This window comes from Vigna unguiculata, chromosome 3 (assembly GCF_037176805.1).
Source record: "Vigna unguiculata cultivar grain cowpea cultivar isolate G323 ecotype 2 chromosome 3, ASM3717680v1, whole genome shotgun sequence".
Taxonomy (NCBI): domain Eukaryota; kingdom Viridiplantae; phylum Streptophyta; class Magnoliopsida; order Fabales; family Fabaceae; genus Vigna; species Vigna unguiculata.
In genome coordinates, this window is record NC_140794.1 from 25,957 (window position 1) to 95,099 (window position 69,143).

The 69,143-nt window shown below is 33.0% G+C and overlaps 9 protein-coding genes across 18 annotated transcripts; 5 read left to right on the forward strand and 4 right to left on the reverse strand.

Annotated features, from left to right (window-relative positions):
• Positions 1-2,850: 2,850 nt before the first annotated feature.
• LOC114179292 (putative ADP-ribosylation factor GTPase-activating protein AGD15) lies at positions 2,851-6,994 on the reverse strand. 4 transcript variants are annotated; one of them, XM_028065574.2, is made up of 9 exons: positions 6,402-6,994; positions 6,206-6,264; positions 5,938-6,028; positions 4,699-4,753; positions 4,507-4,603; positions 4,279-4,429; positions 3,850-4,017; positions 3,576-3,690; positions 2,851-3,262 (listed from the first exon to the last, which is right to left on the reverse strand). In XM_028065574.2, exons 1-8 carry the CDS (start codon positions 6,450-6,452, stop codon positions 3,577-3,579), a joined length of 786 nt encoding a protein of 261 aa, XP_027921375.1. In that variant the 5' UTR covers positions 6,453-6,994; the 3' UTR covers positions 2,851-3,262; position 3,576. The 4 variants fall into 4 exon arrangements, 1 of the variants encoding a protein (XP_027921375.1); XR_014993591.1 differs by having other exon boundaries at positions 3,400-4,027; XR_014993589.1 differs by having other exon boundaries at positions 3,400-4,045.
• Positions 6,995-7,147: 153 nt separating this feature from the next.
• LOC114178757 (Rhodanese/Cell cycle control phosphatase superfamily protein) lies at positions 7,148-13,443 on the forward strand. 2 transcript variants are annotated; one of them, XM_028064832.2, is made up of 8 exons: positions 7,148-7,528; positions 7,769-7,822; positions 8,982-9,050; positions 9,318-9,462; positions 11,860-11,951; positions 12,322-12,425; positions 12,732-13,004; positions 13,111-13,443. In XM_028064832.2, the coding sequence occupies exons 1-8, from the start codon at positions 7,193-7,195 to the stop codon at positions 13,283-13,285; spliced, it is 1,248 nt and encodes a 415-aa protein (XP_027920633.1). In that variant the 5' UTR covers positions 7,148-7,192; the 3' UTR covers positions 13,286-13,443. The 2 variants fall into 2 exon arrangements, with proteins under 2 accessions (XP_027920633.1, XP_027920631.1); XM_028064830.2 differs by having other exon boundaries at positions 7,149-7,528; positions 8,901-9,050.
• Positions 13,111-16,789, reverse strand: LOC114175967 (uncharacterized). The gene is made up of 2 exons (XM_028060831.2): positions 16,357-16,789; positions 13,111-16,081 (listed from the first exon to the last, which is right to left on the reverse strand). The coding sequence occupies exon 1, from the start codon at positions 16,741-16,743 to the stop codon at positions 16,372-16,374; it is 372 nt and encodes a 123-aa protein (XP_027916632.1). The 5' UTR covers positions 16,744-16,789; the 3' UTR covers positions 13,111-16,081; positions 16,357-16,371.
• A 1,972-nt stretch (positions 16,790-18,761) lies between these two features.
• On the reverse strand, positions 18,762-22,531 carry LOC114179523 (homeobox-leucine zipper protein HDG11-like). Its single transcript, XM_028065891.2, has 10 exons — positions 22,102-22,531; positions 21,904-22,021; positions 21,624-21,812; positions 21,051-21,539; positions 20,876-20,968; positions 20,564-20,773; positions 20,300-20,474; positions 19,954-20,222; positions 19,784-19,873; positions 18,762-19,699 (listed from the first exon to the last, which is right to left on the reverse strand). Exons 1-10 carry the CDS (start codon positions 22,221-22,223, stop codon positions 19,316-19,318), a joined length of 2,139 nt encoding a protein of 712 aa, XP_027921692.2. The 5' UTR covers positions 22,224-22,531; the 3' UTR covers positions 18,762-19,315.
• A 5,251-nt stretch (positions 22,532-27,782) lies between these two features.
• On the forward strand, positions 27,783-33,736 carry LOC114179802 (uncharacterized). 2 transcript variants are annotated; one of them, XM_028066261.2, is made up of 5 exons: positions 27,783-28,462; positions 29,926-29,987; positions 30,071-32,308; positions 32,488-32,575; positions 32,903-33,736. In XM_028066261.2, exons 1-5 carry the CDS (start codon positions 28,354-28,356, stop codon positions 33,529-33,531), a joined length of 3,126 nt encoding a protein of 1,041 aa, XP_027922062.1. In that variant the 5' UTR covers positions 27,783-28,353; the 3' UTR covers positions 33,532-33,736. The 2 variants fall into 2 exon arrangements, with proteins under 2 accessions (XP_027922062.1, XP_027922064.1); XM_028066263.2 differs by lacking the exon at positions 29,926-29,987 and having other exon boundaries at positions 27,785-28,462.
• A 294-nt stretch (positions 33,737-34,030) lies between these two features.
• D-CDES (D-cysteine desulfhydrase) lies at positions 34,031-38,942 on the forward strand. Its single transcript, XM_028059623.2, has 9 exons — positions 34,031-34,302; positions 34,404-34,469; positions 34,544-34,849; positions 35,515-35,606; positions 36,300-36,392; positions 36,724-36,781; positions 36,859-36,972; positions 37,258-37,355; positions 38,571-38,942. The coding sequence occupies exons 1-9, from the start codon at positions 34,180-34,182 to the stop codon at positions 38,773-38,775; spliced, it is 1,155 nt and encodes a 384-aa protein (XP_027915424.1). The 5' UTR covers positions 34,031-34,179; the 3' UTR covers positions 38,776-38,942.
• Positions 38,943-39,740: 798 nt separating this feature from the next.
• LOC114177546 (uncharacterized) lies at positions 39,741-49,317 on the reverse strand. Of its 3 annotated transcripts, XM_028062934.2 has the most exons (10): positions 49,080-49,316; positions 48,757-48,995; positions 47,388-48,618; positions 44,129-45,243; positions 43,905-44,059; positions 42,704-42,983; positions 42,008-42,115; positions 41,647-41,925; positions 40,918-41,061; positions 39,741-40,526 (listed from the first exon to the last, which is right to left on the reverse strand). In XM_028062934.2, the coding sequence occupies exons 3-10, from the start codon at positions 48,592-48,594 to the stop codon at positions 40,338-40,340; spliced, it is 3,477 nt and encodes a 1,158-aa protein (XP_027918735.1). In that variant the 5' UTR covers positions 48,595-48,618; positions 48,757-48,995; positions 49,080-49,316; the 3' UTR covers positions 39,741-40,337. The 3 variants fall into 3 exon arrangements, with proteins under 3 accessions (XP_027918735.1, XP_027918734.1, XP_027918733.1); XM_028062933.2 differs by having other exon boundaries at positions 43,905-45,243; positions 47,457-48,618; positions 49,080-49,317; XM_028062932.2 differs by having other exon boundaries at positions 43,905-45,243; positions 49,080-49,314.
• A 2,713-nt stretch (positions 49,318-52,030) lies between these two features.
• On the forward strand, positions 52,031-56,859 carry LOC114174918 (uncharacterized). Of its 2 annotated transcripts, none has more exons than XM_085670290.1 (10): positions 52,031-52,450; positions 52,533-52,688; positions 52,753-52,884; positions 52,954-53,092; positions 53,202-53,240; positions 53,346-53,420; positions 53,500-53,559; positions 54,180-54,244; positions 56,194-56,234; positions 56,607-56,859. In XM_085670290.1, the coding sequence occupies exons 1-9, from the start codon at positions 52,167-52,169 to the stop codon at positions 56,201-56,203; spliced, it is 960 nt and encodes a 319-aa protein (XP_085526416.1). In that variant the 5' UTR covers positions 52,031-52,166; the 3' UTR covers positions 56,204-56,234; positions 56,607-56,859. The 2 variants fall into 2 exon arrangements, with proteins under 2 accessions (XP_085526416.1, XP_027915451.1); XM_028059650.2 differs by having other exon boundaries at positions 52,033-52,450; positions 56,144-56,234.
• Positions 56,860-60,571: 3,712 nt separating this feature from the next.
• On the forward strand, positions 60,572-63,238 carry LOC114176462 (protein indeterminate-domain 14-like). Of its 2 annotated transcripts, none has more exons than XM_028061509.2 (3): positions 60,572-61,024; positions 61,237-61,636; positions 62,262-63,238. In XM_028061509.2, exons 1-3 carry the CDS (start codon positions 60,895-60,897, stop codon positions 62,998-63,000), a joined length of 1,269 nt encoding a protein of 422 aa, XP_027917310.1. In that variant the 5' UTR covers positions 60,572-60,894; the 3' UTR covers positions 63,001-63,238. The 2 variants fall into 2 exon arrangements, with proteins under 2 accessions (XP_027917310.1, XP_085526766.1); XM_085670640.1 differs by having other exon boundaries at positions 60,886-61,024; positions 61,133-61,636.
• Positions 63,239-69,143: the final 5,905 nt, after the last annotated feature.

Consider the following 69,143-nt stretch of genomic DNA (forward strand, 5'->3'; position numbering starts at 1 on the left):
ATATATATATATATATATATATATATATATATATATATATATATATATATATATATATATATATATATATATATATATATATATATATATATATATATATATATATATATATATATATATATATATATATATATATATATATATATATTCAAAGAGGTAATTAAGATGAAAACCCCACCTACACATGTAATTATTTGAATATTCAAAAATGATTTTTCTAATTCAACAATTGAATTTTAGTATTACCCTTCAAGATATGTCCATTTTTTTAAAATGATAAAAAGGAAATATACTGTGAAGATGAAAACAAGAGAGATTCTATGACCTTTTTTCTAAGTTTAAGAATAAAAATAATTTATCTAACTCTAATAAAAAAATGAGACGTAATTATTAAAAGAACAATATATGATAATTAAGTCACAATTAAAAAATTGTAATGAAAAACATATATGACATATTTTTTCCTTGTTTCCTTCTATATTCATACAAAAATAATCTTACAAAAACTCATAAGATGAAAAATACTATTTATTAAACTAATATTTCACTATCAAGTCAGACAAGAACAAAATTATCCTTATATCTTCTATAATGGAATAAAACATATGAAGAATAAGAATAAAAAGGATGACTTCGTATCTAAATTCATATTTTTCTTCCTAAACAAAAGAAAACATGTGAGAGTGAGAATATGTGAGAAAATCAAAAAATAATAAAGAATATAAAAAAATATCTCAATAAATTTGTTTATCCTTTATTATATCTAACTTTATCACTACAAGAAAATCATTAATTAGAAACCAATTTTAGAAATAAAAAATATTTAGTCACCAATAATCAATTTAGATACCAAGTTACAAAATTAAAAATTATTGGTTACTAAAATAGTCACTATTATGAATAAAATATTATAATTGGTCACTAATTAATTTGACACTAATTTAAAAACTAATTTATTTAATAAGCAAAACCTTGATAGCTAATTTTTAATGACCAATTTCTTTTAAAAATTAAAAGAAATACAAATTTACCTAATTTAATTTTTATCACTATAATATATATTATATATAATTTTTAAAAAAGATTAAAAATCTAGGGGTGCATGGCCCCTTTACAACAACACTAAAGTATATTGATGTGCATTAAGTGTGCAAATAAGACATATTAAAAATTTATTATAATATTTTTCTTAACATTGTCTAGTAAGTAAAAATCAATACAAAAAAAAATTGAAATTGTCGAAGGAATTTTCGACGAATATATTTTTGTCGGTAAATTTGAATTACCAACGAATTTTATCGACGGATTCTCAAATTTTAATTATCGACAGATTTATTTATTGACAGAAAATTCGTCGTTAAAATCTGTCGGTAATTCAAAAACTTTTTATTGACAAATTTAGACGAATTTATCCGTCGATAAAAGGAGCAAAAAATTTCCCGCTCAAATTTGTATTGTCGACGAATTATTTCGTCGGTAAAATCAGTCGATAATTTAAAATTTTTTTACCGACGAATTTATCGATGGATAAATTCGTCGGTAAAAGAAGCAGGAAATTTCCCGCCCAAATTTGAATTGATGACAGATTTTTTCGTCGCTAAAATCCGTCCGTGCTTACATAACTTAAAATTCATAAGTAAAATCCGTCGATAATTTAATTTTTTTATCAGCGAATTTATTGACGGATTGAAGAAGAAGAAGACAGCGACGACCGTGGCAGCGACGACGATGACGACCACGAAGAAGAAGAAAACGAAAAAAAAAAGGAAAGAGGGAGGAGGAAGAAGATGAACAATGCATGCTATTTACCGACATATATTTTGGTAATTACTGACGGATTTTGTGGTCGGTAATTACCGCAGATTTTACTGATGGATTTTTCTGTCGGTAATTATCGACATATTTACCGATGGATTTTTCCGTCAGTAATTATCGACAAATTTACTGACGGATTTTTCTGTTGGTAATTATCGACGAATCTTTTCATCGATAATTATCGATGAAACATGATTTTCGTCAATAAATTTTCACCGACAAGCATTTTACTGACAGATTTTTGACCGTCGATAATGTTGATTTAGCTACAGATTTTGACGATTACCGACAAATTTTGACTGTCGATAATATCAATTTTTCTTGTAGTGAATATTGCAGATCCGCTTACCAAAGTTTGATGCATCAACAAATATTTGAGTCGTCAAGGGGAATGAGATTAAAATCCATAAATTAGTTGTAACAACGGACACTCATCTCCACATGAATGACGATCTCATGAAATGGAGTTTAATAGGTAATAATGAAGTTGTTGTTGTTGACTAAAGTACACCAAATGATTTGAATAAATGTTATGCCTCATTCCTATGACGATATATACTATAAATTGTGACAATAATAAGGTTGATGTATATGCAGTATTATGTGCATAGGAAAAATACTCTTAAGTCTTTCTCTTTCATTTATGGATACCACCTATGTGCATAGGAAAAATACACAACATATATAACAAACACTACATTTCATACAAAAATATTGTCTCCTTTTCTGCACTTGATCAATCTCACGAGTTGCTATATATTGGGAGAAAAGTATAAATCATTTTATTTTATCCTATCTAGTGAGGACGTTTTCTCTCTAAGCACAACGTTAACTATTTCAACTCCTTATTTCATTTATAATATTGTTCTATATTGTTATTATCATTATTATTTATTGTTAGACTTTATGAATCTTTTGTTATTTATGTCTTATTCTTATTATTCTAAAATTATTATTATTTATTTTGATTAATATTTTTCTAACGATTAATTCGTAAAAAATACAGATAGAATATATATTTATAATAAAAAAATATGGCTAAATCCAAATACATATAATATTATAACTATCATAAGATATTATAACCCTCAATATCTAACATGAAGATGAACGTTCCGTCATCATCAAAATGTAATCATAATGACTAATCACTACGAGTGTTAACAATGGTTTATTATGATAATGATTGGGGTCTTCTCGGGTGCATTTAGATGTTGTGATGCCTTTGTGGACACATGATATGGTGGGATTACTTCTCATGGTAAGCCAATTTGGCATTACTATGAGTCATAGAAATATAACTACAATGTCCTCCCTCCTCTTGTTCATCTTATATTAGGTAATGCTGTAAGAACAATGAACTATAATGTAAATCAAGCCATCATATGCCCAATTTCAGCACCAAAGTTTGTACATGTCTGGTTCAAAACAGTGTAGTCAAACAAACCTGTGAAAACAAAAATTAAAAATTCTTCAGGAAAATACAACAATATTAATTAACAAACTAAAATTATTTACTAAAAGCCTAGAAAATATAATGGTATTTTTAAAACAATTAGCTAACCGTTTAAATATTAAACATACCTTATATTACTCGTATAAAAAGTACTGTGGAATTAACTTGGCTATAGTTCAGGTAAATTTAAGAACATCAGATATTAGAAAGTAAGGAAATGAAAGAAAATCTAGAGATTCACCAAAATATGAAGTACAAATCACATTGTTAAAAAAATAAAAAATGGAAAAATGCATACACTAACCTTATGCAGCAAAAGGCTCATGCCACTTCACCACTTCAAAAGAAACTATAATGTTGTGACATCTACACCAAGAATTAATTGAAAAGGCTATGAATTTAAAATCTTTAAACTTCTCCTGCAAACATACATATGCATTATATTATTATGATATAATAATTTAAAAGTGCATGACAAGAGAGTCACCCTTCATTATGTGAGCATTAATTATTTTATTCGTTGAATTCAATACAAGAAAAATGAAAAGATCATATAGAGACATAATGATTTATCATACAATCAAATGTTGCCCAAGTTGAAGGTGGCACTGTTGAGAAATTTTGGTTATCGTCATAGATGCAAAGCAAGTTGAAAATGTCCCCAGTAGCGATGCTCTTGGTGGACTTGTCAAAATCAACAGACGAGGATGGTCTTTTAAATGGAGGAGAGTTCTTCTTTTGCGTGTCTATAAAATCCTGAATTGCATAAATGCCCTTAAACAAACATATCCTTGTGTTTTCAGGATAAAGTAAATCTTGGAAGGCAATAAAAAACAAACGCACCAAAAAAGAGATATATGGTACTTAGAAAATGAAGTAATAACAATTGTGACCATCTATTAAAAAGATATAGTAGAATTAACTGCAATTCACTAGAAGGGTAAGCAATTCCATTAAACAACATCATTTATTTGAAGAGATTAATGGATAATGTATAACATGTTTACCCCTCGAGGTCTTGTTATTGGTGGTAGAATTTGTGCGACGTGGTTTGCAAGAATGCTTTCTTCAAGAGAGAGTCTCCTGTTGTTCTTCGGAATGCCTCCATTTGATGTTGAGTGCACTTCATCTTTTGAAGCCCATTTTTTCTCCACATACCTGAAACAACCTAAGCAAGTTAAGCAAATGGAAAGTCCAACCGTTACTTCCAAAAAATAATGTCCATCACAACTTACTTCATACGGATAAACTTCTCCATTGCCAATTTACTTCTATCAAAATTTAGTGGCATTTCTGCTTCCCAGTGCTTATTTGACTTTACATTACCCATACCTGTGTACAAAATGTGTGTATATATAGAGACACTAGTTATATCATGTGCAACCAAACACAAAGAGTTATAATTACAATATTACATGGTTTCTTACATTGCATGAAAGAAACTTGGTCTGGCAACCACGTATCTAAAGTTGTGGACCGCACCTAATTGCAAGATGAGAATACGCCATCACTATAAATTTACTATGTAATTAATAGATTAGCATATAGTGTTTTATTGTAACCCTCCATATAAAATAGAAATATCTGATATTGCTTAAAGAAAAATCATTTACATTACCAATTTGAACACTTTGTATGTATGCAGTAAAATAGAATTATAAACAATGTATATATTATTAACAATATTACAAAAACTTCATTACTAGAAAATCATCAAACAAATTTTGCAAAATTGAAAATAACTATGCCATCCATACCAAGTTATTGGTAGACTAACTCGGATTAAAAAAAGTTAAACTCATCTAAAAATAGTTAATTGAATTAAAATAAACTACAAAAATAATTATTTCTATTAAAATTAAATTAAATTTTAATGTAGTACTTTATAAGTGTTGAAAGAAATATTTATACAATATAAGTGTTCTTTTAAGTGAGTTTTCAATTGTGATTTTTTATCAATAAAATTAAATCTAATTGGTAAAAATAACTTCATCAATTTTTTAATAATATTATAGAATGCATATAGTCTGTAAAAAACTGGTGGTCCTACCTCTTCGATAAATAACGGAAGTAATATTTCGAGTCAAAAGAAATAGAATGGTAAAAACATTTTATATCTTCTGCTAATAAGAATGTAATTCAAATAATTATATTTGTTTAATTTCTAAAAAAATAGTTCATTTATAAAATATATCATTTAGTCAACTAATTAAAAAGTAATTTATCTAGAAATACATAATGTAGTTAACTAAATTAAAATTAGTTCAACTAACTTATTAACTATTTTTGCAAGACCTAGTTTCATGTATATTGGTTGATTTTAAAAAAATTATCAGCATTTTTAAAAATAAAAATAAAATTAAAATTTTGAGGTATGTTTAATATAAATTAGAAAATTAACTATTTAATATTTCTTTTACCATCTAAATTTTTTCAATAAAAATTCATTGTAAAAATGAGAACAGAATTTAGGACGATTTGAATCAATCAGACTTCATTGTATTAGTTTGTGTAAATGTGGTGTAGACTCTTGTGTTAAGACAGTTTAGAATTATTATGAAAACCAATTATATTATGTTTTAATATTTTTGTATATTTTTTGGAGTTTTCTTGAACTACATATTCTAAAAATATGGCATAAAAGAACTGGATACAAAAGTGTAAACCTTTGATATATGAACTCCGAGGCTTCGGTGAATTCCCGAACATTGCATGCAAATGAAAATCCCTAGGTTAACACTAGCCCATCGTGGTGCCCTGACAATATTTGAGAAAGGGAGGGTAAATTTAGAAACAACTAACATTGCAGGAAGAAAATTTTCAATAGATGGTGCAATATAAAGTGAAGGATTGGATACTATCCAAGATCGAGTTGTAAGTAATGTGATGTATGTGTCAAATATCATTACTCGTTCTGAAATGAAATGTATATACCTGTTCCGGCAGTCTGCACATTCCCTGTTCTCGGGCAGCTTAAGAAGTTCTTCCAAGATCTGCATAAGGCCAAAACGTAAAAGATGAATCTATGTTTATCGAGTAAAAAATCCCCAAACATGATCCTAAACCTGTTGATTTGAGTAAAATATTAGAGATTTTAGAGAATTTTACAGATAATATAAACAGATGAAACCTTGGCGTGTTTGGCATTGAGCTCCTTAGAGATGGAGGCTTTCCCGTTCATGTTGCGTGTGCAGTGCAGAGGGAGGGAAGAGCAAAACAAGAGTGAAGAGAGGAATGAAAATGTTAAGCAGGGAAGAGGAATGGTTTTATAGTCCAAAATACAAAAGCATTGGTGTGGCTGGCGTGACCTCCAACCCTGCCACCATCATCACTCCCTCTTTCTTTGTGACTTTCACATGTCAACTTTGCTGGCAGCACAATCGCATCCATCAGAATACAGATTAAATCAAGTGACACTTTCCAATGTTTTTTTTTCTTTCTCCTTTTCACTAAAATAATACTATAATATCACTTTTTTATTATCATTACGAGCAGGCACAATCCGGCAATCCCGTGGGCAGACGTACACCACTACTTTGGAATTCCTGCTGCTCATATTCCTTTATTGTTCAGATTCTTTATTGTTTTATTTTTGTGCTCTTCTTTGTGTATCTTCAAAATACATTTGATATTTCAATTTTTTTTAATATATAATAAAACATTAAAATAAGTATTCTATCTTGTTAATCCTATACAGTAGTATTGGTGATAGTTGCAGCGCGGTGATGTAGTAAGGAAGGGTATTTTAAATTTTTTTCAGTAGTAATAGTATGGGAGTGCAATTAGTAATGATGGGTACAGGAAAAAGCTGAAAACATGAGTTGGGCCTGAGCCTGGGCCTGGGTACAAGAAAAGCCTGAAAAATGAGTTGGTAGACAGAGAGAGACGGTGGGTGAAGGTGGCATTGGGGCAAGAAAAAGGATGAGGTGGTGCAGAGAGGTGTTCTCTGTGAGTGGGTCTGGGTTGGGTGCTCATGCCATTGCGCTCTCACTAGCACCTATAGTTACTGCTTCCTTTTGCAGCAAAAGTCTTGTGTTGCCATTCCAAAATTCTCCCTTCAAATTGAAATTCACTGACTCGTCTTCTCTTGCCCTCACCCATCGTAAGCAGCTCCTACCCGCCGCACTGCCACTAACACAGCCCTCTACTTCAAGGGAGGATGATTTTGATTTTTTGGTTGTCAATTTCTACCATTTTGTGTTCATCCAAGACCCACAAGCCGAAGTCGCCAAACACCGTTCTTTCTTAGAATTTCAGGTTCGCTTACACTTTTTTGCTGTTACTCTTTTCCTGTTACCATTGAATTGATTCTGGTTTTCTCAACAAGGTTACATATAGAAAGTATTGCTGTTACTAAATCTTTTCTTCTTCGTGAATGTATTGTTCACCCATGCTTTAATAAATCATACTTCAGAATCACAAGTGCATCGTTTGACCCGAACCCAAGTTCATTTTGAATCCTACCTTTCCCAGTCTGTAACTTCTTTCATTTAGCAGGACCTCGACATCAACGGAAGAGTCTATCTGAATGAACAAGGGATTAATGCCCAGGTCAGTTTTGCCCCATAGTATTTTGTAATTCTGTCATATATATCCATAGAGATATATTTTCTTTTTTAACCTGATTGGAAACGCCGAGGGTAATGTGAATTACACGCAAGAGCTCTTTTGCATTATAAATATGAAAAATGGTGATCTTAGACCCCATTTTTCTAGCGTATGGGTGGATAAAATCAGATATATAAGAAAAATAGGGTAACAATAAGATATACAAGAAATAAAATGTATGATAATAATAACTCTAAGGCACTACCTTGTTCATAGATGTGGCTACTAGACATTACAATATTCCAGGATCTACATATATTGTCTTTCTGGTCTGGTCTTATGTGTAATGAATGATAGTCAAATGACAAAAAAACAACTAAATTCTCCTTCATATTTGCAATGTAGGGTTAACCTCAAGTCATCTCACAGGTGCACAAATCAGTTGATTCCGATCTCACTAAAAGACTACAATTAGGGAACTTTTTAGACGCAATTATAGTTTTTGACTTATATTAAAAAAAAAGACTAATGAAATTCGTAACTAATTTTACCTCCCTTTTTAGAAAAGATATTTGGGAAAATCTTTGGGCCTCGACTACTATACGCCTAATTTGGATCTGATTTGAGGGAGTTATGTCCATTTATAAGATGAACAATCCAAAGAACAGCTCCTGCAATTTCAATTGTCATTGTGTCACAAAAATACTTCAAATTTGGATGAGGCTCTGAGAAACAAAATTAAAGAACTTTTCTTGTCTAGGCTGTGAGAAACAAAATTAAAGAACTTTTCTTGTCTTCCCAAAGACTTCAAAAGTGTTCAAATTCAATATTTGTAGTACCAGTTATGACCTACACAAGAAAAATATGTTTAAAGTGAGTTATGACCTACACAAGACAAATATGTTTAAAGTGACTAACAATCTGAACACCAGTGAAGATTAACAATCAAGTCCATTAAGGTCCACTAATTCTAGACTCACTTAGTATCTCAACATTAAGCCCATGTATATGTCAATTTTGTGCAAATAGGTCACAAATAAATGTCTCAAGTATGTTCTGTCAATGTGATATATTACTGCAGTATAGTGGACCATCAAAAGATGCTCTGGCATATGTCAACTGGTTAAGAGAGGATAACAGGTTTTCTGACATATTGGTTCAGATATCTCCATCAGAAAATGGACATACCTTTCCAGCATTAAAGTTGCGTTATAAGCCTTCATTGGTACAGGTAAGATATAAAATATTCTCTTATAAATTAAGTTTGTTTGCATTGAAATAGCTGTATTTCTTCTGGTTTTTGAAGCTATGATCCGTTTTTTCTTTTGAGGGCAATCAAATCTCATCTTCTGGATCGGACTTCGCTATGCTGTGGCTGTGTAACAAATGAACAAATTTGTGCATTTCTTTATCTTCATGATTGGCCTGTTTAATATTAATAATTAATAATTGTAGCTTGAAGACAACTTATCAACTTATGATTCTCAATTTTCTTCAGTTTGAAGGTGGTATGTCACATCTTCCGTTGCTTGATCCTTCAATGCGTGCAATACCTTTATCACCATCAGAATGGAAAGAAAGATTGGAAGCAGTCAATAAAACTGATCTTAACAGAGATTTCGTTTTATTGGATGTCAGAAATGGTATAAGTTCTAAAGTTCCAAAGTGAATCTACCATTATTTCCTTAATTTAAACTTTCCTCCCTGTTCTATTTCCTAAATTACATAGTATCTTATTTTGAACTATTTGGTGCTTGAATCAAATGTCATTTATAATTACTTGTCCTTTAAAGAAGAGGTCCCAATGAGCACCAATTTTGCTGAGTTATCATTATGAGATAACCTGCATCAGTTGTGACTTATTAGAGAGGCAGGATGTGAATGGTTTTCCAGTGACATTCTTTTGCCTTATATGCAATATTTTAAAATAGTGCAAAATTTGAAAAAAACAGCAATAACATACTAGTTAGTGATCTGTCCATGTAATTTGCAGGATTTGATGTGAAAAGTGAAACTAAAGGCCATGGTTTGAGCAGACCTTTAGCATGTATGTATATATGTTACACAGCCTAAACTGCCTTCTAAGGAAAATATTAGAGGATCTAGAGGGAAATTTATGAATTACTTGATTTTAAATTTGATGAAAGAGAGGAAAAAAACATATTTGTTATTGTTGACTGAGTCTATTACAACAGGAGGGAAGGACTATTTATGTTTACAAGAAGCTTGTCCTACAAGACTCTAAACAGTTGTAGCCAGTTGTCTGACAACTGGATAACTAAAATTCCATAATTAATTCTGTTAACTCCCTTACTCTGATAAATAGAGATAACAAACTGAATGAATTAAATAAATTTTATTTCAGATTATAATGGTCCAAACGAAAAACATTCATTTTTATCCATTAAATTCGTATTCATTAAACAAAAATCTAATTCATCCATTACCATTGTTTTCATAATTAGATATCCAATTCATTCATAAAAATATTTTATAGAAAATTTTTAAAATGATATTTTAAAACTTTTTTAAATTTGAAAAATAAACTTGTAAAACAAATTGAGAAAAAATATGAACATTTTTAAAAGAAATAAATTTTAATGAGATTGAATTGTGAAAAGACTGATTGGATTAGATTTTATCAGTTTTGTATTGATGGGAGTATTTATTGGATTTTATGAAATGATTGATAGGTCATTAGCTATCCATAAAAATAAATGGATGATTTTGATCTGTTTCATTTTTTTTTAATTTTATAATGGATGGATTGCATGAATTTACTCAGTTTGAGTTCTCCTAAGGGACTGCCCAGGAATGAGAGTGAGGAAAGAAATTTTAGATCACTTCTCTAGGTGTGGATTATTTCTTCCACTCAACTCAGAAACTCTCTAAAAAAAATTGTTATTACTATTATTATTAAATAGCCAAAACAAGATAAAGCAAAACCAGCTTCAGATGAAGCAAATCCCTAATTAATTCATCAAACCCTAATTATTAAATAAAACTTCACTACTTAATAACTAGCTCATTAATCATCCAATCTGCAACACTCCTCTTGATTCAGTAGAACTCTTCTCCAAATGTGGGTAATGAACCCATTAGCTAGGTAGAACTCTTCTCCAAATGTGGGTAATGAACCCATTAGCTAGTACTGACTACCGAACTGATTGAAGGTGTCTCCTGCAAACTTGGTGGCATTGAAAATGACATCATACAAAATGGACTAGTTTTGTCCTTAAGCCTGAGATAGTTAATGGGCATGTTTGCTTTTCAGTTGCAGTAATTCAAATCCTAGTTGAATTCAATTGACCAAGACATAAGTTTTGAGTTCAACTACGATTTTGGTTGTTCCAACATAAAAACAAATATTTCAATTCTCATATTTTCTTCTGTAGTCTATACTTTCCTCTTCGAATTATTTGGCAACCATAAGGATCACCTAGAGTGGAGATTGGGTACCTTGTCCTGAAGTGTTGCAGGTCATTAGCACAATGTTCTGGCTGGTTATAAAAAGGAGTAAGTATTTTCTCTCCCATGACTAAGGGTGTGCTTGCATCACTCACTGACTGCACGCACTGAACGTGAGTTAGAAAGTTAGATTTGGTTTGACAAACACAAGTACGTTGGTCATACATTCGTGGGCAAAGTGTTACAATTGATATGTTTATTGTAATTGCATTTTTCAAAGGGAACCTGATTTTGCTCCTTAAGTGTGAAAATGTCTTGTATCCCCATGTTACCTAAAAGGGGTGAGGGTGTGGTTATAGCCTTACTCTTAATCTGGACATACTTACATTAGTAATAGCACTCATTAACCTGGCTCTGTCAATGACTAACATACATGGAGCATCCATTAAGCAAATATACGTCTTAAAAATGTAGGAATAGGCTTCTAACCTATCATTTTGTTTCTTATGCCCTTGGTTGATATCTTTAATTCATATTTTTAAATATCTCAATATATTTTCCTTTTTTTGTTATAAGATATTTTTCCTAATCATAAGTTCCAACTTTAATACAGTATCGTTGCTGTTGTTCAGGTTATGAGTGGGATGTTGGACATTTTCGTGGGGCTCAACGACCTAGTGTGGACTGCTTTAGGAACACTTCATTTGGTCTTTCTCAGGAAGAGGTTGGGTCATTATCTGATGTCTCAGTGCCTAATGTGGACTGATTCAGGATTGATATGGTCTCCTGATAAGCTGAAACTTGCCATCAAGTTGTATGGCTTTTTCTTTTAATCAAAGTAATGCCATAAGATCTTGATTTTCTTGCATTAAATTTTAACATTGTTATTCACTTGGAAAAATAACATTTTTCATTTATTAAATTGCTTCGATGAATGTGGCACTGTAATTGTCAAATCTGATTTCATATAGATTTTTTCTCATTCGCTATGAGGTTTGCCTGGATGATAGGTTGGGATCTGTGAATCACTAATTCGAAGTCTTATCTCTCCATTATTGGTATTAATGTACTCCTCTCTGATATGCCCTCTTTAGATCACTGCTTCAGATCCTTTATCAAAAGTGGATAAAGAAAAGGCAAACATATTGATGTATTGCACAGGAGGGATTCGATGTGATGTATATTCTACAATACTAAGGTAAATTGTTATTATTATTAGAGAATGCTAACGCCTTGATGCATTGATTAAGAAACAAAAGTAGAAAGTGATTAACAAGAGGAAGAACATTCGTTACTTATGGTTCTAGAAACAGGATTGGGATAACCTATTTGACCAAAAAAACCTGAGTTAGCCTAGTGTTTGGTCCAAATAAACCATAAAATCAACCTTTCTCTCTTTTTTTTTCCCTACCTAGGCACTGTAATCTGATTCCTTATTCATAGAACTGAAGTTACTTAATCTTTCTACTCCTTTTCTTTTTGTTAATTTGGTGCCATGTGACAGGAGGCAGGGATTTCAGAATCTATATACCCTGAAGGGAGGTGTTTCTCACTATTTAAAGAACGAAGGTGCTGCTGAATGGGTGGGAAATTTATTTGTATTTGACTCCCGTTTGTCTCTCCCTCCTTCTGTTTACCATACTGGGGCCACAACCGAAGCAGAATTAACTCCAGTTTCTGGAGATGATAAGTTTGCAAATTGCCATGTATGTAATTTGGAAGTCAGTGAATTGAGACATAGGAACTGCGCAAATCTTGATTGTAATTTACTTTTTCTGTAAGACTCCCTTCTCTGTTTCATTTGTCATCTTTTTAAAAGACTTATGTTTTTGCATTTGGTGATTTTCATCTTGTGAAGAAGCATGTTAACCTTTGTCATGCAGATGCTGCACAAAATGTGTAAAGGATCTAAGAGGTTGTTGCTGTTTAACGTGCACTGCTGCTCCTCGGCTTAGACCTGTTTTAAATGGAATGCAGAGATACAAAAAATGGCACAACTATCGGGATATGGATTTGCCAGAGCAAGGACTAATTCAACTTAAATGCAGCAATGACTAATTCAACTTAAATGCCCTTGTTATCCAATGAATAAAACTAGTTTATCTACATTTTTGTTGTTTTCCAGCTGTGCATTGGTATCTATTGGAACACTATAACTGTCAATAAATTTTCATGCATACAGGAATTGAATTGATGAAGTTTGCAACTTGATGCAATGAAGCCTTACCTTTAAGTCTCAATACATCTTGCTCGAATAGGAAAGGTAAAGGTTGTGATGTAACATCCTGGACATTATCCATGCAGACCAGTTACGATTTGAAATGATAAAATTCATGTAGAGTATGTTGTGTAGACCTTGTTTTTCCAGTGTCCCGTGTAAACTTGAAATTGGTTTCATTAGAATCTGTTATCATCTTCTGTTCCACCTTATATACACGTACAAAAATTATGCATTATTAGGTACCATCTTATGTTCCATTTGTATATAAACCTTTTTAAACTATCAGATTAAATGTCTGTATTCTATCATATCAGGAGATATAATTTGAATTAAACTACAAAAAACTTAAAATTATGTTACTTATTTACACGTTTTCTTCTAATCTAGGTGCTTAGCACAAGGATGTCATTCCTCTAAAGTTGCATTCAGTGCAATACTGATTATGAGATCACTTGTAGTTATCTTAAATTTTTAATTTACTTAAAATAATATTGTCTGCAGAATAGGGAATTTTAATTGACTACTATATCGTTGTGTTTGAAAGAGAAAATTTCAAATTTTAGGGAACTGGAAATGTTTTGATTCAATGTTTTTTATGTTCTGTTTATAAAAATTAATTCAAACTTCTTATATTTTAAATTCTTAATTTAGCATGATAATTAATTTTACTATGTACAATAAAGTTAAATATATATTTTGAAAAATTAAAGTTCAAACATTGAACTTATGAGAATAAACTCCAACTAATTTTAAATAATTAGTAATTAAAAATTAATATAAATTAACATTTAGTAAGGGAAGGGAATATCATTTATGCATATATGGTGCAGCTTTTGTTGCATGTTAGTTAATGAAGGTTTTACTACGAGATATGATAACATTTCTTTTAACAACGTATATTATACTGTATTGAATTTCTTGAACAAAATATCTTGTAGACGAACAATTTGGACACTTCCCAACAAAAGACTTAAGTGATTCATGATTATATCGAATATGTCCGACAATCCATGAGGTATGATATTAATCGATTTTCTGACCCATAATTTATTTCATTTTATGTGAAATATTTATTTTATTTCCTTTTTTCCATTGAAGATTTGGGCTACACAATTACTAACTACAATTTTTTAAATATAAAAATCTATTTTAATTTTAATATTTCATTTTTATCATCAAATATCTAATCACATTTTTATTTCAAAAAATGCACTTAAGAAAATTAATTAAAACACTTTTTCAGAAGAATAAAATAAAATTACCTCTTTGCCACCCCCATGTAGTAAACGATGCTATGAGATACATACAAAAAATCGTCTGTATGGAATGCTAAACAAACATTTCAGTTTTTTTTTTCAAATTCCACAATTGTATGAATCAAATTTAAATTTAAAGAACCAAGATCAAACTTTGTTCAAGTCTAACCTTAAAAGCACGCTTAAATATAAGTTTCTATATAAAGATATGCACATTAAAAATTAGGGTTGAATATATTTGTATCCCTGAAAATTCGGCACTTTTGTTTTTTTATCCTTAAAATAATGAGTATTTGTTCTATTATCAAAACATCATTTATTTTAAGTAGCCTTAGTTAGAGAAAAAATAACCAGTATTATTAAACTTAAACAGCAACGAGTTTATGAATATATTTGCTGACTGCGTGTCAACTTACTTGTAAACTATCTTTTAATGTAAAAGTCGACTAAACTCGGACAGACTCAATACTCACAAGTGGCTTTTAAATTGTGAGTAATCCAAAAAAATTTCGACTAACAATATACGAATGATAACAAGGTGGACCTTATCTTCGGGATTACACAATCAAAATTATTTATTCACTGTTGTTCAAACATGCTGGATTAATGGTGACTGATGAGAGTCATTGAATATTAGAGTTGTGGATTTACAATCTCTTCTTTCATGGCAACTAGATATTTCTGAGATTCTTAGATAAGCTGTTTTATATCCATGTAGGCATAGAACGATCAGGAAGGTAGTATGCCCGAGGAAAAGTTTGCATTACACATGAGAAACTAGGTCACAAGTATGCACTGACCCTTAACTACAGGAATTAAAAACAGCCTTTTCAAAATTCTATAAGCAAACCCCCCCCCCCCAAAAAAAGGGTTAGGAACCGAATACAGAACACACTAATATTACATAGAACAAAAGCATATTTAATCTAAGTTAGTATTCACACAAATAGACATTTAATTAGAAATATATTCAAGAATGCGATTCTAGAAATTCTACACACACTGTTATCCCTAATCAGCAAGTTTGTCAGTGATTCTAGAAATCAAAATGAACTTACAACATAATTTCATTTCGCCCGAACTGTAAAAGGCAACTATTTTCTAAACCTGGGCTGTCTAAAGCAACAATATGTTGCTTGATCCTATGTTTTTCTTCCTTTGTCCTTAAGTAAAAACTATGTTTTAATATTAGACCCTGGTTGATAATAATAGAAGAATATCACACAACAAATAAGGATTCATCAGTGTTACCGAGACAGATGAACCACACATGATTGCACTGAAGCATAATATTGAATCCATTCATAATAATGAAATATCTGCAACAAAGTGCTACATTTACAGCAGCGGAAAATGAGTGCATGGTACCGCTACCACCTAGAGTAGAGAGAGAACAAGAAATAAGAATGAATATCTGAAAGTGTGGATGACAAGAGTGTTGTGTCGATGATATTATGAAAACCGAGTTGAAGATAATATCTGGATTTGAAATAAATATTGAAAGTACAACAGAAGGGTTCGAAAAAAGGTTGAAATGGAAACCAGAAAGAGATGTGAAGGATTTGGAAGTTGATGTTAATAGGAAAAGAGGAGATAGAAGGGTTAAAATTAGGGAAAAAATAAAGAGTAGGTTTAGAAGAAGAGTAACTTACAACTGATTGATAGTTTCATTTACAATAACGATCAGCCTTCTTCTTGACACGATCATCGAGGGCGTCCTCAACTGAGTTGAAGTTAGTTTTGGGTTGGTAGCCGAACTTCTTGGCTTCCACAGGGAAGAGTTGGTCATACTTCATACGCTTCGCCGCGTCGATGGTGTATTCAGATCCCTCCGCCTTTTTGTCGGTGGGGGTCTCGACAAGTTCGTCAGGGTTAGGGTTAGGGTTATGGCCGGAGTCCTCGTCCTCGGCGGCCGACGCCGTCGTCCGCTTCTTCTTCTTGTTCTTGCCCTTCTTCTCGATGGATTTGGAGCGAGAGGCGAGAATCCCTCCTTTGAATGCCAATCTTCCTCCTTTCACACGCTCGTACGGATCCGACATCTCAGCAAACACAAACCGCGCCTCTCTCTTCCTAAAAGCACGATACAGACACAATTTTGTTATATTTGTTTCACTAATGGGCCTTTTACTGTTAGACCGGCCCACTCATCTTCCTTCTTTCTGCACCCACCCAAACCATTTATCTACTTTAAGGCTCTGTAACAAATCTAATAACTGCTTTTACCCATCCCCTTATTTTAATTTCAAATCAAATATGTAAGAAAATTATTTTCGTTCTATTTTTACTATTTTAAAAAAATGTTTTTATGCCTTACTCAAGCAATTGTTAGATATAATAAGAAGATTATGAGAATGAAATAAGATGTTGGTGACTCATAGTTAGATATGACAATAAAAATATAAGATAGACAATGTCAAACATTTTATGTGTATGAAGTTTAAAATAATAGGTTATCGTACTGACGAATGTGAATGGTAACATAAGATCATGAAAATAAAAAAATAATAATAATAATAAATAATGTGGTGATAAAATAATTAATAGCAACAACTATGATGATAATATTGATGACAATAATATTGAGATAATAATGATAAGAGATATAATAATAAAAGTGATAGTGATAATATCCATGATACAAGTAATAATAAAAAAAGTGTAGCGTTAATTCTTAAAATGAAAATATTTTAATGATAATATGACAATAATAATTATAGTAATAACAATAGTACGTAGAAGTAAAGGCAGTTATATATAGTGATTATTTTAAAGAAAATAACAATAATTGTGGTAGTAATTTATATGAGCATGGTATAAACAATACGGTAATGAAGAAATTCATGATAATAATAATATTAACAAAGGTGGCGACAAGACGAATATATAAGAAAAATTATTTGAAGATACTAACTTTTTTTTATAAGTGTACAAAAAATAAAAATGTGATGCATTTGATAAAATAAATAATGGCACAAAAATTATATACTAATCATGAACCAAATATTTTGTTATTAAAAATATGATAATCATTTTATTCCATCCAATTATCTCCACTAATTTGGTTAAAGAGATCTTTTACAAATTTAATTTAATAGATTAACTTTATTCCCTTTTAAGAAATGCTTTATTTCATACTGTTCTAATAAAAATAATAATAAAATACTAAATAGATATTTTACCATACTTTATAATACTAAAAGCTTAAACAAACCATCACTTCATATAGTTAAAAATAAAAATAAAAGTCAAAATTGATATAATATAATGTCATACTTATAGTTAAATTTCAATAAAATACAATTTATTACTAACAAAAAGCTTATTTAAATAATAACTATAACTAACAAATATACATTTTCTCTAATGTTTAATACAAAATGGATGTATTGTTTTTCTTCATTATTAAGAAACATAAACCCATTTTTAGATTCTATAATTATTATTTTTCCTTTATACCATGAATTTATAACCACACCCATTAACATTTATTCTTAATGCGTTTATTACCTAATATCAATATTTTTTATATAATTCTTTTTATTCCATTAAGTTAGATACTAATTCTGCATGTGGCGATTCTCTTTGATTTTGGTACATATCAATATTTTTTATATAAAAGTTTTTTATCCCATTAAGTTAGATACTAATTCTGCATGTGGCGATTCTCTTTGACTTTGGTACATTCTCACTAAATAAAATAAATCATCTCCTAACATGTGAACCAAATAAAATATTACTTTATTATTTCCAGAAAACTGTCATAAATTATGCATAATAATATTTTTCATCAACCAAATGAAATTAAGTTGTTTCTGAGAACGTATGGAGTACTTTTGTCGTGTCAAAAGCTTTCTTAATGAGATTTCACATTATTATTTATTTATTCTCTTTCATCAACTACGAATAACATGTATTCGTCACGAGATAATCTCCGGGATTTAGAAAATCTGATGTAAAAAAAATGAAGAGGTAAAATATAGAAAATCATTAAATAAGAGGAAGATTACAATTAGAATGAAACCAAACTTATATTAAAAATCAATAACACACGAGGATCGAAAAAAGCATTCAAATTCTCATTTGCCTGACCTCACCACCTCATCAAGAAAACCCTAATCTTGAGCGATTCTTATTTCATCATATCATGTAGTGCAAACTTTTCTTCTTGAGTTTATATTGGGAGAAAAAATAAAAGGGTTATTAGTTATTACAACGAAAGGGATGCCAATACCCGAACCATACGCATATGGTGCGTTCTTGACTCTCCAAAAATTCTGCTACATTGAAACCTAATCACCAAAATAGGAAACAAATAAAGAGCTTACCATAAAGCCAAAACAATGGTAGTTGATGAGAAATGTAAGGAAGCTAAAACTTTGAAAGCAAATTAAAAAACAGCTAGCTCTGCTACCTCCAACAGCTAGCAATAGTAAATGAGGAGTGTTATGCTCCAGATGGGATTAGAGGGAATTCAAAGTCCCAACTAACCCAAGAAGCAGTAGAAGTAGACAATGATGTCTGAACCACTTCAACTATGGTAAGCAGCGTATTTAAGGATGTATGGTGGAGGAATAAAAAAGAGGGATGAATCCAAGACCCAACAATGAAGAACTAGGTAGGACAACTGAATGAAGCCTTTATTTGCTGGACAGTGGAGCCAATGAGATTACAAACAGTTGTCACTTCCATATTCAACTTGGCAGATGGAGAGGAGCTCACTAGAATCTGAAATGCAACTGTGACTAGTGAACCACCACACCTTGCCTTGTTCCTGTTTGCGTTTGAACTGGTTGATGCTCCATCTCCTTCCTGCTCCGTCTCCCCTTCTGGCAAAATGGTAAACCCATTGGGTAGCAATGGAATGCACGAAGTGTCTTCACCACTCATTGCTATGTTGATCGATGGCAGATCAACTGGGCAATAAACCACAAGTGAACCAGACGAATCTATGCAGCTCTCTTGGAGTATTAGCATGTTTTGACTCGTGTTGAAAGCCTATACTCGAAGATGATGGGATAAAAGTTAAACGAGAAAACATAGATAGATCAACTGGGTCACGAAATATAGAGATGGTCTTACTCGAAGAACTGATATGCTGTTACCAGGATTTGGACCATTCGCTATCTGGGCAACCTCTTGCACTGCATTACCGTTGGAAAGAACATCCCACTAAACAGACAACAAAAAGTTTTCTTTAAAAAATCCTCTCCAAGAGGTCACATATTAAAATAAGTTGAATAATTAACAACCTGAGGTCTTTTTGTTTCATCCTTGAAGAAATTGAAGACAGTGTGTGGAGGGGTGGGAAGCCAAATGGTAGTGGCTGCACTTAGCACCACACCATTAGGTTGTCCAGGATTTGAGCTTTTGTGGACAGTGACTCTGATTAATATTTCATTCAACCCGGAAATTGTGGTCCATCGCCGGCCACTTGAAGTGCCAATGCTGCCACAAAAATTCGTGACCATCCTTTCGGCGAGTCTCATCATGCTCCTCTTGCCCTCGGCAGATGAAATTACTGAAATTTAAATCCCATGTTAAGCCAATAAAATTAAACATTAAACATTACATTACATTACAGAGATGTCTCTATACCTCCTCCAGGATTATCCCCGGTTGAATCCATCAGATAAGTAAGTCTTTCACACGTTCTCTGGAGAGTTGCAAGCCATCTTTCAGCTCCAAATGCCATCCCACTATAAATAAGATTTCTGTAAAGCCGATGAGGCAGAGTTTTGTCTTCGATCTCAACGTGCTCGACCCAAGTAATCTACAGGACAGACAACTTAAAATATTTACTGCAAATTTATGTAAATGGTTTCTAGCCGACAATAACTTTTACTTGTTTAACATTTTTACCTTGGAATGCCCGTCCGGCATGTCTTGGATCAAGCAACCAGAAGGACGACGATGAGACCGAAAGTGAGGATCAAAGTGGCTGTCTTGAGGAAAATCGTAAGAAACATCCACCACTGCCCATGTACCTTTCTCAATTTGCTGACAATAGCGAAGGAAGTAGAACTCCCGAGAAGAAACAAGGGGAGAGAGCACTTGCACCTCCGCATACATCTGAAAAACAAGATAGAGAAAAAAAGTTGAAAATGCTTTGAAGGGAAACCGGTGTCTCAAAAGTTTATAAAAATAAAAGTATTTGCACCAAGTCCAAGTTACCAATTGCAAAGAACCACCCATCATCCCTGAAGATATGGCTTGAATAGTCGTTGCCACCGAGACAATAGTGGGAAAAAGTTCCGTCCACTTGTTCTGCAAAATCATTTGAGAGAAATGAGCAACTGAGAAAGCTAAATAAAAGGCCTTCGATAGAGAAAGAGTGAGGGAAACGTACTGGGTCCATAAACATGTCAACCAAAGCCAAACTATTCATTAATACGACTGCAGAACCTCGTGATGCCTCGAGGCGAAGATTAGGAGTCTTGGGGCGACTATTGGGCTTGGGGAAAATTCTTTCGTAGGCATCAGAATTTAGGACATCTCTCCCATCGACGTTGGACTTGAGCCACAAAGGTTCGTTTGTCTGCACCAGCCTGAGTAATTCTTCCATGGCATTGGAAGCAATGTCGGACATGAGGGACTTGTCCATGTCAGAAAGGTAAGGAGGCTGATAAGGCAAATTTGGCACGGGTGAGGATGTCCCCGCAGAGAGAAGATCGAGATTAAGGGAAGGAGAAGGTGCAAGAACATGATCAACCATCAGTTGGTTTCCAAAACACGACATCGACAAGTCGAGAGACGACAAATGAATAGGCTGAACAGGAGGGAGCTGGGAAATTGGTCTTCCAATGTACTTGGCAGCAATGCCGGACACTCTATCAAGCTGAAAATTAAATTGTATTAATAATAAGGAGCGATTGAAATAGAGATAGAAATTATGATTTTGATGATACGAAATTCAAGAAACCTCTTCTTTGAGGTGAGCATTCTCTAATCGCAACTTTTGGTCGTCAAAATAGGAATCATCATTGAGGGGAGGGCCACCACAAGAGGGGCAGATAACGTTTTTCAAAGCCTCTCTGATAGCTATGTTCTCGCAACGTATCTTGTCATTGTCAGCCCGAAGAGTACAGTTGTCAGCTCTCTCGTGCTGGGCCTGATCCAGACAAGTCAATAATTCAGAATTGGAACAAAAGAAGAAAAGGGAGACATTGGACACATGAAAACACATGAAAAAACATAGTTACCTTCATCTGGGTCCTCCTGTTCTGAAACCAGAACTTGATCTGTCGAGGGGCCAAGCCTAACTCTCTGCTTAACTGCAACCTTTGCTTTTCATCTGGATGGGGACACTCTCTGAACATTCTGAACAAAAGACAAGAGAAGAGAAGGGGTAGTAAAAATGAAAAACAAGTGTAAAACGAAGAAGGGTGATGGTGGCTTACGACTCAAGCCTCTGAATCTGGGTGGAAGTATGACGATGATAGCGCTTTCGCTTCTCATGGGAATCCGAAGCATCATGTTCCCCTGCAGACTGAGAGCCACCGCCTCCACTCCCATACTCCATTCTCAATTCAGCTCTCAGAAAGGCCTACAGGGACACTCCTCCGATGTAGGAATCAATGAATGTCTGTCTGTATGGTACAGTACGTGTGTTGTCACTTCCAACCAACTAACTCTAACCTCTTACTGTTGTTGTAAGAAGGTTTCAAAGAAAGGAGGGAGAAGGTAGCGTTCAATTCTCTTAAGCCAAAACCAAAAGTGTTGAAATGAATCAGATGAGAATGGCATGCCCTTTACCACCTTTAAATTACCTCGCTGCTGGGCTCTTCTTTCTCCTTTCTCTCTCCTTCTCTTTATCTTCCCACTTTCTCTCAATTATCATATTTTATTTTATTTTATTTTATATTTCCCTTATCTTTGCAAAATTATCACATCTCTATTATATAATTATATAATGTATGTTGTTAAAATTTCAGAATTAGTGTATGTTTATATTTCACTTCCACCATCATTTTCCCCTGAATTCCATCCACCGATAAACTGCAATTGCTCTATAATGTGTGTTTTTCTAATCATTGTTTAGGTCAATAAAACATTTGTAAGCTTTCAAACTAAGAAGTGATATTATATTTGATACACTTCATTCATTTTTTTCTTTAGTACTCATTCATTTTTAAAATATATAATATACGTTAGATTTTGACTTAAATATAGTATTTATCCCTTTACTTTTAGTGCGTCCATATATTTTTAGTTGTAGATAGATAGTCTATTTTTTACTTGTCACAAGCAAAATAATACTTATTTAATTTTTTTTTTAAATATTCCAGTATCACGATAAAATAATTTTAATTTCGTTCACATTTTTTTTTAAATATCTTGATATGTAAATAGTTCTTTTCACAATTATCACCTTCTTACTCAGACCGGATTAATTAAGTAAAAAATGATTCATGCAAACAAAAATTGTGATGTTATTTAGATGTGAGACAAATAGAGAAATTAAATTATAATATATGATAAAATTCAGGGATTAAATTTGGTGAATTAAAATTATATGCATTATTGTATTTTGATATTTGAAATGCAATTTCGACAGAGCAGAAATTGGAAATTATAGGGCTGGATTATTTGTTGTGTATCACAAAATATTGTCCAAATTGAGAGGTGGTTACAGTATATTTATTGTATATACCAAAACATCCAAATATAGAAAACAAATATCCCTCATTTTCCTTCCGTTTTTATTTGCCCTTCATTATGAATAACACAAAATAAAAACGGTGCAAATAAATTTTAAATCTTGACTCATTTTTTGCCTTACCTGTTTCTTTTTATCTTGTTGGTTATCGAGATTATGTTTTATTCGGCCATGTCATTTTTTACACATGCCAATACAGGAGAAGTCCAAAGTTTTGGTATAAAAACAAAATTGGGTATCAGATATTTGCATTCAAGTTTCTACAAATTTCTTTGTCTGCACATTCACTGCCAAATCTCAACTTGCCAAAAATACATTATCAGATATACCAATACATGGTAAAAACAAATCTACCAATCATTTTATCAATAATTTCAGTTCATATTTTTTTCTTTGTCATAATATTAATATTCAGTATTAACTCATTCTCTAGTCATACTCTTGTTATGCAAACATTGATAGCATCTTATATAGTATATTTTAAGTAACAAAAACAAAAACAAAACATACAAATTCGTATCATATTTTCCTAAAGAAGAATCAATATCTCCTCGTTGTGAGTTGGATTCTGTCTATACTATTTGATCTAAATTAAGTTTTTATTTTTCTTAACAAAAATGTCTTAAATATGTTTTTCTTTAAACAATTATTTTTTTAGTTTACTGAAAAATATAGTCTTAACCACTTCTTATCAATTCTATTAATTAATATTATTGTTTAGACGACAAACAAATAACATATCACCACCCATTATCACCTAACGGATTATCATGTTAATTTTTATTTTTATGGATGATTGTTTCATGTTGGGGCATGCAGTTTTCTTTTTTTTCCAAAGAAGGAATAGTTAGTTTAGTGTGTGTGCATGATGATTTTAGATTTTAGCACTAGTGTCCTACTACTGGAACCAATTTGTGGTCCATATTTTCTCCTTAACATTATAATTTAATAAGAATTTTTAAAAAATAAAATATTTAATAATACATGTGTTATATTAGAGAAGGATCGATATTGATATCAATTGAAAAAGAAAATGAGAATGTGAGTCATGAGATTGATCACCGTATCTTATTCTTATAAAATCAAATTTAAGTTTCTTGTAAGTCAAAAGTCCACAAAAATGAAGAAAACTCATTTTTTTTTTATAATTCATATATTATTTCCCATCACATTACAAGTGGATCCCTTGTTTAGGATGATTTAGACAACACTTTCTAAATTTCACATGTATAAACTAGTAATTAATTCCTAAATGATACTTTTAATACTAATTATATAAATCATTATTGAACATTAATGATTTACTTCCCTATTCAAAATTATATCTAGTTTGTGAAGATAATATCACAACCTATCTTAAGACTTATTTAGTAATTCATTTCACACATAAATAACAATATTAAAGGAAATTTTCAATGTAAAAATGTAAATTTCATTGTATCGTATTACTCTTAATAAATTTTCAGACACAATTTAAGTTTATTTAATAGAAGGTATTTTAAAAATTCATAAGTAACTTATTACTTCACAATTTTTTTTACTTTCTTTTGGCTTTTCGTTAGCTAGCTACTATTTGTACTAATATTGTTCTCTCTCTCGGCTGACAATTTTTTTTTTATTAATAAATAACTTCAAATTTTTAAGGGTAAAATATGTTTAGAAATTTTTTAGCATAACAAAAAAATTAATACAATAAATTTAATTTCATTTTTTTATTAATAAACAATTTCAAATTTGTAATGGTAAAATATGTTAGAAATTTTTTAGTACGACAAAAAACTTAATACAAAAAGTTTAATTTCATTCATTTTTTTCAACTCTGTTAAGGATTTTATTAAACGTACAAGTACTTTACTAAGATACACTTTATTGCATGAAAATTAATATTAATAATTATTATATATTTATTTTGTAAATTTTACATATTATTAAGTATCCATGTATGGAAGGAAGCAATGTTGTCATTAAGGGTTAAAAAGAAAACCAAAGACATTGTAGAACAATGGCTATTAAGAGTTATGTAAAGAATTTTCATTGAAGCTAGTGCTACATGTTAAAATAAGAATCTTTTCGTGGTTAAAGATAAATATGTAATTTTGTTTTGTTTTCGAGTAACTTTTGTGAAGTGTCATTTTTGTGCATCTTACTTTACTTAAGGTTGGGATTGGGTTGCAGGTACTTCCATAAAATAAGGTACAATAATTTTACTTTGGTGATTTTATGTTATTTTTTTCATTGAATTGTGGTTACTTAATTAGGGGTTAGTCAATTCGCATGACTTAGTTAGGGTTTGTGAATAAGGGTTTTTAATTCATGAGCTTTTAGTAATTATCAATAATTAAATAATAATTTGATGGTTTAAATGTATATTTTTATTGTAGGATACCTTTCACTGTTATAAGCTATCATAAGAGAACCTGAGTTGCATCTTATATACAAGAAGACAAATGTAATATTGTTAAAGTGAACTATTGTAATGTTGGATTTATATATTTTCATAACAAAGTTTTAGTTGTTGAGAGATTATAGTTCTAAGTATATGTGATATTAGTCTTATATATATAAAGTAATTGACACGATTTTTAATGCAAAATATTGGGTAATGCGGTTATTTGTCTTTTATTTTATAGAATGTTTAATTTTATTTATTCAATCCAATATAAAACTTTTGATTTACATTTAAACTATTTTCAACCTATAAGATGGATAATATATTTATGGACGTGAAAAGTATTGAGAATGAATTTGAATACCAGTTCACATGCTTTGGTGAAAAGGAAATAACGTCAACTTAAAATTCAACATTAACATACATATTTTAAAATTAGCTGATTTTGAAATACAAGATTGAGATTCATAGTTATATAGAACATCAAATCAATTAATGTTTATGTAAAAGAAAATGAATTACTCATAAATAATAATGATACAGAAACAACTATTATTTTGGAAATTGAAGAAGGTGGTGATGAAGATGTTAACAACTTTTTTGAAACACATAATAATTTATAGAAGGAGTCTCTCGAAACACCCTTACATTAAAAAAAAATTGTTTTAGAAAGATTTTTTGAAATATATAAAATATATTTCAGAAAAAATTTTCAAAATAAGTTTTTTTTTTTTTTTTTTACATTTCTCAATTTTTCTTCTTTTGGAGTTTTTTTCTTCTCTCTTGTTCTTCCTTTGCAACCGCGGCAGTTATGGTGCAGTGTGGTGCGACGTGGTGAAAGGTGTTTGAGTCTTGTTCTAGTATTATTGAGAAGTGTGATTAGTTATTGTGGCAGTGTAGTTAATAATTATAGAAATACAAAAGACAATTACCTTCTATAAATATATGAATTAAGTTTATAAAAAATAAGTTGAGAAAATATATATTTTATTGGACCAATCCACCTAACTTATTACTCAGTGATGAGTCAAATAAGATTACAAAACTTTTTACTTATCACATGATGAACCATAGTAAATAAGATTGAATTGCCATAAAAATCAGATAATAAATTGTAGCATAATAGCAATGTGAAATGTCATGTGAGTTTTACTTTACACTTTTCCATCATGAAATGTAATTGAGTTAATAAATCATTCTTTAAAAGAATTAACCAAATTAAAGTTTTTGTTAATAATAAGATGAAATTGAAAAAAAAAATAATAGTACCAAATAAGTCATTAAGACTTATTTTTTTTATTATGATAATATTAATAAAATTATTATCATCATGATTGATAATTAATTATTGATTTTTATTAATTTATAAAATTTATTTATTATGTAAATAATTTGAGTCGTTAAACAATTAAATTAGCTATCGAATTTCTGAATAAAATAATTTATAAATTAAAATATTTAAAATTATATTTTTCACAAAAAATATTTACTTATAAAGTTTCAAATTATACAAGGATTAACATAATTTAACCTTAGAACGATTGCTTGACTAACTAGGATTCAGCATTGCGAAATGCTTTTTTGTTTCGCTAAAGGATTAGAAGTGATTGAGTTAAAAAACTGGTGGCACACCTGAGAAGGGTGAGATTACTAAGAGAAGGGATAGTAGATTGAAATAAATAATGTAGTATGTGCGCACTATAGTTGAAGGTGAAGATGGAGTATAAGTGTCGCTATTATGATGAGGGTGGCTGTGATGTGAGATCAAATTAAAGTCAGTTTCCACTCAAATACCTGAGCAATGATTTTCTCATAGAAATTAATTGCAAAAAAGACAGAAAGGTGTATGTGGATGCACATATAGTATATATAGTAAGTATAGTATACTAATACTTTGTTTTACTATACAATCTAGTACAATACTTGGAGTGTTTGTTAAGGCTCCTCAGATCAGATCGATGGTTCTCATAAGTTTGAAGTAAGGTATGAATGTTTGATTTATTGCTGTGGAATTTGTAGCGGTGTTTGCTAACAGAGGGAAACAAGAGAATAACATGCGACTTTATTGGCTCTGGTGTCAAGAAGTTTGAGATAGATTGTTTTGCGTTTGCGTGTGTTTGTGACACTCCTTCACTCACTCACTCTCTCGATCAGGAATTGTGATGATGAGTTAATTCTTTGTTTTGTTGACAGAGAAGAGATAAGGTAAAATTAAAATTTAGAAAGGAATGCAAATTCATTTTAAAGCTAATTTTGGGAAGTTGAGTGTTGAATGCAGAAGAAGGTTTGTCCTTTAGGAATTGCTTAGAATAGAATAAAAGTGAGATGCTTACACCAACATACACGCACATATCAATCCATCACTCGATAGATATTAGAGACCTATAACTTTCACGTCAATCTTTCTTTCTTTCTTTCTCAGAGTCATCAACTACTCACTCACATAACAATTACAACTACAATGGACAGACCTCACCCAACTCTGATAGTACCCTCTCAACCATTTCTCCTCTCTTGTACGTCAAAAGAAATACCTTCAACCCAACAAAACATTCATTCCAATCCAACCTCAATCTTCCCCTCTCACACCCACAGAGCAAAAATATGGCCAAGAGATCAGATTTTGCACAGAAGCTGCTCGATGACCTTCGCCTGAGAAAACAACGAATGGCTTCGTCTCAAACTTCAAACCAGTCCCACCATTTCTCCATAGGTATTCTTCTTTCTTCTTGCCTTCTTGCCTTCTCAATCTTTCATCATCTTTTTCATTAACGCATTCGAACAACGCAACAGCGCCAATTTCATTTTGGGTTGCTTTCCTTCCTCTTTATTTCTTCATTAATAATATTGCCTTGTCACATGCTACGGATGTCTCATTTCGCAATTTATTTTCTTCTTTTTTTCTGGGTTTCTTTACCCTCCCACTTTCACTGCCAGCGTCATACATACAAATTTGTTCACTGTCGTTTAATTAGACTTGTCCGAAAACAGACAAGAGCAATTTTTACGGTCATCGGAAGAAGTAGGGAATAGTCTTTATATATTGAAGATTATTGAGTGTGTCACATCAGATCTGTGGGTCAATCTTATCTTTAACTGCATCTTTAAGATTTATTAAAATACTACATTACTTTTGTTACCCCCAATATGGCATATATGATATATTTAATGGGACTCGCCAAAAGATTGCTTTTTCTTTCCTGATAAAAAAAATTTTGAATCCTTGTTGAAAGCTATCTTTCAAATCGAACATCCAACCACCTCCCTACTTACCCAATAATACTTCAAATAGACCATTGCCCAGTTTGTATGAATGTTTATTCCGAGCACATGCATCTATTGGTTTAAATTTTAAAATAAATTTCCGGAAAAAGTGTTGTTCTTTGGTCAATCTAATTTCATCGATGAGGCAGAAATTTACTTAACTATTACACAGTTTGGTATTCTCCTTTTATGGGCTCATTATTATTATTATTATGTGAAATTTCATTTTGGTCCTGCTAGTAGGAAGTGAACACGAGTTATTTAGTGACATACACATGAGGTTTTGCTGAACAATAATGTTTTGAGAAGAGTTTAAATAATATGCGTATTGCTGCCTTTCTTCTTTTTATAAAGTCTTTCTGTGTCACTGACTACTGTTGAAGTATTAAATAGAGCCTAAATGTGCGTTACCTTCCGTTTTCTAGTAACCGCCCCATTTATTTAAACAAACAGAAATTCAACAAATGGGAAGGAATAATTATATTTTGCCTTATGCGTAGAAAAATCATTTCAAAATATGATACTTTATTTTAAAGGAAAACGGGGTGTGTGGGTGGGAGACCAGGGTCTTGCATGTTTATAACCATTTACTTATGTTTTTGCATACATTGTTTTGCAATGCAATAACGCAGGTAAATGGACTATCCAGTTAATACGGTAGTAAATCGACTATCCAGTTTATTAAAAGACATTCTAATAATCTTATGTAAGAGAAAAGGAACTGCAATATCTAGTAGTAAAGAAGAGACAACCCTCTGTTCAACTACCTAAAACAACAGTGACACTTTATTTAGATTTTTAAAAATTGTGGCACTCCAATAGCTGTTCATATTAGCTACTAGTTATCAAACAGAAAGTTTCTTCTTTGAGGTAAGTTTACATTATTTCATTTTTTCAAACATGTTCGAGCAGATGCTTATGCTTACACAAAACAAGCATACAGAGGATCCAGAAATATAAAAGCTAATGAAATTGTAAGTTATCATTTCGTATTATACACATAAATTAAAGCAGATAGCAAACATTTTGTTGGTTAAATTCTTTTTATGCTATGCAGGTGACTTCCAGAACTGGGGTGACGCTGAATAGCTCAAGTAGAAGCAACAGATCAGTAAACAATGGGCAAGTTTCAAACCAGATGGTTCCATATGGGAAAGGTCAGAGCTCAAGGCTAACTGGAGACATGTCCCTTGCCCTGGCTTTTGCCTTAGAGAATGGAGGGAAACTAAAAAGAAGTGATTCAATTATGGGTTTCCTTCACCAAATTAACAGAGGAACATTGGAATTCAGCATGTCAGAAAGACAATTAGCTACAACTAGCAACTATCCTATCCAAATAAACGAGATATCGAAAGGTGCACACAAACTAAACCAGATTTTGAGAGCCTGTACCAATGGCCTTAACATGGATACATATTCAATACAATTTGCAAAAGAACTATTGCAAGGAGCTATTGATTTGGAAGAGTCCCTCAGGATGCTAGTAGACCTGCAAAATAATTCACAGTTTATGATTACCTCGCAGAAGAAAAACCGAATCACACTATTAGAGGAGGATAATGATGACAACGATGACACGGGGATGGAAATGCAACTGACAAGATCGACTTTCTCTTTTGACAGACATACTACTGAGAACACCCAACAACTTGGAAAGGCTATTTTCATGCAGAGGCCAATTACTCTTACCAGGTCTAAGGAAGACAGCAACTCAAATAATGAGAACAAAACTGTGAAGAGACAAGTTTCTCAGAAGCGATCAACTAAAACTAGCTCTATCTCTACCTCTGCCATTAAGAATGTCAATGCTATTTCAGAAGGGAAAAATCAGACGGCCTCCAACCCAGAGAAGGGCAGGATTCCAAATGTAATAGCCAAACTAATGGGGTTGGACATCCTTCCTGACAGAGTGGAAATGGATTCAAAACACGTGATGCTTCAGAAAAGGGAAGGAATATCATCCAAGCATACTGCAAAAGGAAGCCATAAGAAGACTGAACTGCAGCGCAAAGAAACAGATAATTTGGTGCCCATAAAAAGGCAAAAAGATATAGAAGCTTTTAAAACTCCTGCAACTAAGGTTGAAGAGATGATATCGGGGTCAAATAAAAATTTTCTTGTAGAAAAAACCAGCTCTGAGTTGTCTCTTCAGAATGGAAAACCACTGTTGAGAGACCCGGATGGAATAAAAGCACTGAAAGAATTTGACAAGCAGACTAAAAGTTCAGCTGAAAAGAATCTTACTAGAGATGGTCAAAATGATGCTCAGGGGATAATAAGAAAAAAGGATCATCCAAATAACAATAACAGGGAACAGAAAGGCACTATAAGGGGCGGAACCGACTATCCAGTTCTTTACAATATGCTATCCCAGCTGGAACAAGTGAAAGAAAGATCAGAAGTTAAGCCCTCGATTCAGCCAGACAAGGTCGTCAATGCAAACAATGTTCAGCCTGAAAAAAAAAACACAAACAAGAATATCACGAACAATGAAAAGAAGTCTCGGAACAATAATGGAATTCAAAAGACACACGTAGTCTCCAAGAACGGGCTTCATGAAGAAAAGCATCGCAGAGAACAACAACTCCAGGTTAGGGAAGAACAAATGCTGATGATGAGACCACAAGGAGGGAGTGAAATCACCTCAAAGAATTCACCAAAATTCCCTCCTCCTCAGAAGAAGCAGCTATCCATGAACCAGGGGTTCAAGAAAAACCACGGAGAAAAAAATGTAGCTGCTATGAAATCCGAAGGCTTTTTAACAAATCATCATGATCTAGTCAGAGATGAAGCATCCAATAACACAAATGAGAAAGTAAAAGAAATTGTCCATAGGAAGTCAGGCCAAATTTCCTCTCCAAGAGATCAAGAATACGAACGAGCTAAGCGAAGTGGCATTAGAACTTTGATGGATGAAAAACACGTCTATAAACTGGCCAGCAAGAAAATTAAGAATACCAAAAAGCAAAATGTAGACGTGATTGGGAAGATTGATCAAGTTTTGACTGGAAGAAAGGGAGCCAAGCTTATCACTAAACCAGGAAAACAGCAGATTCCCACTTCTGACAAATTTGAAGTTTTGAATGAAGCAGAACAAGAAAGGATTAGCTTGTTCAGAGAAACGGATGCACACCTCATTAGCCCCAATGAACAAGTATATGTGGATGCGACTGAACCATTGGATGTGAAGCACCAATCCCATAAAGAATCTGAACTACCTCCTACATTCTCCAGTTCTGTTGGTGGAGAACTTCAAAGCCAACAACATTTGGTAGCAACAGTTCCCAGTGATTTGGTAAGCTCTTTTTTATTTGCATCTAAAACCATTACTTATTGAGAACAAAATATAAATTAAATGGTGACAAAATTGCTTCCAAGGAAGACAAGAAAAACACCGAAGTTCATTTCTACTGATCAACAAAAAAAAAAAAACAAATTTCTTAGTTAAATAATCTTTGTTGAATAAATTTTCAGCATTGCCAAGATGTGTTATCATTGCAAGATCCTGTTGCAGCAGATGAAAGATTCGTGACCGGTGAGGTTGCATTACAGAAAACAAATGGTGAGTCTATATAACTATAATTTTGGACTCAAGTTTGATTTAAGAAGAAATCAGCATCTCATCTTTTGCTGTCATGCATTGAGAAAGGCCCCTTTACTAGTTCCCGTCGGTTATCATCCTTCACCCTTCATATATTCATAATATTTCCCACAAAATCCATCAAAATCTTTCTTCAGGTTCTGCATACGAGAAACAAACCGAATAACAGCCACTAACATATCTCCCTTTTCATCTTTGGCAAAAGTTTGCAAAATAATTCGATAAAAAATATAGATGTAATGAATCAATTTAAGTATTGGATGTTACTGAGATTTGCTTATTTCACAGGAATTCTGGAAGACAGATTGCGTGTTAAGCACTCAAACCTTGAAGATCAGAATATTCGTGAAAAAAGCTTCCAGCAGCCACTAACAGAAAGTGAAAACTGCCTCAAGTGGATTCTGGTCATGAGTCAAATATTCGTCAACACTGCAGAAGGACTTTTCAAACTGAACATCCCGTTTAACGTTCTTCAATGTGGTGGTCGGGAGATTCAAGACGAAGGTAGCAAACTTATTTTAGATTGTGGGTATGAAGTGATGAAAAGAAAGGGGATAAGGCAAGAACTCAACAAAGTTCATAGTTATTCGAGGATATCAATGGGTACCACCAACATAATATCCTTTGATGAGTTAGTTAGGCAGCTGAATAAAGACATGGAGAAGCTCAAGTTCTATGGTAGGAAAACAAGCTGCCAAGTCGATGTTGAGGACTACCTACCTAAAATGCTTGAACATGATGTTTATGGCAAAGATCCAGACGTTAACTGCATGTGGGATTTAGGTTGGAATGATGAAACAGTTGCATTTATCGAGAAATACGATGCTATAAGGGATACGGAAAAGAATATTCTTAGTGTTCTACTGGATGAGATCACCCTAGATTTTTGCACGTTCAATCATACACCGAAACAGTAGAAAGAGAGCTGCTCCAAGTAAGGGGAACATGGAGCTAAGTTTGTCATATGTAATTTTTTCGATGCAATTTTGTGGTTTGTAATTTATAAGAATAAGGATTTGATTACGGCAATGATTTCTAGCTTTAGAAACTCATTATGTTTCTTCGTATCAATTTAGCGTGGTTCACAATATAAAAAAAGCTTGTCTTATTTTGTTTTTGGTACCAGTTCATGTATTTTTTTTATTGATTATGCAGCATGGAGAATATTTACAACTATTCTTCAGATCACAATATTTAAGAGGAATCATTTGTCAATTTATGTATATGAAAAATATTTCATTAAAATAGATAAACATTCTTTTAATAATGTTTATATATTCATCTATTTCTTGAAAGAGATTAAAAAGAGAACTTGTTTAGAGTAGGAAGGATAAGGAAACTTTTTTAAGTATAAAAATGATATGAATAAATAAAATTTTATTCTCCATAGCAGCAAATTGGTGTGTTTGATTGGAACAGTAAACTGTGTTGTGAGTGTGTTAGTGTGAGGAGTGGAATGAATGGCATGATATGTATGGTGATATAAAAGGAAATGATATTGTATTGTATTATATTCTGTCTTACATTAACTACAGACAGAGCTGGTACAGAAAATCGAATTGGGCATGGCGTCATCGTTTTCAAGGTCGGGCATGGGGTTTGAGTTCCTGACGAAGAAGCCGTACACTCCCCCATCGTGGGCGTCGCATCTCCACCCTTTACCGTCCCACGTCTTCTCTCTTGCCCATGTTTGTATTTATTCCTAAGACCCTTTCTTTTCTTATTCCTTCATCCATTCATTCGTTCATTCCCCAATTCTTCTATTCAATTCTCTCCATTCCTCTCTCAGCTTCCCACTCCAATTCACAGATGGAACCTTCCAAATCTGCCCGCGAATACGGAGCTCTGGATCAAGGTGTGTATCTGCGCATGCATTATTCTATTCCTTTTTTCTTCATCATTCACTCACTTCAAGGTATTGTTGCGCAGCGAGACGACCTTTCCGGAATGCAGCTAAGTGGAAACAAAGTGAGGAAATTGGAGTTCCTGATGGCGGATGCCGTTGCGCAAGGTGCTGACTCTATCATCACAATCGGAGGCATCCAGAGCAACCATTGTCGCGCCACTGCCGTCGCCGCTAAGTATTTAAACCTTGATTGTTTTCTCATCCTCCGCACTTCCAACCTCCTTGTTGACCGAGATCCGGGACTCACCGGCAATCTTCTCGTTGAGCGCCTTGCTGGAGCTAACGTTCACCTTATATCCAAAGAAGAGTATTCAAAAATTGGAAGCGTGGTCAGTCTACTCCACTGATCTCTCATTCTTTCATTCATTACATTCTGCCTTTTCTTTTAACCATTATCACATTCATTAAGTTATATTCATTAATTATTCGATACAACTTCACTTTCATCAACTTTACCTACTACACATTATTGCTTTCACACTCGCACATGCCATTCTTAACAATAAATGCCAACAAGTATTATTGTACCTATTCGACAGACTAACTCTTCCTTGGAGTCACAATCGTGGAGAAATGTTTCTTGTCGCTGACAATGCTGCATATTAGATTTCGTGTTTGTGCTGTGTAAAAACTCTTGGCCTTTCTTATTGTATAACTTTTAGAAATACTTTTATCCAAAAACATTTCTTTCTCTATTTTCCTCTGATTTTAGAGACCCTATATGTTCGTAATTGGTGTCGGTTGTTGTGTTTTTATCTTACACATTCTTCAAATCTGTTTCAATTTTTGTTGGATTCTTTGTCGTTAAAATATACATGTTCTGGCCTTTGATTGTTTCTTCATTTTGAGTTTTTAGAAATTGGAGTTAGATTCATATGACCTCATTTTGAACGCAACATCTTGCTTACTAGCCTCTGTTTTGAGTTGGCTAAGTTGGTATGTTTTTATTTCACGTATTGCAAATTGATATTTTATCCATTGAACTTTTTTTTAGACACTCACCAATGTCCTAAAAGAAAAGTTGATAAAGGAGGGGAGGAGGCCATATGTTATACCCGTTGGGGGATCAAACTCTTTGGGAACATGGTGAGTGAGACTATATGATTACTTTCATGCTTTCTATGACCAAGGTATAAATTAAGTTGCACATAGTTTCAAACTAATACAAAATTATGTATGTCTCTTGCTTGAGCGTTTGGATATTTCGTTTATGACATGGTTATTCAATTATTTCAGAGATAATCGATTATCTCAACCCAGAAAATGATTTGTAATCGATTATGAAAAGTGATAATTGATTATCACAGTGAGAAAACAATTTTACGAGAATAAGGTGATAATGATGAAGTTGCACTATAGCTTCTTCCACTTACCGTTTAAACTGAATCTTAATCTGGTTTAACCTAGAAATTACATTCCTATGACTTTAACACAATTTTTTATAAGTCTTCAAGGTGGTTTTTGCATCCAAGTATTCTTCACGACTTGTCTTTTTCTTCATAAATCATCATCATCAAAACTTTCTTTTCTTTATGATTTAAAGCTAAATATTCATCTTCATCTTAAATCAACAGGATAATCTTTTACCATGGTCCAAGTACCCTTTTTACCCAAAAGTGGTTGTTTGAATTTTTTTAGCTGAAAATGTAACTGTATTGAAATTGGCGAGGGCATATATAGATGGAACTTTTGAACTACTTTGTTCCCAACTCGTAATCATGGATAACTTTAATATTTATTTGTTTTACATTCTTAGTGTGATTAAATTATTCCTTTCAGGGGGTATATAGAGGCTGTTCGAGAAATTGAGCAACAAGTTCAGAGGGGGGCTGACAATACCAAGTTTGATGATATTGTTGTCGCTTGTGGCAGGTTATGGCTTCTTGATTTCTTTATCTTTTCATTAGTGCTCACCTTCCCCTTGGTTGGATTGTCTTTAGATCTTAGATAACTACTTTTTGTAACAACTTTCTGCCTTCTTCCAATGTCGTAATTAGTAAATTAAGATCTGGTGACAATCACGAGTGCTTTCATTAAGTGCTTTCAACTCATAACTTACAACCAAACTTTTTACTGAACGTGACCTTAATCAGTGTTATGATTGATTTTATAATTGATACACCACCTCAGGAGCATATTATCTATTAAATTATATTTAATTATATTTTCATCCATTTAATATCGTACATTTATTAACTTTCAGTGGAGGCACAATTGCTGGTCTGTCGCTTGGATCATCGTTGAGTTCATTGGAAGCAAATGTATATCTTCCATTAAGAAGACTTGCATAACCCATGTTTTTCTCAGCCTTTTTATATTATTTATGTGCTATCTGCAGGTACACGCGTTCTCTGTTTGTGATGACCCTGATTACTTCCACAACTTTGCTCAAGGTTTGATTGATGGACTAAATGCTGGTGTTAACTCGAGAGATATTGTCCACATTCAAAACGTGAGTGTCTTGGTATTTTTCTGGTTGGTAAGATTTATAAGAATTCGTAGGAGAAAGTAAGTAAAACATGCTACTTTTCTTGGTCTAGCTTTTATGCTCTATGTAAATTGGATAATACCTTATCTAAGGGGAAAAAATATCAGACTAATGGATGATAAACTCCCGCAGAGCAAACATGCGTGACGTCTGTCTGTACAAACACATTCAATTATGATCTGGAAAGATTGATTCTTTTTCTTGGTTTAAATGCTTTATAATTGATAATGAAAATTTAATTGTTCACAGGCCAAGGGTCTTGGCTATGCAATGAATACATCTGAGGAGCTTAATTTTGTAAAAGATGTTGCTGCGGCTACTGGTGTTATTCTTGACCCAGTATACAGGTATTTATTTGTTCCGCAGATTGTACACTGTCAAATTGTTTTGTATATGGGTCTATTTGTACAAACTTTTAGGATGGAAAAATAAGCAAAAATTAAATGATTTTTTCATAAAATTAGCTTTTGTAAGTTAATTTATATAAGTTTTGTCATATAACTTCTCTATATTGTTACTCTTTATTGAAAAAATAATTTTATTTTTCTTCTTGAAGTCCCTCTAAAGAAGTTTGTCATGTAACTTTTCTTAATTTTTACTTTTTAACTTGTGCATGAACTAATTTAAATTTATACAAAAAATTCATTTCATTTTTCTTATTTTTCTCTTCTTAAAGTCCTCGTGAAAAGATTTTGTTCAAAGAGACTCTCAATACGAAATTACTTTGTACATTTATGTGAATTCATGTTCACATTATTTGTCTTCTAATTTGAAAATAACATTTGGTCTCCTTATTTCCAAAATCTGTAATGTTAGATTAATCCTCAATTTTGTCTACACTTATTTATTTAGTTATTTTATCTCAGTTTAATTAACTAAATATTTTTTTTAATGATACCTCTTTGAATATGTTAGGTCTAGAGTTTAAGGAAACAAAATAATTGAAATGAAACATATGAAAGTTGAAAGTTGGACCAAAACTACGGATTTTGTAAAATAGGAAGATCAAATTTTTTTATTTTAAAATAGAGGATCAAAATTTCAGACTAACCAAAATAGGGGAACAAATATGTACTTAAACCAAAAAGTTATTACTAAAAAGTGGTGCTATTATTTGACTGGCATCATAGACTCATGTAGTTTACATTTATGATCAGGTAATGGCCAATCGTTAATATTCAAGAGACAAAATAAGTCCTATATAAAAATGTTTGTGAATTTATAGAAACTTGAATCTATAATACTAAAACTCACGGGCCTTGCTTGTTATCAAATGTGTAGTCTACCTTTCATTAATCCTTGTATGACTACCTTTCATTAATCCTTGTATGACCTATATGAGAAAGTATTCAATGTTCTTTTGCATTTTTCAGGGTATTAAATTTTTTTCCTTTCGTTGAGTACTCATTCTTAATTCCTTTACATGTACCTCAAGGGAATTCCTCTGCATATTCCAAACTTGAAAGGAAAAAGAAAATCTTGTTATGAAATTTTTCTTAAGTGAATGTTATTTATTGAATATTGCTAAGTTTAGTTAATTTCATATTCTGTTGCCCTCTCAGCGGTAAGGCTGCTTATGCAATGGTGAAAGATATGATTGAAAATCCAAAGAAGTGGGAAGGGAGAAAGATCCTCTTCATACATACGGGTGGCCTCCTAGGATTGTATGACAAGGTTGATCAGTTGGCTTCTGGTGTGGGGAATTGGCAGCGAATGGATGTTAATGAATCTGTTCCTAGGCAGGACGGCATCGGAAAGATGTTCTAGAAAAGGGAAACCAAAACCATTTATATTTTTTAGTGTCTTTCCCCTAGTAAGTTATATACTTGTTGTTAATAGTCATGCACACAATTTATCCTGCTTGAATTTACCATATGATAACAAACTTCTGCAAACAGAAGTGGCAACAAATCAAGCTTGTTATTTATGATTAATTCTTGTTTTACATTAGAAAGTAATTAGAATACATGTTCTCAATTTGAAAATACAAAGAAATTGGAAATTTGTCCATCCATGTATTAAATGTATAAAGTTTTCTAGAATGAAAACTAATTTGATATGTAGAGTAATTAAATGCATATAATCCTAGACTTTGCTGGGCATATGGCAATGAATGGCATCTCAGACCATGTGTTGATACTTATGCCTGAGATATTGTTTAAATAGAGATGATGATATTATTTATTAAATCATTTAAATAATTGTAAGAAGATGTTGTGTGCATGTTAAGTTATATTTAAATATTTTATAATAAGTGGGATAGGATGAAATAGGTTTAATAGTTTTTGTTCCTCTGATTTATCTTTTAACTCTGCTTACTATTTAAAGTTTTTTAATTTAGTTTTTTTAAAAGCAAATTGATATAATTTCTCCTTTAATGACACGAAGGTATGGAAAAACATTCCATTATTTAAAGTATGTTTATATATTTTACCCTAAAACTACCTGATATACAATTGTTGCAATTAAGTCACACCACGAAATGAAGCAGCTAGTAGCTGACCATCTAGTGACTCCCAATGTAAGACCAAGTTGGAATAATAACAATTAACTCATTTTATTCATAAAGTTGAACCTTTTTCAAATGATAATTATTTAGAATTTAATATTTTTACTTGTTTTTTATAATTGTTTACAAGTTCTATTTATCCTTACAGTATGTAATTCTGAATATTTGTCTAAAAAAAACCATTGTTTTCTTTATGAACCTATGAAAAATGAAAGCAAAAATATTGTCGATCCAAATGCCTTAACAAATATTCTCGATCCAACACTGTTGGTAAAACCGAACAAAATGTTCCTTAACAGTATCAAGATACAAATTGAGTTTGGGGTTCCATGCAAAGAAAGCACGTGGTATTAAATGATTCACATTGTCAACAGCTTTTCTTTAATCTTTGACCGGTGCTCCCTCCCAAGTGTGGTGTCGCACGCCATACAAAATTGGATTTAGGATACATTTAATATATCACAAAAATATTACTACATATCCTAAAAGAATTATCACATACCATGTACAAGAAGATTCTAAGATTTCCTTGTCCGGCAGAACAAAGAAAGTATAAACCTAACTAACATAACACCATACGTGCACAATTACATCGTTTGATTGTCACTGGAACACAATTTGGTTAGGAGAAGAAGAGACAGACATTTCCGACAACCAAAACCCTTCCAAAGCAGTATGCATGAATGTGGAAGGGCACAACTCCATTTCCTCTTTAAAATAGACAATGAAAAGCAGAAAGGAAGGATGTATCAGTGGGTCCTCCACTCTGAAACAACTTTGGGTATGTGAGATTAGGACCATAAAGAACCCTCCAAATATTTCAAGATGATATGGGTTCATAAGGGTACGATAACCATGGATGCTTCAGGGCTTCAGATGCAGAGGGTCGCTTCTTAGGGTTGACTTCAAGCAAGTGAGCCACAAAGTCAATGAAGCCTTGGTCTCCCATTGGCAATCTATGCCTCAAGGATGTCTTTTTTGGAATCAAATATTCTAACCTGTTGGTTTCCTGTAGATTAATAAAGAATACATTTAGCGACAAGCATTCAACTAAAAAAGGCAGAGGCAACTGCAACTTTAATATAACACGGTAAGAAGTAAAATGTCAAGCAGCTAACATCTATGACAAAAAACTAATAAGCCACTTTTGCTAATCTCTTCCAAGCTATAGATAAATGAAAATTTTACTGCATTGCCCTTGAGGTTTCAAGCAGGTTCTGATAATCGCTTACGAAAAAAAATAGGTGCTAATAATAAAATAAAACTTCCAGTCAAGGCCAGACACTAAACATCTAATTTAACTTACATAGTAAGCCTGGCTCCTAGGGACTGGCTAATCAACACCAATATTCCAGATTGATGGCTATTCCATTTGGTATAGATAGAAATAAGATTATTACCTGATTTCTTTCATAAAGCATATGATTTTTGGTGAAGTACTTATAGGTGTCCCGTCCTTTTGCAAGCATACCTTGATCAATTGGACCAATGATCCCAATCACCCGCGCAAGTAATGTTGCAGGGGAATCATTTTGCAAGAGGACCTACAAAAAGCTTAGTTTAGTGTAACTGAAGAAGAATAGAAAATTAAACTCATGTAACAAAGGAAAGAAAGCACTACTCATAATACAGAGAAATTCTACAATTGCTTTCAACCAAAAACTATTAACAATCCCACAATCGCAAAGTAAACAAATGTATTCGATAATATATATTATACTCTAATAACTATCATTGGGTCCATGAATGGTGAAGAAACAGGAATTCCCATTTTAACGTAAATAATCCGAAAACCAAAGCAGAACAACTAACCTCAATAACATAAGATCATTGCTCAAATAAAACAAACATGACACAAAGCAATGCTACCTTTATGCAAGGAAGGAATTTAACATCTCTTCATTATGAGGACAATACGAGTCTATTTAATTATGAAACTTTGGTATCTAGAAAGATACCATCATCAACAAAAAACAAATAGTTTTCTCTTAAAATGAATTTAAGTGAAGTTAACTACTTTTTGACCTGATGTGAGAACTTTTATGGCTCTTGAGAAATTTTGTACTAAAAACGCAATTGTTTATCAAAAACTGACTTTTTGAACTACATTAACCATCTTTGGTCCTTACATTGCCAGTACAAAGTTCTGCCAAGATGCAGCCAAGAGACCAGATATCAATCTTCTTATCATATGGAAGTCCCAAAATAACCTCAGGAGCACGATAGGACCTTGACTGAACATAAGAGCAAAGGTGATCCGTCTCAAAACAACTACTTCCAAGATCAATGACCTTCACCTCACATCTACTATAGCTCTTAACCAAAATATTCTCCGGTTTCAAGTCACAGTGTATTAGTCCAAGGCTATGCAAAAACTGAAGTGCTTCCAAACACTGAATGGTAATTGACTGCATAAATAAATTCAGAAGAGTTAGCACTGAGAATAGATAAAATGAACACCAAACATCAAGTAAATGGCACACCACAAACCTGCAATCTTGGCATTGTAAAGTACACTTCACCACCTGATTCTCTATTAAATTTATGAAACTCGTACAAGTTTGCTTTAAGTAGTTCACATACTATTAACAAATGTTCCTGTCATATCATAGAAAGAGTTAAGAGCAGTAAAGTCAGTTGACAAACATGGCATACAATACAACTATCAATGAATAATTCTATTCATAAATTAACAAAATTAAATATACACGATAGACTACATAGTTAGATGACCACAGTTTAACAGAAACTTCTAAGTTCCCCATCACTTCTCTTGTTGGTGGCAAAAGCTCCCATAGTAAGAATATTTAGTACTTAAGGAAGTAGAATATTTGACAAACCTTGGTACCAGTCGTAAATGTTTATCCCATATCCAAGAATAAATTGCAAATTTCTTAAATAGGAAACACTAACTCTTTACACAGCAGTTTTATAGTTGAAATTAATAGAACTAAATGATATTTTAGAAGATTTATTGAAAACAATAACAAATACCAGCAGTGTTCAGCATCACCTAAATATACTAGTTGACAGCACTATAAATAAAAGTCCAAATAATGGACGATGTGGAAATTATGAAAATGGAAGAAAAAATAACGTAAGATATAGGAAAAATATATGAGCCTAAATGACAATTGATTGTATTGAAAGCAAATAGTAGTGAAGATCAATGGCAAATCGACTTACTCGATAATAGAAATAATCATATAATCGAAGAATGTGATACTTGTCTCCAGGATCATGCTTATTGACATACTTGAGAAGCTTGATCTCATCAAGACTTTGGTCAAAGAAGTCCTTGTTGTTCTTTATAATTTTAACACAAACATCCATGCCTGTATGTAGGTCATGAGCTTGTATGGCTTTGCTAAATGCAGCAGATCCCAGATACTCCGTAACATGATACCTTCCAGCTATTACAGAATTTAAAACAACATGGAAATTCTTGTCCTCCTCAAAACCAGTTCTGAGCAACAAAACTTAGTTTAAGAAAGACTCTCAAGGCTAAAAGGCAGAACAAAAAACAATCAAGAAATCATACTACATAACAAAAAATCACCGCAAGCTATCAAGCTCATTAAGATCCTTTTAAATGAGGAAAAAATGAAATACTTAAAAGTTCCGCTGTCATTAGCTCACATATAGCTATCATAAGGAAAAAGAAACCACTGTTTAACAATATCTTTGAAAGAGGTTTCTTCATATATTTACCCAAGACCTCATTTTTTGAAATATAAGAATAAAAATAAAGAATTAAAGCAGCTTTAGGAATTCACAACGATCACCAACTAATCTACAGAATAGTATTACTCTGAATTTTTCACAGTATTCAACTTTTTTTTACACAGTACTCTAGTCAAAATAATTCCTCTAGCTCTAACCTTAGACCAGCCAAGATTGATCATATGATCACAAGACCTAAAATGGGATTATGTATGCAACCAAGAATTTACCCCACACTCTTCTCACTTTGCGCCCCCTACACTACTTTATTTCAAACCTCCCAATTACAATTTTCTCAAGGTCTTTTGGGTATGCTCACTTTCTTTCTTTTGCTAGACTTTATAATTCTCTGAAGTTTAAGCTTAGACCTGTCAATATTCATCCTATGATCACAAGACCTAAAATGGGATTATGCAGCCAATAATTTACCCAACACTTCTTCCTAATGCTGAGACTCAAATTTTCAAACAAGAACTCCAAATGTTTTGCTGCTATGACTAATCAATTTACAGCTTTAAAAAAAATTATACTTGAACTTGTGTTTCGTCTGTTAACTGAGGCAAATATAGTAAGCATGTTTATTGGACCAGGAGATACCACGATAAGCGAAAATAGCTAAGATTAACACATAAGCACAAACAAATACCAAGTATTAAAAGCATGCCTGTTTTTCCTGTGCACAATCTTTAGATTGAAAGTTTCAAATTCCTCCTCCTGTGCCTTTAGCTGCCTTACTTGCTCTTGCACAGCAGCTACCTCTTCATCCTCTGCTCCTAGCTCATCTTCCCTAGTAATTCCAGTGTTTTCATCCTCCTCCACCTTCACACGCTCTCTTTCAGAATATCCATAATTTGAAATTGTTGTTGGAGAAGAGTTTGCGGATCTTACATTGTTAGCATTATTATCACCCCTAGAACTTCTAGCAGGTGATGAATCACTACTCTTTCGCCTCCACGAAGCAAGCATGTCATCAGTTTCCACAAATGCACTAAGGCAGTCATCAATTTCATCTGCATTGTCGTTATTTGACCACAGGGACTTATCGGTGGAAGCCTGAATTATCTCACCATCCTTCAAAGATAGGGGAAAAGAGAAGTTCCCATCACCATGAGTTTTTATCTGGAACTGTGCATCTCTGTCACATCCTATGACATATTTATTTGACTCACTCTGGTCATTGTTCTTACTTATATTTGATTTGTTAGTAGATTTCTTGTCCAAATCACGATGGGAGTGCCTGCCACCAAACCCGACATCGTGGAAATATTCTAAATCTCCTTCACTACTACCACCAACCAAACTTTCACGCACTTTATTACTAATATCTGCAGCATCACTATTGATCCCTACCCCAATTGACCTAACCGAACCATGTTGATCATCATCCATTTTGATTTTCTCTAGCCGTGATCTTACATTATCATTCAACACCCTCCCATCTCCTAGCATGATGAGTTCATTAGTCTGAGGGACAAAGCCCCGCCAGACGGGTTCTGCACACATAAGGTTCAATTCTTCTTCATCCATCAATTGTCCATCATATTGAGCCATTAAATCATTATCATTGGTCCTTCCATACTCAGTAACTGTCAGACCAATAGAATCATCAGTAGCTGTGACTGGCTCAACATTATTTGCCTGAAGATATCGCTCCCCAGAAAAGTAAGAATCTTCCTCAGCAAAAGATTGATCATCATCCTCATCTTTGGCCAGACCTCTTTCCTGATGATCCGGAACACTTTCATGCCCAGCCCCTTTTTCATTGTCACTAGGGTAATCAATTTCATGTGCCAAAAACCAGGTCTCATCGTCAATAGGTTGCCTCATGTACCCAACGTCCTCATCATCATCATATTCGTCGGAGTCCCAATATTCATTCGGATAGTCAATAGATTCACTCAACCCATCGCCAACTGTAGCAAATCCCGATACAAGATCAGATGTGTCCTCCGCTATCCCTTGACTTACAGATAACCAACTGCCCCCTGTAGCCCTCCTCACACCTAAAGCATATATCAACAGGTCAAACACAGCCTTCAGAACATCTGAACAAGTATATCGAGCAAATAATAAGTACATGCAATCAGATATAAACAAGTTGTAGCTAGGTGTACCCAGAAAATTGAGAAGATTTACAACCAATTATTGATTCTAGATAAAGTATTCAATCCATAGTACTATGATTATGGCACCATTATGTTATTCATTTCCTTTCACGGCAGAGGTATTAACATTGTTTTCTAATTAAGCTCGATTTTTCTTCCATAATTTTTCTTCCCTTAACAGAAAATAGAAAGAGGAAAAGAACAAAGTGTGAATCACTTTGCTTACTTTATGCATTGCTATAGGAAAGCTATGAGAAAATAAAAAAGATGTCTATAGAAACCAAAAAGAAAGTGAAATCCTGCATCAACTACAGCAGAATGATTTGTTTTTTTATTTCAATTCATACCTTATTTTTCCTGCAATTACCACACTGTAAATATCCAAACATTTGTTGTTAATTTTCAAACTTTTTGCAAACCTTCTTACAGGAAACTTCAACTCCATAGATATTTTTATTCAACAAACACAAAAAGTGGAAAGCACAGCCATGACAAAGATTAGACTCTAATACAGTCCTCTGCAGTGGTTCAAGTGGCAATTTAGAACGAACTATGTTGTCAAAACTAGAAACATACAACCAAGAAAAAAAGAAGCAAAATACATGAAAATCCATTGTAGTGGTATGGAACAGAATGAGACACAACTGGACACACTCCTAAGAAGACTTTCAATATAAGGAATCCATGAGTATTGCCCATAATCCAGTCCAACATAATAGGACCAAACATATTGGAATTGGCAGGCATTTCATCAAAGACACTCTTAACAAAGGCCTAGTGGTTACAACAGATGTTCCTACAAGATTTCAGATGACAGACATTTTCATCAAAGGGCTTCCTCATGTTGAATTATACGATCTTGTAAGCAAGTTGGGAATGATTGATATTCATTTACCAACTTGAAGAGAAGTGTTGTAAATAGTAGATTATTAGGATAAAAATATTCTCAATATCTTTATAGTAATTGGGAAAAAGTACATGTAGAATCTTCCTATTCATTTTAGCATTTTTTTTATTTACTTATTTTAAAGGTATTTTATTATTACAAATAGAAATGATGTGAATTTAATTTGTGTGATTGTTAAAAAAAAAAAAAAAAGACTAATTCTTTATTTGCTTTTAAGTTATGACTTTAAATATTGTGATAGATAGATTATTTTTACTATATTTCACATTTCAGATATTCAAATGCTCTATTTTCATTCTGGTTGTTTCTCCTTCTCTGTCCACTATATATTTTGTTTCTTTGCTCTGTTTTTAGTCTTCTAAACTAGAGACTTCCCACATAATAATGACTCGTGATTTTGTTTCATGAGACTAGCCAGTCATTTTCTAGTTTTAAATTATTCAAACTACACGTCATTTATATGATATATTTCAGGCTATATTTTAATGGGTTCTTAATCAAAAATTCGGTATAATTTATGTTTCATGCTTCAAAAATTAGTTTTAGCATTTCAAAATTTAAATCGCAATTTGATATTATCAGCAAGACCCAATATAAATAGGGTGGGTATATGCATATGGGATAAGAAGTATTCATGGGGGAAGACTATACTAACTACTTACTAGGAAGTAAAGAACATTACACAAAAAATATATTTATTATATGTACTTCATGGAATACTATTCTGAATTCAGTAGAAACACACAAAAAAATCACTAGCTAACCCCTTAAGTGGATTTAGTTGATGACTTTTGACTGACTTTTCAACAACCTATACAACTACTTGGACTCCTAGTTATGGGATTCGATTTCTTTCTAAGCTTAACTAATTTATAGAAAAGTAGATTCTCGACTAGCCAAAATCCTAAAATATATGTTTCCCGTAAACAACAAGCAGTTAAGATTCAACTACAGAAACTTTGAACTGACACTTTACAAATAAAAATCAGGAAAGGTGTCCCATTTACAAAATAAGCTATTAGCATGACCAACCAACAAGTGTAGCTCCTATTAAGTTCAAAAAGGAAACCATCAATTGAAAGGTAAAAAACATCTGCGATCAGATGAAATTTAATCCTTGTATATATAAGCTAACCTGAAGGATTAATATCTTGTCCAATAGGTACATCCAGATACGAACCAATAAGAAAAGTGCTGTCAGTACCCGGGGGTTTTGAAGTTGGCCCATCTCGCTCAAACTTCTCTTCCCAGTTAACAACCAAGGGCTTATCATCTGACTTGAGTTTAACAGGAGGAAGCCTGGGAAATTCTTCCTTCTCATTTTCAGGTGGAAGAGGAAACCTTAAACTGCCAGTCAACTTTTGTTCAGAACTGACAGGTGTCTTGACCAAGTAAATAGACCTCCCTGATTCATCCACCTGCTCTTTTATGGATGTTCTGGTATCACTAATTTCTACCCCTTTTTTCTCCTCCTTTTTGTCAGAATAAGTTGCACCATCGAAGTTTGTAGACACATCCCCTTTCGAGAAGGGGAATACCGTCTTGACACAATTTTTGCAGGAATCTGAAGACGAATTCACATTCTCATCCATTTTTGACCAGGGATTATCTGGAAAGTTCCCTTTAAGAGATGAATTATTGAATTTAAGTTGCCGATCGAGTTCCATAGGTTCTTTGCTTTGCACAAGGTCGTACTTAAGATCCACAGAGGTTTTACTACTACTTCCAGACCACAGAGATTTTTTGTCAACAAGAGCAGCATTTTCCTCCCCAGACTTTGAACTGGTATTGGCAACACTTGGATCCACAGCTTCATTAGTTTGACGTTTCGATTGTTGAGATACTGTGGCCTTCATGCTTAAAGCAGTATTAGCCCTGCTACCAGCATCGTTTTGGTAAGGCTCCACAGGGGCTTTGCCAGGGTTGAACTTCCAAGTGTGTAAATCAAGCATGCCATCCTCTGAAGTCTTGGAGAAAATGAAGTTCTTATCACCAGTTCCAACCGCTTCATCCGATTTACTCCGTTCCACCAAAGTGGGAGCAGCAGTTTTCCATTTTCTTTCGGCGGCATTTCGACCATTCCCACACTCGATTTCCGTGACGATCAGTTCTTTAGAAACTTCAAGAGTGTCCACCGCTTGAAACTCAAGCACAGGCTTCCCCTTATTACTTTGAGGCACATCACGTGAGGCTTTTTCTTCCAATGTGAGCTTCTGAAGGAAGCCATTCAAGTCAGGGCGATTATTGATCTCACTGCGCAGAGCTGCCTCGGCTCTCGTGAATCGGTTCCTCCGAAGAAACTCCAAAATCACATCAACTGAGCTTGTGTTAGAGTCCGCCATAGTGAAGTCAAGTCCCTACGACCACTAAAGAAAGAAATAATAACAGAGTTGAGATGGGAAAGGGCAAAAAGAACACGCCGCATTTCAGATAAAGAGCACAGGTTTCTGTACAAAAGAGGTGATATTGAAAATGAGGAACTGTAGGTGAAGGGTGAAGCTTACCCGGTCTCAGGCAGAAGGAAGTGGCGCCATTGCCACTGGTAATGATGCAAGTAAAGTAGTAAGTAGCTGGAGAAATTAATGGTTGGAAAACCTAACCCAACCAGGTTCGAAAATCCAATCGCGATCGACGGGAGTGGAAGCAGAGCACTTAAGCCCAATAAATGTGAATAAAATTGGAATGCAGGAGGGACACCCAATGAATCAGGATCTGATTCTGAAGGAAGGGTTTTACCTTTCTTCTGGATTTCGAAGCAAGAAGTTAGAACAGTGATAATAGAATGACAGAAAAGAAGAAGAAGAAGAAGAAGAAAGAAGATAACAACCTTGCGTGCAAGAGAATACTAATAAGAAGAGAGGGAGATAAAGAAGGTAGTTGGGTTTAGCAGTGGGGTTGGTTTGGGTTCTCTTCCCTTCCACTTTCTGTACTTCCTGCTGCTCGCACACGGGCTCCGCTGCTGCTACGCTGCGCTGTGCTGCGCTGTTGATTTTCTTCTCCCTAATCTTTTGCTTTTCTTAATTAATATTACATCACCTCGCCTTAATCTTTCTTTCCCCTTCTCTAACCACATAATCTTTGAAGAACAAAAAATTATCTTCTTCTTTTTAACTAATTAAAAACTAATCATTCTTTTAATTAATTTTAAATTATACTTTAATTCCATTTTACATCGTATCTCAACTATTATAACATACACTCCTACCTACATTCTCAATAAATTCTCTCAACCCAATAGCCTAACTTATATTTCAAAATACACACTAATATCATGTCAAGAACATTTTCTTTTTTACCTTAATCCATAAGAAATATGTTAAGCATTAAATTCAAAACCCTTAGACAATCAGCTTCTCATAAAAACTAGCATATGATTAATAATGCTTTTAATTAAAAAAAAAAATTAACTCGTTTATGTTGAAATTAATTTATAAAAAAATCCATTGAATTATGTTTACAAATTAATTTATAAAAAAATCCATTGAATTAACTCGTGTCTTTTTTTTTTTTTCAATTTCCTCTTACGCTGTACTACTGTTCCACATCACACATTACTCTCGTCATAACATTTTTTTCTCACTTAACTGGTCAACTCAGTCAGACGTTATCTTATTTAATGGAGTTAACGAAAATGGATTACATTAATGCAAATTAACTAATTTGGATACTAAGTAGATGCAAAGTTAAAAACGGGTACCATTTAGACACATTGAGATGAAGGTGGATACGTTACGATTTGTTTTATTTCTTTTTATTTTTAATACTGGTAGAAAAGTTTATCCCTAAAAATATTCTTAATCATTAAGTTTTTAAGAGAAAAAAAACAAATCTGGAAAAGTAAGTTTTTTCGGACAGAACTTTATGGTTATGCATCTAACTACTTAATGTTGCAATCATCTTAACAACACATCAAAATTATCGACCTTCTTTCTTGATGTGTGTCTTAACAAAGGCTAACTAATTGTAAAGAATACTTTATATTTTTGTGTACTAAAAAAAATTGTTAAGAAATATACTTAACCTTCTTAAGACACCTCTAATATAATTATTCAGATTAGTACAACTGATTAGGCAAGTTGACTTTTTAAACTAAAACAATGTTAACAAAGTACTAAATTTATTTTTATTATTGGTGATTGTAAAAAAAATTGTTATCGTTATTTACAGATAAATAACATGTATAATATTTAATATGAATAAATAAGAATATATATATATATATAACTATATATAACGTGTCATATAAGTTATAAAATATCTTATATAAAGAATCCTCATTTTATTTTCTTTTATACTAAGAAATATCGAGAGGACAAGATTTATTGATTGAGGAAATTAAATTTTGAAACAAATTGAAAGTTTGTTTGATGTCGTTTTTCAAACGGATGGTGAGCATTTATGTCAATAGATTTTCGCGGTAAATTTTGAAGTAATCGGATAAAGTTCCAAATTTAATTTATTTATTTCGCAATTATGATATTCATTGCACCAGTAAATAATAAGAATATTTTCACAGTTTGGTTATGCTAAAAAATATCAGAAGAAAAGAAAGGGATGAACAGGAATAAATAAAGTTACTAGTTCCAGAACATCATTGTTTATAGAACTTACATAATGGAAGTTTAAAATTTAAATTTAACGACACCAAAAATCCATTATTTTTCTTTTTCAAAAATAGTAACACGTTCTCCTCTTCCCTATTTCAACAAATTGATCCTTACAAACAATTTGTTTCATAATAATTGATAACAACACCCATTAATAGATTGATGAATAGCATTATTACATCACACTAAATACAAAAAACTTCTGAATTAAACATATGATTGCATAGAACTCTCTCTCATAACCAAACTCATATGTAATGCATATATTATTAAAAAAAAAATAGATCCAATGCTCAAATAGCTCATGACAAAGTATAAATTTATGAAATCGTATGGCGTGACACGACTTTCTTATATTTTTGTAATAGTTAAAAAAACATATCTAAATAATGTAAATACAATAATAAATCGACAACCAACAAGTTAAGAGATATTTTTTATTTATTATTTTTGATATCTCTATAGTTCTGGTCACAAAGACAAAGTGAAAAAGAAGATATTCTTCTTAACTTTTTATAGGTAGATCTCAATAAAAGACTTATATGATATATTAATTACTTAATAATTAAATAATTTCCTAAGAATTTTGTTTTTTTATCTTAATATTAAAGATTTTGAGTCAAAATGTATTGGTTGACATCTAATAATAACTTGAGATCACTTAGCTATATTAATATGGAATTGAAAATAGAATTTGAAATCAAAATCATCCATGACAAGATAAATGACACAAATTTAATCTTGATTATGATTTATTGATCCACTTCAAATAATTTTCAACAAAGTAAACATCAATTTCACATAGTTATGTTTATACTCTTAATTGACATATAATGCTCCTATTTAAATGTAAAAACACATTATTTGTATCATCTTATGTTTTCGTAGATTTGTAAGTGGTAAAGTAATGGACTTCACAATACTTGTTGAACTAATGAGTATTTTCTTTTAATCTTCTTTGGTAGTACTCCATGAAATGTGACAAAGAGTGTTTTATTTGGAGATTCCAATATGATGCAACTACATTACACCATTAAAGATGAGAACAAATACTTTAGTTTGAATTGTTTGAATTTTAGGGTATCTTACTCCAACATATGCTAATTATGTAGTGATAATGTTTGGGAAGATTCAACGATGATTATTATTTATGAAGGGTATGGTCACTAAAAATGAAAATTATCAGCAGGAATAGGAATGAGGAAAATATAGCAATTTGGGGGAAGGAATTGTGCCCTAATACTTCTATGTGAATGGTTGAGGGAAGCGCAGGCTAAACAAATTGATTGGTTTAATCGAATCGAATAATGGCAACTGTGTCCATGGGAATGGAAATGGGAATGGGAATGAGGACACTCTCTTACCCACTTCCACTGTTTTCATCTGCGCCAATTCTGAATCCCTTCCCTTCTCCTCGCAGAACCTTTTCCGTTCTTCAAGCTGCAAGTGCAAATGCGAATGCAAATGCAGATGCAGATGGAAATTCCCCCTATCCCCGTGCCCATGACTTCGATCCAGAGCTGCGATCGGTGCTTGAGCTTGCCACCGATACCGAGTTGTCAGAGATTGAAAATATCCTTTTCGGTCCAAGGTCACACAGTACTCACTACTTTCATGCAGTTCAATTCAGTTAATCTTTCAAGCTCTCTCACAATCCCTTTCCAATCTCACAGTTACTTCAGTCCTTTGCTCAAATCAATCCCATTTTCAAACACAACCCAGCTCCAGCGTTCCATGATTGGAGTCGACCTGAGCACGCGTCTTCAATTTATAGAAGCTCTCGAGTCCCGATTCTTCTTCCTCGCTGCCGATGCTCGCTCTACATTGAGGTTCTTTTTCATCTTCTACTCTCTCACCCTGAACATAAATCTAACTAGCTCTTTCCTCTTCCAGGGGTTGGAGGCCATCCTATAGAAATGTTTTGCTTCACATAAGGACGAAATTTGATATTCCTTGCTCAACCCGATTGTCAACACACGACCTTGAACTAGAAATTTTCCTCCACCTTTTGCACTGCAACTCTACGTAAGTCAACTTACCTCCTCTCTTCCTGGTTTCTCTCACATCACCTCTAAAGCTTTAATAGTCTTGTAGTGAAGAAACTGGAAACTACCCCGCCTTCTTCGACGAAAGTGCTGCATCTGAAGGTCAGGGCACTCTACAGCATGGACTCAGTTCATGGAAACTGCACTCCAAAGTTGGTGCCCAAGATATTAGATCAATTCTTCTGAAGGTTGTTTTATCTGTTGCTCAACTGATTCACTTCGCATGCCATTTCTTTTAATATCGTCTTAAACTTTGAGTGATTGGTCTTTTCCATTTTTGTTCCTCTTCTTTTAAAGGGAGGTGGTGTTTTCACGCTGTCCAAGATATATCAATTGGTAAGAGGATGATATCTGTGTTTTATTTATTCTCTCTTTAATGTGTTTCCAAAAGAAAGCTTTTTGGGCCTCTCCCTCAAGTCATGACTAGATGCTGACTTGTAGTTAGCGAGGAAATTATCGGGGAAAGTTCTTGTAGAAGCTGCCAACTACCAGGTTAAGAAAGAGTTGGTGAAGAAGGTATAACTGGTGAGATTTCTGGTGCGTTGGTATTTCCAAACGATAACTTCAACATCCATTTGCACTTTATGATTTACAGGGTGGGCAGTTAGCTATGATTAATTTAGAATCCAGAGCAGCCTTGCTTGCAGCAAAACAGGTGCCTGAAAGGAGAGTTTGATATGTTTCTATTGTTGTGCAATTTTTATTTTAATGGTATAAATTTTCAAGTTTATGTCCATATAGGTAGATAGATTAACGTTTTGAAGGTTCAATGTATCGTGTCATAACCAAGAGTTTGGAATGTGAACTTGTCATGCATCAGTTAAATAATTAAATATGAAATGAGTATAAATTTGATTCCCCGTCATCTGTATAACTTTATGCACTGTCAGCTAATGAAATTATGTCGTACCATTGAGGAACCAAAGCATTTTTTGTTGTAACAGTTTGACTGGCTTTCTAATATGCGGGGCACTGATTCACTCTTGTATTAACGTTTGCACTTGGACCAAAATTAAATTTCATATGTATTTCTTCCAGTTTACTTAGACATTTATGGATCAACCTAAGCCTAATATTAGTAGTGATAGTTTAGTTCTATTGCAAAAAAAATTAATATCAAGATACAATAGTGATTTCTTGATAGTTATGTCAGCAGAATTAGTTATTTTCTTTGTTTCATGTCTGTTGTTTTTTTTTTCTTGCTAAACAAACTAATGTTTCTGTTTTTTGTTGATTTTGTAGCATGTTTCTCAACTGATGTTTGATTTATTCCAGGGTTTTCTCGGTGCTGCATCTAGGTACTTGGGCTTTAGAAGCGTGCTCACATTACTTGGACCAGTGTATGTCATGCACCTGTTCTTGTTTTGTGATTTCAGTAATTTCTGTCTGCTTTTTATTTTCATAATAATACCATTTCTTTCCTTTGCTTCTGTTTCATGTTTATAGGAAATACTAAATCATATTTAAACGAGTCCTCTCCTTATTCATAATAAAAAATTGAGATTATAATGAACCTTTCAAGTCTTCACAAAGGGTTTTTCTTTTCATACAAGCTTTCTAGTTCTATTTAGTTGAAGCCCTCCGATCTTATTCCCCCTATCTACAGAACAATGCTAACAATGCACTCTTTAGTACTTACTATCGGGTGATTTTTCACGAGGGACCCAATAGGTAGGGATTGTGACCACATAGTTTAGTGGGTCCTACATAAATTTCACATAATAGAAAGAGTGTCACTTAATGTGTTCCTGGCATTTCGCTTAATCTAACAATTGCCCTCTAATTAACCAATTGTTTGTCTGTTTTGAATGTCCCTAATTCCATTATAATTAACGAAATTAACAATACACTTCTTTGTACTTACTTACTGTTGGATGATTTTCACGAGGGACCCAATAGATAGAGTGATGCCCACTTCATTTAGATGATCCTAAATGAATTTCACATAATAGCAAAGAGTGTGCTACATATTTTGTTCCTAGCATTTCTCTTAATCTAACAATTCCCATCTAATTAACTGCCTACTTGTTCTGACTGTGCTTACTTCCCTTCCCTTCTATTCTAACTATATCACTTCCATGTAATTCAACCTTATTCCCTGGGTTGAATTCTGAAAATGTATAAAATATGCATTCTCCCTTATAGCTTTTTCCACTGCCTTCAGCTGGGAGTTTGACAAACACGGTGATGAAGACGTCAAATGCACCAATCTGCTTCATAATTTTTCAAATGGCAATTTGTTTGTTTGTCCATGGCTTCAGCTTGGCCTATTGGTTTAAATGACCTTAGTTGGTAGATTTGCACTGCCTTGTGTAAAGCCAAATATTGGGACAATGATGGGCATGATCCATTCGATAAGAGCATTGCTCAATGTTTGGATTTCCATTATTACCTTGTTCCATCATCCTCTTTGTTAGGGCTGTTGTCCTGTTCCATATCTTGTCCCAAAGCGCACATGAGGGACTAATCCAGTCCCACAAAAATCGCAGCATGCAAAGTTGATGTTTGTTTCATTGAGTTCTATTGAGTGTTTCGAATCTGACAGTGGTAGGCTGACTTTTGTTGGTACAGAAACATGAGTTGGAGGGGTACTTCTTTCGATGCCTGCTCCTGACGTATAAATATTTACCCATCACGGCCCCTAAGTTGGCACAAAGATATTACCTTTACAACAGTGATTTCTATTTCATTTCATCTAACTCTTTTGACAGTTTTTCCGATGTCATTTAACCAAATGTTAGTTCTGGAAACTGTAAGCCATTGCTCCATCTCACTTTTTCCTCTATTTCCTCCACCGCTAGGTCATCTCTGTTTCTATATCTGTATCTTGTTTGGATTTTCGTTCTTGGTTTTTCCAGTGACCAATTTGTTTCATATTTTGGTTCTGGTTCTTCTAGCAACCAATCCAATGGACAACTTCCACTAAAACTATGCAATTTATTATCCCCAATCTCTGGTCCAAGCAATTTTTACAGGCCAACAAAACAGAAACAAGAAATTGATAGAAAAACAGAAAGCAATTTTATTGAATGAATTAGAATAGGAAAATGAGTTATCCTGTAAGGGGGTTTCCCTTTCTTATGAAGTCATTAATAAACTCTTAGCTATATCTTTTTCTCTACAATGCACCACTAAGACTTGTCAGGGCATTTCTACTGCCTCTTTTCTTTCTGATTTTGGTACGTTACGAGGCACAATTAGCGAGTATTTCTGTACATTTTATTTGGCTTGTGGAACAGGATGTGGGGAACATTTTTGGCTGATGTTGTCATTCAAATGCTTGGAACAGATTATGCTAGAATCTTACGAACAATTTATGCTTTGGCTCAGGCAAGATATATGTCCTATTCTTCTTCCATTTTAAGCTTTGCCCGATTAACTTTATGTTGTGCCTATTTGGTTATTTTATTTAAGAGCACTTGTGATCTTCGATTTATAATTTTTTTAAATTACCGCTAAAAATTAGATTATTGCTGGTTTTTGGTTCAAAAGACGGCATTGACAATCTGGCATAACTATCCATTCCATTTGTAGAGCCGGTGTCTGTCATCTATTGTGTTTTAGTTTTAATTGAAGAAAATGTGCGCCTTTTGAAATTTTCAAAATTTTCTGTAGAAATATATAGGCGATACTGAGTTTATGTGAAAGAATTGTTATTGCTATACTAACTGGCTTTCTTATTTCCACTCTGCTTTTATTCAGATACGAGCCATCCGCACATATCGGTTGCCTTCTGACGTTACTGATGAATAATACTTAAGGACTTTCCTTTCACGTATTTATTTTAGTACTCTTTTTTTTTTAGATCTCAACCTCCACTTTTCAAAAGTTGTAAATAACTGGTATTAGTATTTGTGCATAAATAGTTGAGAGGGACTAATCGATTTTGTTCGGCGTGGTGCTACTTTCTTTTTCTGCTTGAATAAAAACTTTCAAAATAATTTTACAATGGTTATTTCGTACTCTAATCTTTATTTTAATATTATACATTACTTTAAGAAAAAGCTATTAATCTTTGACCATAAAAAAATAAATAAAGAATGAGATATGTTAAAATAAGTAGATGCCTCTCAGTCCAATCTTTATTTTCTTTTTATCTAAGAATTATAGTGAAAATTCATCTTTGATCATTAGATTAAAAATAGTGGAAGATGGGAATTAGAAATAACTCCTTTTAAATTACTATTGATTTACCTATATTTTCTCAAAAAGGAAGAGAGAAGACTTAGTTATTCCAAAGTAACTTTGAAATAATTACCCTATTATTAGGATTGTTTATTGTCTTTTAATCTAACATTTTTAACGAGCTACTAATATGTTAAAATAAATAAATTATGATGATTTATGAACTAATAATAAGATGAAGTAAAGAGGGTTTTTTTTTTTTTTTCTACAGGGATGCTAGTTTGGTAACAAGCAAATGTTCATTTCCAAAAGCAAGAGATTTTTGAAAGAAAATGACTTTCTAACTATTCTATTCTTTTGCCTCTTCTTTCAGCACCTTCATACATTTCAACCTTCGATATGATTTATGATTCATGATTCAAAAATTTGTTTTAGCATTTCAAAATTTAAATGCAATTTGATAAATATGATGGGTATGCATATGGATAAGAAGTATGCATGGAGAAGACTACGTTAATTACATCCTAGGAAGCAAAGAACATTACAAAAAATAAAAATAAAAATCAATATATGCAGTTCATGGAATACTATTCTGAATTCAGTAGAAACACAGAAAAATCACTAGCTGATCCCTTTTGACTGACTTTTCAACAACCTATTATACTAGTTATGGGATTCCATTTCTTTCTAAGCTCAATTAATTTATGGAGCAGTAGATTCTCGAGTTGCCAAAATCCTAAAATATATTTTTCCTTTAAACATGATGGATTTAAGGTTAAATTACCGAAACTTTGAACTGACATTTTACAAATAAAAATGAGGAAAGTTTTCCATTTACAAAATAAGCCATTATCATGACCAACCAACAAGTGGAGCTTCCATTTAGTCCAAAAGGCAAACCATCAATTGAGAGGTAGAGCTCGTGGTGGTGGAGGTGTTTGAAAATGGTGAAGTTTAGGTCACCGGGGAGTATCGAAATATGCTTCCGGATTGGTGTTTCCGGATGTGTTGGAAGAACATTCCGGAAAAGAAACCCTAAAATAGTAGGACAGTTTCTTTATTTAAATTTATTTTTTTATTTAAATTTAACCTTTTTTAAAATTTAATCATTTTTAAACTAAATAAATAAAAAATATCCATAATGAAATTGTAAAAATTATAGAAAAGATAAATTTATTATAGTTACAATATCCATTTGTTGTTTAAACTTTGCAAATTTATTTTTATAGTTATAATTTCATTATTTTTATTATTATAGAAAAAATAAATGTATTTTTACTAATATAAATGATATGAAAATAACACTTAATGTTGACCAAACAGTCCTACGGTGGAATCATCCAACAGTAAGTATTTTTGAACTTTAATATTATTAGTTGTTTGTGTTAATGAATAATAGGAAGAGTTGGTGAATCGGTTATTAGTTGGATGATTATGTACTGATGGGTCGAAACTAAAATTGTGTGATTATGGTGGTTTTGATAGTATGGTCGATTTTTAAAGACACTGAAACATCATGTTAGCGTAAGATGAACTGAAATGGTAAGACCATAAATATGACTAGGTGAAAGTAAGTTATCTAAAACATTTTCCCGAACGTTGGTGTGTTATGAAATAGGAAAATGAGTTCGGGTGAGAAGTTACTGTCAACATCCCACTTCCGTATTATATTTGATGATATACACCTTAATGCAATAATAATTTGAAATGAATCGAATTTTTTTTATTAAGAGCGTAAGAGGAATGGAATATTTGCATTGCATCATAAGAAGTAAGATTCAAGATTTCCATAATGGGAGAGAGAGTGTATTTGCATGGTACAATACAGGCCTACAAATACAAACAAATACATAAAAGACAAATAGGCATCGGGCAATAGTAAATGGGACCCACTTACACCCTTCATCAATAAAATTATTAAACACACCCATTTACTCTTACAATTACACAATCCCATCCTACTCTTTCCTTAAAACACCTCATAATAATGATATGAATAATGTTTACATTATCAATCAATTATAAAAAACAATAGATATAACTCTTATGAGTCAAAAATTTATCACATACAACAATTTTTTATTACATTTTTAAGCAATATCACATATTATTTATTTTAAGGAATATTAATTTAAGGAATAAAAGTAAAATGTATTTTTGTGAAATTTAATTCTACACGGTTTTCATTCTTTATTAACAGGTAATTAAAATTCATGATAAATTATATTAAAAAGTAATTAAAAATCATGATAAATTAAAAAAAAGGAAGATTAAATATATATATATATATATATATATATATATATATATATTAAAAATTTGTTTAAATCTATGTATATTTCTTATCTGCTTTAAAATCACATAACACATGCAACCATTTGTAACCTAACTTTTATACCAATTGTTGGATTGAAGATTTATCATTAAGCCAAAAAAATATAATTAGTATAGTCAAGATACAAATCTTTTAATTTAAAAATGTAACTGTCTAAATACCATAGTTTGATTGTAACTCGTCTTCCTTAACCTCTCTCATAAGACAATTGAGGCTACATGTGAATATTATCATTTTGACATTTTGCCATTAGATGTTTGGTAATGTCATATATTTTCTGTAATTTTTTATTTCTTTAAGAAAATTATTTAATTAATATTTAAAAAATCGTAAATGGAAAGAAACGAGTGTGAGCACAAATGTACTCATTTCCTGATAAAGATACATGGAAGTAAATAGATAATTTGTAATATGTCACTCTTCTTCTCCAGCATTGGTAATGTGACGTAATCATATTAGTCGGATAACTATTCCTTTAACTTATTCCTATGTTAAACAAATTGCACCTTATTTACATTTTAAATGTATCGTGTTACTCTTCTCTAACATATTTGTAACATGAATCAAATTAGATACATTATAATTTGTTTTATATATACATACCTCTTATATGTGACTGAAATTAATAACTAATATAATAATATTTTAATTTTAATTTTGTTGGTTCAAAGATGTAAAACAATTTGAATCGAACTGCTTAATTACGGAAAACAGATATAAATTGATTAATTTTTTTATTGATTTTGAGAAGGTTTTAATGGGTTGATTAGTGAAGTCGAGGTAAAATGATGATTAATGCAGCACAGCACACAGTATAGGTGTTGGGGCCTATGAACAATATTGTGAACATTAGGAAGCTCACGAACAAAAGACAATGTTGGAAGTTTTTACTTGCAACTGTTAACTAAGGTGATGCCCATGGTTTAGGAAAAAGCAAAAACACGTTGGACAGAAAAAAGATAATGACTGGAATGCCCCTGAGGGTGACTTCACATCCTCATACTCGCTTTTACAAAAGGTGGCTGGCGAAGTGAAATGGTGTGTGTGGGTAGAATGGTCTATAAACATGTCTTGTGAGTTTGTAAGACAGAGAAGAAATAAGAAGGCTAAGTAGTGCGTGAGAATGAGTGTGACAAAAATAGGAAGCTTACGTGTGTATTTGGGGGCTTCGCCTCTATTTATGCATGCAAACCAAAGCAACCAAAATTTTACTGTGTGATCAAATTGGTGAGAGGGGTTTTGTTTGTTTCTGAGGATGTTTTTCTTCTGGAGCCCATTGTGGGATCATTGCTTCTCTCTCTCTCTTTTTCAAACTTTATTAGCTAGTGAGGGCTATACAGACAATCCCTGTTGAAGATGGGGAAGAGAGAAACCCAGAGATAGATAGAGAGAGAAAGGTGTTTGAAAAAGCTGAAAGTTAAAAGAAAGCTGAGTCTGGTAGTAACCCAAAGAGGAAAAAATAAATAAGCTTTTCCCTTCCTCTTTTCTCTTCATCACCTTAACCCATAACCCTTAACCCTCCTTCTCTTAATGGCTTCCCTAGTAAGGATTGACACGTTGCTCAACAACTCATCGCTTCCCTCTTCTCAGCCCTTTTCCTGCGCCCAGAATGCTACCACTGCCACTAATAAAAGGAAGAGAAGGCCTGCGGGAACACCAGGTTAACTTCTAATCTAACCTTCTTCTTCTTCTTCTTTTTTTTCTTAATTAGATTCTATTAGTAATTGTTATTTACTCGCATCACATGTATCTATACCTATTCTTGAAGAGTAATTAAAGTTATGGTTAATGATGGGAGAATTCATTAATTCATTCATTTGATGATGATGATGGTGATGATGGGTATTGGGGTGTGAATTAAACGCAACACAGATCCAGATGCAGAAGTGGTGTCCCTCTCACCCAAGACCTTGCTTGAATCAGATCGCTACGTGTGTGAGATCTGCAACCAGGGATTCCAGAGGGACCAGAACCTTCAGATGCACCGGCGCCGCCACAAGGTGCCGTGGAAGCTCTTGAAGAGGGAGACGCCGCTGGTGAAGAAGCGGGTCTTCGTTTGCCCGGAGCCTACTTGCTTGCACCATGACCCGTGCCATGCTCTGGGTGATCTTGTCGGCATAAAGAAGCACTTCAGAAGAAAACACAGCAGTCACAAGCAATGGGTCTGTGAGAGATGCTCCAAAGGCTACGCAGTGCAGTCTGATTACAAAGCACATCTTAAAACATGTGGCACCCGAGGCCACTCTTGCGATTGTGGCCGCGTCTTCTCAAGGTATCCTTTCTTTCTATCTATCTATCTATCTATCTATCTATCTATCTAAACAACAACAACAACGCTACCTTTTTCTTCATCCAAATCTTCCATTAACTTCAAACTTCCTCCTCTTATATTTTATTCCGTTTTTGACTTTAACAAAAGGCCAGATGTATTCTTTTGAATGGAAATAAAGCCATCAATGGAGGAGAATCATAAATAAATTAATTAATTAATTAAAGTTTATTAGTATTTGACTGATGGAACCTTAAACAAGTCTTCAACCTAGCTCTTTCTTGACAGCTGGGAAAACACGGTTCCCAAAGCTCACAGATATATATATATATTTTTTCATCAACACCTTCCGCATTCCTTTTACACCTTCTCTCGTTTAACCTTTGCGACATTGTACTGTATTTCTTCAAGAACCTTATTGCATTGAATACCGGCTACCTCAAAATGACATCAGTTTGTTGTCCTTTTACTAGTGGAAACTGAAACATCTCCCCCACCCCTTGACTTCTTTTCCAAGCACCTTTATACGAATGAACAACTTCTTTTTATTACTTTTGCAAGGAAGGATCTCACGAGCTTTTCAAAAGGTACGGAATGATTCTTTGTGACCTCTCAATATTGTTTGTAGGGTGGAGAGCTTTATTGAACACCAAGACGCGTGCAACGTGGGGCGGTTGGGGCCAGAAACGCAGGCAGTGCAAGCTGCTGCCGTATGCTTGTCTCGAACAGCTTCAAGCCCTTCTAGCGAAAACAATTTCAGCACAGGTGCCCCCTTGCAAATCGGTGTAATAGTTCCAAAGCCCCCGGAAACATGTACAGTAGTAGAACCGGCCTTGTTCAGCAACACTACCACTGCACAAACCAACAACGACAGCAAAGTGAACAAACTCCAACCCAACCTTGAGCTTCAGCTCTCTACAGCCTCAGGCACAGGCAATAAGAGTGAGGGAAACCCCTGTGCACAGTTGCAGTTATCGATAGGGTCATTGGAAAAAGGGTGCATGAGGGAGAAGTGGTTGGGAGAAAGGGTTGAAGATGAGGCACGTGAGCAGCTGAGGATGGCGGTGGCGGAAAAAGCGTATGCGGAAGAGGCAAGGAAGCACGCTAAGAGGCAGATGGAGCAGGCGGAACTGGAGTTCACTAATGCCAAAAGGATAAGACAACAAGCTCTAGCGGAACTGGACAAAGCCTGTGCCTTGAAGGACCATGCAATCAAACAGATCAATTCAACTATGCTTCAAATCACCTGTCTTGCTTGCAAGCACCATTTCCAAACTGCTCCTTCCGACCACACCTCTTTCGTCTTCAGCTACATTACAAGAGACGCTGCCCAACCTGGAAAACATCGTCTCAAAGCCATTAATTAACTCATAGACAGACATCATCTCCTCTCTCTCTCTCTCTTCTTCTACATTTTTCATACCCCATCTTGTTTCTTCTTTGCTTTTCGTTATTTTCATCATTACTTTGTTTTTCCTACCCTAATTAATAGCCTTTGTGAAATTATATCCCTTGTGAGGTGAGTGAGTGCTACGGTTATGTACGTTGCGAGGTGGTGGAAAAACGTATGTTCTTAGTAATGTAAATTATTCGCATTTTGTGCCATTTTATGAGTGCAGTAATTAAAAGTGGTATAAATACAGATATATTATATGACGAGTAATGTGGTTAAGTGTTGGGTTCTTTAATTAATTAGTAGATACCAGGTATAATATTGGAGTGGTATATTTTATAAATAATGGTGGAGGGTGTGATGATGTGGCGGTATGTGTACAGTAGTACTTGTACATATGTGTGTATATATATTGATCTCATTCTCGTTAGGTTTTTCTCTGGTGCATTGCAATGAATGAGAGTCAGAGAAGCACTGAATTCCCCACCCTTTAGTTTTGGTTGTTTTGGATTATGTGTTTGGACTATGTGTAGATCTTTGTTGGTGGTGTAGGGCAGAAAGCGGAGTCCTTAACAAGCATTAAAGGATTGTACTGAGGAAAATAAAGTTAGAAAAAGGAAATGAATACACAGTGGTGAGAGGGGAAGAGAGAGAAAAGGGAATCCAGATGATAGTAGAGGACTGCTATTCTGGCGACTTATAAATGTGAATGAAAAGCAGCATGTTTTTCAGTGCCACTGGGTGAGGGCTTAATGACAGTCGCAGACTCAGTCGTCCCTGTCAACCCTCTCAAACCATTCAGACACAAACAAACTCTATTCATCATGACCACCTTAACGTCTCTTGCATCTGAATCAGGGCCATGACAGTAGTGGGGCACAGAGAGAAGCAGCATCTTTCCAAATATGCAGAGACCATTCTAAGCTTTTGGGTTACAAACCAATTACTTGTCATGTAAAAATCCATTTTTTTTATTATTATCATTACCTTCTTCTTTCCTCTGTGGTCCTCTTTCATCTCGATAACCAATACAAAAAGCCGTAGAAACCCCAAAGATACGACCAGCTTAAAGTGTCGTATTTCTTTAGTTTCCTCAGCTCCTACCTTTTTATCTTGGACCATGTGCTTCTTCTCTCTCGTCTATGCATCGTTGTAATTGCTTCGCTCAGTTTCACTCTCCTCTCCACTTTTTTACCATCGCATTGCATTTCCTCTATATAATTATTACCAACTGCTGACCTTGCACTATCGTTTGACCCGCCCTTTCTTTCTTCACATTAACTCACTGCTCCACTTCACTCCCATTTCACAACCATTTTCATCATCTTCAAATTTACAAAAACGGTAAACCATCATGCTAACTATATCTTGCGTCTCCATTATATATGCCACACCAATTTGCTGCATATCTTCACAATCAAATATGACTTTCTACTGCAATCGCAAACCAATTATTGGGACCAAACCTTTCTTTCACTGTGTCGAAAATGAAATCTTTTAGGCTTTGTGTTCAATGTCAGCATCAAATTCAGCTAGCAACACCCCGTGATTTTCTATTACTGGAGGAATTCTGCATACTTGCTCACTAGTCATAATGATAATAACTGCTGTCGTTTAAATTTGTAAGTCGTATTAGATTTTTGTTGGTTCAATGGGGTCTATATTTATATATATAGACACGCATACAATGATGAAACACTTCCATAAATAGAGGAAGGTACACTCAGCCAAAACACCAAACTTAATTATAAATGTACCCCAATTGTTATTTGAATTATGTACCTCTATATGACAGTTGTTTTTTCTTTATAAATAACTTTATGCATAATCATAGTCTATCATTCGGTTATGTTAACATAGATAGTATACTATAGGTTTTGATATATCTGAAATGCAGTGACACATGTATATATGATATATTGCCAAAACTAGCAGTAACATAGATAATATTCTACAGCTCGTCCTTCTGAATACAATCCAATCTGATACATTTTTTTCTCGTGCGTATAATATTCCGATGCTACCTTTTGATTCAAAAATTATCTGACGATCGATTTAACGATTTTGTCCAGTGAACTGTTGTAATGCACACCGCAGTTGCAGACTCAGAAAGATAAATGATGCAACTGCATCATGTTTTTTCTTTTCTGTGTTACTTGGAATATATATATAGTAATACCAGTTTAAATTAGGTTTTAGAAAATATTAATAGATGTGCAATTCAAGTAAGGATATATATATATATATATATATATGTGTGTGTGTGTGTGTGTGTGTGTGTAGGAGTGGGAGTAGCTACAGTAGGGTTCATTACACCCTACTAATCCTTTTGATAGCATTATAATCAAAAGAAACTGTCCAAAACATAAAGATACAAAAGAAGAAATCCACTGTACAAAACAAGTTCAAAAGCCTTGTATTTTTTTTTTCCCGATTATATGTATCTGCTTTATTTTTCAACGCATCAATAATTTATCATTGATCATCCAAAGAAAGTTACCAAATCCTAAAATAAAAGTTGAGTGAGAAGTTTTGGAACAAGTAGTGAGGTGGAATTTTGCAGAAGGATTTGTTCTCTTTGAAAAAGGTCTTTGGTATTATTGACCTTATACGATAAAACTTTAGTGAAGAAGAAGATCAATAATGGGCAATTAATATGGACCTTAGCATCGATAATGGAAGGGAAAAGAAGGAAGATAGATGAAAAAAAAAAAGAGAAGAAAAAGACATTTCCATAGATAAAGCTTTGGTGCTCCGATACTGTCCTGGCATCACATTGACATGGGCCGTAAAACAAGGATATCCGATAAAATTTGGAGTTGAAAGAGGGAAAGTGAAATGGATAAACAAGACTTAAATGTGAAGTTATGAAGCTTAAATGACAGGGAAAATCAATACAAAGCACGAGGAGATAATTATTTACTAGTATGTTCTAGGTACAAATAATGAGAGCAGTTATTATGGGATCACAAACTCTGCCTCTATTTATGTGTATGTCTTAAACTTAATAACTATAAGTTTTCACTTTCATTTTTCATCTCCACCACTTTTTTTTTTCTGTCCCAAAACTACTATCTGTTATATTTATCACATCTGCTTCTGCTTCTTCCGATTCATATTATCAAAAGATCACTTCTTTAAATGTCATGTTTTTTCCATCTTTCAATTTAGAACAAATTAACCCTAATATACAAGATTTACTAAATCCTTACACGGGACTAGTACCAAGAATCACTTCTTTAAGTGTCATTTTGTTTTATAAATATTTTTTCCTAAGTTAAAATTAATGCACACATAAAAATAATCTATACACAAGTTATAACTTAATTTATGAAAATATTTAAAGCATTTTTTATATTGTTTTGGTTATAAATGTTTACGAAATAAGAGGCTATAAGTGAGTGATATGGCAGGATTTGTTAAACTGGGTCTTACTTGTCAATCCATCAATCCAATGGAGAAGAATATCCACTCATCAATCAGTGGAATCTTGGATGAAGTCTTTGGAGGAATTCTCTAGACATGTGTGTAGACCCTATTTGATAAATTCACCCATAAATATACTAATAAAATAAAATAAAAATTCTACAGATTTAACTTACATCTAACTTAACATAGATAGCATATCTATCTCTTCTTTTTAATAATTGATACCAGGAAATATATTCTTTTGATCCTGAAAAGAGATATATTCCTACGGACTTATGAAGTCGCCGAATCAATATTTTCACCATGTACTTTGATGGAGAAAACTATAATTTTTTACTGTGCAAATGAAGATGGGTGTAGAAGTTTTAGATAAAAATTCAGAATAAGGAAAAATCAGAAAGGTATATTTGTAGTTGTTTATTTACTGGTAATTCACGAACCATTTTCTCTAGAATCATGACTTTCAAAACCATATATATAATCAATTTGAGATTATCTAAACAAAGAACATGCAAGAGATGACACATATATGAACTTACCAAATCTAATGAAAGTTACATGGAAAGAAAGAGTATGAGATGATCGTGAGAAATCAAAATGAAACACCAATTACCAGAGAAGAAAACACAAAAATTCATTGTATTAAGATTTTGATTTTGAAGTGGTGTTATCATCTTAATTATGTAGATTTGAATTAGGTCTCCCATTGATTCTTAAATCCCTATAGTAAATTTCTCAAAACACCCACAAGTGCTATTTTAGTGGTGAAAATAATGAAAGACACACAAGCCACTGATTTTAATAACAACCACCAGAGCAATATATAGGGACTCAAACTTTCCCCCGGTGAGCCTTAATTATTGCTTAAAAACTAATCTCCCAAAAAAGTGCAGTCAAATTAAGAACAAAAGAAGAAAATATGCAAGTAACAAGACTATGTTGTTGATGATCAAAATTGGAATGAATTGGAACGATATGAAGAAAAGAGTCTATAGATGAAAAGACAAAAAAGCATGAGACGTTTTGTTCAAAAGATTATCTAAATGATGAAAGTTGAAGAAGCATATATATATATATATGACCTAGTCCACAAACTATATATTGAATCTAAAATCATATAAACTATATATAGAAGTCGTGGGTCACAATCAACACACGATAGTATATGTTGTCCATGCTTTGTTTTGAAGTAACAGAGTGCAAAGAGAAAGTTCCAAATCATAAAATACAAAAAGACGAAGCAGTGTAGTGTTGGTATGAGTTAGAGAAGAAGGTTCAGTGGAGGAAAATGAGGAAGAAGAGAAGAGAAGATAATGGGCCTGCAGTGCAGTGGAGAGTGAAATGATGAAGGTGAAAGTGGACCTATTCATTGAAGTGGGTTTCCGTACAGTGAGTGAATTTGAAGAAGGCCTGCATTTAATGCAGAATTCTCTGGGTTGATGAGAAAACAAAACAACAGTGGTCCAACCAATAATAATAATCGCACGAAATTTTGTTATCTTCAGTTGGGAATCTTCTTTTGTTTTAACAGATGAGATTGAGATTGAGATTGAAGAAGTAACAGGGTCCACTTTTCCTTTTCTCTCTCTTCTTTTCTTTCTAACACATCTTCTACAACTCAACTGTAAAATCAACAACTTATACATAACATTTTCTTTAATGTTCATCATTTAATACAAAATAATTTAAGCTATCTATCCTTTTATGATGCATTAATTCAATTTCTAAATTCAACAAATTGAATTTAGAATCATAATCAGACGTTTCTTATACCATACGTTTTTGTTAAACCCCAACTTTTACGACTTTTTTAATGCTTTTGGTTATTTTGTCACATCAATTGCATTGCATACTAAATTTCTTTGATTAATTAAATTTTATATTTCCATTTAACAATTATAAATATTATTATTTTATTTTAAATTTTTGTTTCTATATATTTTATTAATTAAATATAATATTTAATTATTAAAATGAGTTTTGAAATACAAGTAAGAAAACAAGTACATATCAAGGATTTTTTTTTAATTTCATGTTTGTATATTTCATTTAAAAAGGAACAATAATATGTTATGTTGAGAACGTTAAAATTCACATTCCTTCTTGACAACCGATATTATTAAATTTTATCCCATAATTTAATTATATTTTAATCAAATATCTAAATTTAATATTTTATTATTTATAGCTGTTAAAAGGTTATAAACAAAAAAGTAAAGTGTCAAAAAGGAAATTTTTTTCTTTTGACAACCGCTGACACCTACGACCTTTTAACAATAGCAAATAGTAATAAAATATCAAATTAAGATATTTAATTAAATTATTGAATAACAGTTTGAAAAAATTGAATGTGAAGAAGAGTATGAATTTGAGCAGTTATCAACGTATAAGCGTTCTTTAGAAAACTTACTATACCAGCAACACATTACATCCTCCGCACATGTAAACAAACTATGGGAGTGCAAAAAGAAATAGCCTAAGATGTCCAGTTAGCACAATGTGGCCCTTGTGATTACAATAAAAAATTTATGGAATCAATGTTTAGCTTCCTGCACCGCCAATTTTGCTTTCTGCACCCCATAAATTAAAAATTACCAATTTTACCCCTCAGTCAAACTCAAAACAACCACAGATATCTCTCTCCCTTTCATTTCCCTCTGACAGTCCCCTCTTCCTGCACCTCCATCC

Excerpts from the sequence above, each read along its gene's own strand:
- LOC114179292 (XM_028065574.2), bottom strand. The coding sequence starts at position 6,452 with ATGAACGGGAAAGCCTCCATCTCTAAGGAGCTCAATGCCAAACACGCC. Across the intron at positions 6,029-6,205 it reads TGTGCAGACTGCCGGAACAG|GGCACCACGATGGGCTAGTG; the intron begins GTATATACATTT and ends AAATATTGTCAG. Across the intron at positions 4,018-4,278 it reads CAATAACAAGACCTCGAGGG|ACACGCAAAAGAAGAACTCT; the intron begins GTAAACATGTTA and ends AGGATTTTATAG.
- LOC114178757 (XM_028064830.2), top strand. The coding sequence starts at position 7,193 with ATGAGGTGGTGCAGAGAGGTGTTCTCTGTGAGTGGGTCTGGGTTGGGT. Across the intron at positions 9,051-9,317 it reads ATAAGCCTTCATTGGTACAG|TTTGAAGGTGGTATGTCACA; the intron begins GTAAGATATAAA and ends AATTTTCTTCAG. Across the intron at positions 12,426-12,731 it reads GTATATTCTACAATACTAAG|GAGGCAGGGATTTCAGAATC; the intron begins GTAAATTGTTAT and ends GCCATGTGACAG.
- LOC114175967 (XM_028060831.2), bottom strand. The coding sequence starts at position 16,743 with ATGTCGGATCCGTACGAGCGTGTGAAAGGAGGAAGATTGGCATTCAAA.
- LOC114179523 (XM_028065891.2), bottom strand. The coding sequence starts at position 22,223 with ATGGAGTATGGGAGTGGAGGCGGTGGCTCTCAGTCTGCAGGGGAACAT. Across the intron at positions 21,540-21,623 it reads ATGCTCACCTCAAAGAAGAG|CTTGATAGAGTGTCCGGCAT; the intron begins GTTTCTTGAATT and ends TTTAATTTTCAG. Across the intron at positions 20,969-21,050 it reads TTGACATGTTTATGGACCCA|AACAAGTGGACGGAACTTTT; the intron begins GTACGTTTCCCT and ends ATGATTTTGCAG.
- LOC114179802 (XM_028066261.2), top strand. The coding sequence starts at position 28,354 with ATGGCCAAGAGATCAGATTTTGCACAGAAGCTGCTCGATGACCTTCGC. Across the intron at positions 29,988-30,070 it reads ATATAAAAGCTAATGAAATT|GTGACTTCCAGAACTGGGGT; the intron begins GTAAGTTATCAT and ends TATGCTATGCAG. Across the intron at positions 32,309-32,487 it reads CAACAGTTCCCAGTGATTTG|CATTGCCAAGATGTGTTATC; the intron begins GTAAGCTCTTTT and ends ATAAATTTTCAG.
- D-CDES (XM_028059623.2), top strand. The coding sequence starts at position 34,180 with ATGGCGTCATCGTTTTCAAGGTCGGGCATGGGGTTTGAGTTCCTGACG. Across the intron at positions 34,470-34,543 it reads ATACGGAGCTCTGGATCAAG|CGAGACGACCTTTCCGGAAT; the intron begins GTGTGTATCTGC and ends ATTGTTGCGCAG. Across the intron at positions 36,393-36,723 it reads ATTGTTGTCGCTTGTGGCAG|TGGAGGCACAATTGCTGGTC; the intron begins GTTATGGCTTCT and ends ATTAACTTTCAG.
- LOC114177546 (XM_028062932.2), bottom strand. The coding sequence starts at position 48,594 with ATGGCGGACTCTAACACAAGCTCAGTTGATGTGATTTTGGAGTTTCTT. Across the intron at positions 42,116-42,703 it reads ATGATTATTTCTATTATCGA|GAACATTTGTTAATAGTATG; the intron begins GTAAGTCGATTT and ends ATGATATGACAG. Across the intron at positions 41,926-42,007 it reads TTACAATGCCAAGATTGCAG|TCAATTACCATTCAGTGTTT; the intron begins GTTTGTGGTGTG and ends TTATTTATGCAG.
- LOC114174918 (XM_028059650.2), top strand. The coding sequence starts at position 52,167 with ATGGCAACTGTGTCCATGGGAATGGAAATGGGAATGGGAATGAGGACA. Across the intron at positions 52,451-52,532 it reads AATATCCTTTTCGGTCCAAG|TTACTTCAGTCCTTTGCTCA; the intron begins GTCACACAGTAC and ends CCAATCTCACAG. Across the intron at positions 54,245-56,143 it reads CTCACATTACTTGGACCAGT|GATGTGGGGAACATTTTTGG; the intron begins GTATGTCATGCA and ends CTTGTGGAACAG.
- LOC114176462 (XM_028061509.2), top strand. The coding sequence starts at position 60,895 with ATGGCTTCCCTAGTAAGGATTGACACGTTGCTCAACAACTCATCGCTT. Across the intron at positions 61,025-61,236 it reads AAGGCCTGCGGGAACACCAG|ATCCAGATGCAGAAGTGGTG; the intron begins GTTAACTTCTAA and ends AACGCAACACAG. Across the intron at positions 61,637-62,261 it reads TGTGGCCGCGTCTTCTCAAG|GGTGGAGAGCTTTATTGAAC; the intron begins GTATCCTTTCTT and ends TATTGTTTGTAG.